Source organism: Rhinolophus sinicus, unplaced genomic scaffold (genome assembly GCF_036562045.2).
Source record: "Rhinolophus sinicus isolate RSC01 unplaced genomic scaffold, ASM3656204v1 Contig6, whole genome shotgun sequence".
Classification (NCBI taxonomy): Eukaryota; Metazoa; Chordata; class Mammalia; order Chiroptera; family Rhinolophidae; genus Rhinolophus; species Rhinolophus sinicus.
In genome coordinates, this window is record NW_027423805.1 from 10085 (window position 1) to 82173 (window position 72089).

At 40.2% G+C, this 72089-nt stretch overlaps 1 protein-coding gene across 1 annotated transcript; it reads left to right on the forward strand.

Moving 5' to 3' along the window:
• The first annotated feature begins 26831 nt into the window (after window positions 1-26831).
• Window positions 26832-46700, forward strand: LOC141569851 (RNA-binding motif protein, X chromosome-like). Its single transcript, XM_074324374.1, has 8 exons — window positions 26832-26984; window positions 34080-34193; window positions 34647-34753; window positions 38079-38253; window positions 43448-43562; window positions 44639-44764; window positions 44860-44948; window positions 45485-46700. The coding sequence occupies exons 1-8, from the start codon at window positions 26957-26959 to the stop codon at window positions 45772-45774; spliced, it is 1044 nt and encodes a 347-aa protein (XP_074180475.1). The 5' UTR covers window positions 26832-26956; the 3' UTR covers window positions 45775-46700.
• Window positions 46701-72089: the final 25389 nt, after the last annotated feature.

Genomic DNA, 72089 nt, shown 5'->3' on the forward strand with positions numbered 1-72089 from the left:
GATATTGAGACAATCTAGCGGTGATTATGATAATGCACTGATGTTCCTGGCACAGCCTGGATGTCCTGAGTAATTAAAGGTTTTTTGAAAGAAAAATCAAGTTCTGACCAACCACCGATTATGTTAATAATCTCTGTGGGCTGAATGCGTTAAATCCTGGAACACCATTATTGCCCTGGTCACACGTGTACGATTCTCATAGTGCCCTCATATTTTAAGTGCCCTCACAGTGCCTCATATTTTAAGTGTGTACTGAGATCCTGATACTCCTGATCGAATCCTGGTGGACCAAAATTATGCACTGGTGTTCCACATAGTGCCAAGTGGTCATAATTTAATTCTGATTGTTTTCCTAAAGTCTTTGAGCTTCAAAGCATTCCAGTGCTCAGAGCCATCATGAAATTAATGATTGCCAAGAGGGTCTTCAGGGTCATTTAGCATTCAGAAAAAATAGGGGTACTCAAGACAACTAGAGGTTACTCAGGAACACTCAGGAAACCTGAAGCCGATGAGGTGGCATGAAACATGAATGTATTACAAAACCTACAAGGGATTGTCAGGGGATAATCAGGACTTCTGTGGGACAACCAAAAAAATATTTGTGTACCTGAGCACCCCAGCAGAGGCCTTTTAGAGAGACAGTGGAACTATCAGAACTTCAATTTAGGACTAAGACCACAACAGGAATCTCAGGTTTACCAGAAGTCCAAAAGGACAAGTAGTAGACATCCTGAGCAACCACTGAGTTTTCAGGAGGAACAGGATGTGTTCACAATTATCAGGGTGCACCCAGGATTATTAGAGACCAGTCATGACTACATGGGGAAACTCAAGCCAACCACAAGAACCTTAATAATGTTGCTAGTTTCTGGAAATACGTTGAAACTCTATTTGGAGGACGTCCAAATATGTTTCAGCAACAAAGGGGACTCTCAGGAGCAACACAAGAAACTCAGTGCAAAATAAGCATTTTCAGAATTAGTAAAGGACACTCAGGATAGCAAAGGACACTGAGATGCCGCTGGAAATACAGACAATCACAAGGGATAATCAAAATAATTATTTTGTGGACAATTATGTAATACGTCATCTATATATCACATTGTTTGTTCACCTCCAGAAACAGTTCTTCTTCCTTCACCATAAATTTAATCCCATTTACCCTCGTCTACCCCTACCCTCCCTCTGTATCCTTTGGTAAACATTATACTATTGTCTATGTCTATCAGGTTTTGTTTATTCAATTAAATAATTAATAACAACTATGGCATGTTCAGTCCATCCTTAAAATGAATAACACCACAAGGAGGCTCTAATAGCATTACTAATTATATTAGTAGCACTAAGTGTCACCATGGCCTCGTCAAGATTTCTAAAGCCTGCTCATATCTACCAGAAGAATTAAGACTAGCCTGGGGCATACTGGATCTAAGGCCATTATTCACGATTGTGAGGCACAACCAAACATTTCAGGAACCACTAAGGAAAACAAAGAGTTGCTCAGGAAAATCAACACCACTTGATTTTGCTGTGTACCCAGGAAAATATAATGAACCCGTAGTTGTCTTCTATTTTTCACTGTTGATTTCATTTGGCTCCAGGTGGTTTTTCCTCACTGATGTTCCGAAAAGCTGGATCTGGACCTCTGTCAACCTTGGTATTACTCCTAGAACTGATTACCCTGAGAGGTTTTTGTGCTCCTGAGTTCACCCGGGTGATGTGCAGCATCCCTAGAGGTCCCGGGAGTTCTGCAGTCCATTTCAGTTACCCCATGTGCTTGCAAGTGTAAAATGGTCATTGAAGAAACATTTGCTACCCCCTTGTTTCCAGACCTCACAATGCTTGTCCTAAATGATCCTTTATTGTACTGTGCACCCCTTGATGATTTTGGTGTATTAGTGTCCTGGTGTTCTTGAGGAAGCCCTGCTGGTCCTGGATGCACCCTGATGCTTATGAGACTATCCTCGTTGTCCAGGGTTTTCCCTGATGAACTTCAGTGTCCTTTAGGTCTTCTATGCCCCACCCAGTGCTGGTGTCCCTTTGGAGTTTGGGTATTTCTGAGTTTTTCTGATGTTCTTAATGACAGCAGGTGACTCAGCACCTTTGATGTTCTTGTTAGTGCATTGGTAGTCTCACAGGCCTCCTGGTTTCCACAAATATCTCCTGGTTATCCTGATGTCTCCCCAGTGATTATGCATGTTCAGTGCACCTGTTTGTTTGCCTAGTCACCTATTGGTTGTTTTCAGTCATTGTTGGTACTTTGGCTCATCCTGATGGCACTGAGATCAATCTGCTCATCCATCCCTGACCCTGCTTTTCTGGGTTCCTCAACTGTTTCTTAGGTTTTGGTTGTGATGATGAGCATATCCTGTGGTGCATGTTAACACATTAGAGATTCTGCAAAATCCCCATTGTTCTAGGTGTCTTTGGTGATCCTGAGTGTACATTGTTTTTCCTAGGGTCCCACTGCTGTTTCTTGTCAGCTCTCTCATTGACGTCAACACTTGACAGTGATCATGGTAAGCCTTGGTCGTCACTAATTCCTGGTTGACATGACAATTCTTTGGTAATCCTGAGTCTTCCTTTGTGTGTTGAACCCATTCCGGTTGTCCTGATATTTCTTGTTTGTCCACAGTAGATTTTGCTTTGCCTCTATGTTCTTGGTAAAACTGATTTCCTTTTGTTTGTGTGTGGGTGTGTGAATGTAAGTGTGTGTTTGTTTTAATTTTGCTTTTCTTTTCTTTTTTTTTTCTTTTATGATGCACTTACCTGCTCCTGAGTTCTATATGGTACTTCTTTCCACATACACGTTGTTGAGCCAACTAGTCATCCTGACAGTCTTTCAGTGATACTGAGCACCACTTGGCTGTATGGGTTCTCTGTTAGTCCTGATGACACCATTGTGGCCTTGAGTACTATTCTGGTGTTCCTTGATGAAGAGAGGCTCCATTGAGTAAAACGTTTATGGTGTCACTAGCTAAATCTTGTGCTAAGAGACCTGTACTGGTCATGACAGTTCCCTCATTATTTTGAGTGTACACTGGAATTGTTGGTGTGGTTCAGCCTACTCAATTTGTGGATCACCATGGTGGTTTGTGTGGTGGTAGTAGAAATGTTTTGCTCACAAATGTGGACAATCTGTGCCCACATTGATGCTTATAACATCCTGTGTTCTTGAAACGTTATGGTAAATTCCACTGTGCCTGTTACTCTAGAGCACACCTAAGTGGTCCTAACTGACCCTGGGAGGTTTGGCACACTCCCAGTTCTTGTTGGTTTATGCTGACTGATCCTGAGTGTATGGTGGTTATTCTATGTGTGTGTTAGTGTTTCTGGTAGAACACCCCACATCATCTTAGTATTTTGGTTGCTGCAGAATCCACTGCTGGTTCTGTGTGTATCTCGGATGTCCTCAGCACATAATAATATTTTGGATCATGTCCTCGCAGCCCCAGGTCACCCATGGTTCCATAGTGATTCCTAGTTTTCCTGGGTGCCCTTGCTAGTCATGATTTCCTCTAGGCATCCCTAGCACATTCTGGTGGACCAGCATACTTATACTTAGTTGGAAGACCATTCTTGTTGTCCTTAGCATGTCCTGCTTTTTCTCACTGCATGCAGGATACATGTTGGGCACAATTCAGTAGATACACCCTTTTTGATTGTTTGTTTGTTTGTTTGTTTGCTTTTTAAGGTAGGGTTTGCAGGTTATTAGTGTTGCTCATACCTTGTAATGAGTGAAGCAAAAATATTATTGTTTTCCTCTCTTCATTCAAAGTGTACTCTGTTATCTTTAAAGGGTCTCGAAGGATCGTGACAAAGCACTTGCTGCTGTGCCCAATCTGGCTATCCTGAGTGTCCCTTGGTTTTACTTGTCAGCCCACTATGTCCTGTGTGAGGCCTGGAAATGCAGTGTTGCCAAATCTCTGCCTATTTGCAATAGCAATTGAGAGCATGTCCATGGTGGCACTGTGTGTGTAGTGATGCTCATCAGTTGTTATGGATGTTTTTGATGTAGTGTTCAGGTTAAGCAGGTTTTGATTGTCCTCTATGCCCAATATTAGATGTCATTTCACAGTCTTGCTCTGTGTGCTCTTGCTCCCAGTACACCACGGTGGGTTGTGATACCTCCTGTGAGGAACTAAGATTTTGGTCAGTGCTGATATCCTTTGTAGGCCCTGAGTCACTTGCTTATCTTGAGTGATTTTAACAGATCCTCCATCACCTTGGGCGTTATCAACAAAACCCCATGGTCCTGAATACCCTATATCTCTTTTGATAGGGCTTTGGTGTCCTGATCACCAGTTAATGATTTCAACAATAACTGTGTGTTGTTCTTTGGCCCCTGGTGGTCAGATTGACCCTGGAATTTCCCCAACACCCCATTGTAATCTTGTGAGCTCTGTGTCAGGAAAAAGATCTATTATGAATAACACAGACTGCCATATTTTTACCTGAAACTCATGTTGTTAGATGAGTCACACAGTCTTTAATCACAAGTGGTTTCATTATTCTCTCAGTGCTTTTAAACATCTATTGTTGATGTCATTTGACTTTTCTCAATTACTTGGTATTTATGGCCATGTGAGAAAAGAGGCCGTTAATATTTACCTGTAGGTTTGTACTTCCATGTGTATTTTTTGTTACGTTCTTTCTCTTATTTTCTATTTCTTGAGTGTATTGCAGTTTGTTATCAGGCAATAATGGAAAATTGATCACCACCCCTATTATATATTTCTCATAAATGCAATACATTTTAGGAAAATAGGACATAGAATAAAAATATACTGGTTCATAATAATGTTTGGCTTTAATACTTTATGCCAAGTGACATACATTTTGGTCACAGGTAGATGGATTTATCTAGTAGATTTGAGCTTGTACTGTAGAGTCATGTTTATAATCCGATCGAATCAAATTTGGGTATGAGAGAAGTAACAAAGGGAATAATGTTGTAATGCTCTCCCTATAGGAACTTAGACTTGACTTTTCAAATTTCTGAGGCAATCCCTTAGGTCAACTTGTCTTGAGGAGTCTCTTTATTACATGTGTTTCAGTATCCTCAGCGCTGCTTTAATAAGGTCATACAATATGATATATTCTGTGACTTCTTCTGCTGTATGATGAAAAGGACTTTGTTTTTTTCTATTCTAGGGGGCTGTTGTAATGGCATATTTTGTTAAAATTACCCTTTTGCTGTGAGCATAGGATATATCTGTATGAATAGATCTCATATTTTTGTACATTAAAATAATGTCATTTATATACAAAACAGCTCAAATTGTTATCATTAATTGTGTAAAATAGTGAAAATATCAAGTTTTGGGGATTGTTTTCTGCTTTATTACACACTTTGGAAAAAAAAATACCTTCAAATGAATCAAGGCAGCAAATGAGGCAAACAGATCACAGTATGTATTTTTCTTTTTAACACAGAGAAGGAACAGGTGCTTGTTTACTAAAAAAAAATCAAGCATTTTCTCCATTTTGCCAGTTGCATCCTGTAACACAGAAAACTTCCTCAGGAAGATCATTTTGATTCTGCGTCACCAATGTAAGATTAGGAAACTGAGTCCAATATGATTTATAGCAACTGCTTTTGATGTCAGTGAGAAATTTCTTTGTCTTGGATAGAGAGCCCTGTCTTCTGTCACACCTACAGAAAAGTCCCACGCAAGCTTAATAGCTTTGACTCATGTTGTAAACAGCTATCAATTATTTTGTACTCAGAACGGAATCCAAACCAAGTTATGGTTTGAGAAAATGCATTCTTATTAGTTCTCAAATTAGGGTAACAATTATGAAAGTACTCCTCAGGGACTTTAAGCAAATTTACTTAGAGGAGTATTGGATGAGGGAGTATAAGTGTCCTCCACTCTGAAGGCTGAGGCCTTCTACTGAAATAAATTATTTCTGGTTCTTTAATCTTTCCAAGTTTTAGGAAGGAAATAATTTATAAGTTCCAACTGGATGTGAATATATATATATATTAATCAGTAAGATAGTACAAAGAGAAAGTATGTGTGCCAAGAATGCCATGAAAACACACTAGTTTCTGAAACATAATGATGAAACCCTAAAACCTGAATTCAGTCTGGAAAATAATATGTGCAAACCTTTTTAGTGCAAGTCAAGACTGCAGTCTTGACTCCAGCTGCAACCCAGGTTTCCACAAAAAGGTGATATCTACTGAACCCCAGGAAACATGTCTCTTACTCCATGATGGAAAGCAAAGCTGGTGGAAAAATGTGACCCTTGATTCAATAGGTTGTACCTAGCTGGACAGATGTAAATCACTGAAGTTTTTGCTAAGTCAAACAATGATGGTATCTGTTGAACAGTCTAGCCAGTCAACTTCAAAACCTGTTATGCAAATATAAACACTCAGTGGAGAGACTCAGTGGCAGAAGTCATTCAGTAGATGTTAGTCTACCTCTGGCCCACTCTGAATCTGTTTTCAATAATTTAGTGTTCCCTGTTGGAAAAGTACATACCGGCATATCAAAGACATTTCTTATTTTCGTCTTCATTGTGAAAACCTGCAGCAGGTGTTTACCTGCCTTTAGGACTTTGAAGATTTGCATATTTAGATCAATGTCCCAGGAAGATTGTTAAGATGAGGTGGTACTGCAGCCAATCTAAATTTCAGGGGTACACTGCCCATGAAAACAGTGTTACCATCAGGGTTCAAGCTTAATAATTTGGACACTCTATGTGACTGGTAAAGAGTCCATTCAAACAACCTTGTGAGTATAGTTTCACTTGCCATATAATTTATTGGTAAATATCACATTAAATGAGATGTTTCCACAGTGTGAACTGAATCATTTGCATTACCCAGGGCAAGTAAAGCTGCCTTTCCATTGGTGAGAATTCTGGAAGATCCAATGTTACTTTGGAACTCATGTTGTCTCAAGCACAAATTTTGGTCAAATACCTCAGAACATCTGGTGTTGCCTAACTAGTATCTAGCTTTCCAGCTCATTTGCTTCTGTCTAGTTTTCACATCTGATTTTAAAGTAACATGAAAAAGACAAAGTGTATCAGGGATATCCCATATTCATTACACATGCAGATATTTGGTATTGTTGAACATAGGACAGATTTCTAATTCAGTGACACAATCTGAACTGGTAATTTGGTTGCAAATGATTTCAAATGAGAAGCTATATCACCTTGACACTTTCTGAATAGAGATTTGAAGGTAAGTAGGTTATGTGATGGATATACAACTATGTTAAAACTTGTAGTCAAAACTAATTTTTCTGGTTGAAGCTTCACTCCAAATACTGGATGAATGGAAATCAAGGCAGTGTGGTCTAATAGGAAAAAAATATTTCAGGTAAATATTATAGGAAAATATCAAAATATGACTTAGAATTGAAAACCCAATTCTAAGGACGAGAACAATGAAAATGATAAAACAAAGAAAATACTGCATAGGATTTGATTTGTAAGACTCACACATTCATGCATCCCTAATTTAGAATTCATTTGAATTCTAATGGGCTGTCCCAGAAATTCCTTAAGTCTAGGTTTTTCTCTTCCTGTTACACCCATAAATTTCTCCTTTTTAAATAATTAGATAGATACCATTTACTTAGAATGAATAGTGTTGAATATTCCAATATAATGACCGCTATACCCAAATATTCAATGTGGAGTGAGTAGCCTGTCATTGAAAGGCTCCTGTCATATTTTTAAACCAACTATTTCCCATAATAGAGACAAGAACATGACAAAGTAAACATGTAACTTTATTGAGGAAATAAAGTTCATGAGGACTTCTGCTGACACTCGCCAATGCACGTTTTATTCTTTGTTATGCTGTGCAGCCTTTTAGGTCATTGGCAATAACAATGATGTGCTTACAATGAAGGCAATGGGTGATGGGAAGGCAGCAGGTGTATCAGCTGTTACCATCATTGGGAACAATTTTTTCCCTGCTGATTATATGTGTAGAAAGTTGACCATCAGAGACTGATAAATCATGAAGACTGAAATCAGCTTCAAAATAGTTTCTCTGTAAAAAGATGTAATGTGAGAATGTGAATTAGAAATTATGGCTGCAATTAAGTCCTAAATGGGGCCGTGTCTTTGAGTGTAGTTGCTATGAGAGTGCATATGAAAGGTGGTCAAATGAGTTGAAGTAGGATTTGGATACAGTTCAACTTGTTTTAACAGTATAACTAAAACTGATGAGAAGACTATAAATCACTTGTGATTGCAGCAGGTGTATGTGCAATTCTCTGATTTGGTCGGGCTTCACCTTTTGTTGCATAGTTAGATGTGTGGAGCTTGAGAGTATGTGTACTTTACCTGTGTCAACAACTAAACCAGAATTATGATTATTTATGTGACACTTTGCTCTAAAGTGCTAATTGTTGAAGTCTTGAACCGATGCAAGTAATTAAGAACCACTTTTTATTCCAACTCTTCTTTTCATTTTCAGTAAAAGATGGGCTCAGCCTTGTTTAAAAATAGAGCTTTTGATAAAACTAAAACAATGGAAGAAAATTATTTACTGACACAGAAAAGAAGAAATGAGACCTGCAAATCCTATGAAGAACATGAACTCTATAATTAAGTAATCAAGAACTTACCCAAACTTAATGTCATCTATACATTTACAGTGTTCACTATTTTCAAAAATTACTTATTGGGCATAGAAATCTAAATTTGAATTCCTAAAGTGAAAAACTGGTTCTAAATTTAAGTAACAGTGAACAAATATATTAATAGGTGTTCAACATTTTTTCAAAATTCAGAATGGAAAACCTTTCTCAGTATTTTGAAATAAAATTAATTTCATAATTTCATACAATTTTAACATAGGTATTTATAGACATTATCATATTACAAGTAAAAACTACGTTACTTAACACAGAGACTGACATTTCTTTTACCAGAAAGTCATGTGGAGAAGCAGATCTTTATGAAGTGTGCAGCGGTTTACTAAATCCATAGAAGTTAGCTGTCTAAGCAAATATTTCATGCTTCCAGTTTCAAATATTTTGAATGGAGCTTTACCTTCCAAAGCTTCTTTTTGAGAAGTTCATCATTAGTCACTATAGAAGTTCCATTCTCATTCCACCATACAGATTTAAAGGTGTTGCTCGCAACTATTTTCCAAGTTTTCTGGGAAAGATCAGGGAACAAAAATAATTATCTTCATTCTGTACAGAATCACAATATGTATAATGTGGTTTTCTTCTCAAAGCTCACTCAGACATTGCCAAGAATGCCTATTTGTGAATCACTGACGAGTCCATGTTCTCATGAGAGTATGTGTTTCCCAATAAAGATGTAATGGTGTTTACTGAGCTATGAATCCTCTCTTACAAGAAATATATTGAATGCCTGAAGAAACATGTGCCATTTCTTTTTTTTTTTTTTTTAATTTCATTTGATTAAATTTATTGGGGTGACAATTGTTAGTAAAATTACATAGATTTCAGGTGTACAATTCTGTACTACATCATCTATAAATCCCATTGTGTGTTCATCACCCAGAGTCAGTTCTGCTTCCATCACCATATATTCGATCCCCCTTACCCTCATCTCCCACCCCCCACCCCCCGCCCCCGTTACCCTCTGGCAACCACTAAACTATTGTCTGTGTCTATGAGTTTCTGTTTCTCATTTGTTTGTCTTGTTCTTTTGTTGTTTTTGGTTTATATACCACATATCAGTGAAATCACATGGTTCTCTGCTTTTTCTGTCTGACTTGTTTCGCTCAGCATTACTCTCTCAAGATCCATCCATGTTGTCACAAATGTTCCTATATCATCTTTTCTTACTGCCGAATAGTATTCCATTGTGTATATATACCACAACTTCTTTATCCATTCATCTATCGTAGGACATTTTGGTTGTTTCCATGTCTTGGCCACCGTAAACAAAGCTGCAATGAACATTGGAGCACACGTGTCTTTATCTCTAAATGTTTTCAGATTTTTTGGGTAGATACCCAGAAGAGGGATTGCTGGATCATATGGCAATTCTATTCGTAATTCTTTGAGGAACCTCCACACTGCCTTCCATAACGGCTGCACCAGTCTGCATTCCCACCAACAGTGTATGAGGGTTCCTTTTTCTCCACAGCCTCTCCAACATTTGTTATTATTTGTCTTGTTGATGATAGCCATTCTGACTGGGGTGAGGTGATATCTCATTGTGGTTTTGATTTGCATTTCTCTAATGATTAGTGATGTTGACCATTTTTTCATATGTCTATTTGCCATTTGTATGTCCTCTTGGGGAAATGTCTCTTCAAGTCCTCTGCCTATTTTTCAATTGGGTTGTTTGTTTTTTTTGTTGTTGAGTTGCATGAGTTCCTTGTATATTCTGGATACTAGCCCCTTATTGGAGGCACTGTTTGCAAAAATCTTCTCCCATTCAGTTGGTGGCCTCTTTATTTTGTCAATGGTTTCTTTTGCTGTGCAGAAGCTTTTAAGTTTCATATAGTCCCATTTGTTTATTTTAGCTTTTACTTCCATTGCCTTTAGAGTCAAATTCATAAAATGCTCTTTGAACCCAAGGTCCATAAGTTTAGTACCTAAGTTTTCTTCTATGAAGTTTATTGTGTCAGGTCTTATGCTTAAGTCTTTGATCCATTTTGAATTAATTTTGGTACATGGTTACAAATAGCAGTCCAGTTTCATTCTTTTGCATGTGGCTATCAAATTCTCCCAGCACCATTTATTGAAGAGGCTGTCTTTCCTCCATTGTATGTTTTTAGCTTCTTTGTCAAAAATTATCTGTCCATATTTATGTGGTTTTATTTCTGGGCAAAGATTCCACCAACTGAATGGGAGAAGATTTTTGCAAACAGTGCCTCCGATAGAGGGCTAGTATCCAGAATATACAAGGAACTCATGCAACTCAACAACAAAAAAACAAACAACCCAATTGAAAAATAGGCAGAGGACTTGAAGAGTCATTTCTCCAAAGAGGATATACAAATGGGTTCTCAATTCTATTCCGTTGGTCTATGTGTCTGTTTTTCTGCCAATACCATGCTGTTTTGATTATTGTGGCCCTGTAGTATAAGCCAAAGTCAGGAAGTGTGATACCTCCATTATTGTTCTTTTTTCTTAAGATTGCTTTGGCTATTCGGGGTCTTTGTGGTTCCAAACAAATCTGATGATTTTTTGTTCTATTTCTTTAAAATATTCCATTGGGATTTTGATGGGGATTGCATTGAATCTGTATATTGCTTTGGGTCATATGGCCATTTTAACTATGTTGATTCCTCCAATCCATGAGCACGGAATGTCTTTCCTTTTCTTTGTGTCTTCTTCAATTTCTTTCAAAAATGTCTTATAGTTTTCAGCATATAGGTCTTTCACATCCTTGGTTAATTTCATTTCTAGGCATTTTATTCTTTATGCTGCAATTGCAAAAGGAACTATTTTTGGTATTTCTTTTTCTGAGATTTCATTGTTAGTATATAGGAAGCCAAAGGAATTTTGTGCATTGATTTTGTAGCTAGCAACTTTACTGTATTCGTTGATTGTTTCTAATAGCTTTTTGGTGGAGTCTTTAGAGTTTTTTATATATAGCATCATGTCATCTGCAAAGAGTGATAATTTAACTTCTTCATTCCCAATTTGATGCCTTTTATTTCTTTCTCTTGCCTGATTGCTGTGGCAAGGAATTCCAACACGATGTTGAAAAGCAGAGGTGATAGGGGACAGCCCTGTCGTGTTCCTGAAGTTAGAGCAAAGGGCTTCAGCTTTTCTCCATTAATTATGAGATCAGCAGTGGGCTTGTCATATATGGCCTTTATTATGTTAAGGTATTTTCTTTCTATACTTATTTTATTAAGTGTTTTAAACATAAATAGATGTTGTGTCTTATCAAATGCTTTTTCTGCATCAATTGACATAATCATATGATTTTTGCCCTTTATTTTGTTTATGTGATATATCATATTGATGGATTTGTGTATGTTGAACCATCCTTGTGCTCCGGGGATGAACCCCACTTGGTCGTGATGAATAATCTTTTTAATGCATTGTTGTATTCGATTTGCTAGAATTTTTAGGATTTTTGCATCAGTATTCATCAGAGGTATTGGTCTGTAGTTTTATTTTTTTGTGCTGTCCTTACTAGGTTTTGGTGTCAGGGTAATGTTGGCCTCATAAAATGAGTAAGGGAGTACTGTCTCTTCTTCAATTTTTTGGAAGAGTTTGTGCAGGATTGGTATTGGATCCTCTTTGAAGGTTTTGTAGAATTCACTAGTGAAGCCATCTGGTCCCGGACTTTTGCTTTTGGGAAGGTTTTGGATGACTGATTCAATTTTGTTGCTGGTGATCGGTCTGTTTCGATTTTCCAGTTCTTCATGGATCAGCGTTGGAAGGCCATATGTTTCTAAGAACTTGTCCATATCTTCTAGGTTGTTGAATTTGGTGGCATATAGTCCTACCTAATATTCTTGGATGATCCTTTGTATTTATGTGGTGTCCGTGATAACTTCCTTGTTAAGTTTCTGATTTTGTTAATCAGTGTCTTCTCTCTTTTTATCTTAGTAAGTCTAGCCAAGGGTTTGTCAATTTTGTTAATCTTTTCAAAGTACCAGCTCTTTGACACATTAATTTTTTCTATTGTCTTTTTGTTCTCTACTTAATTTAGTTCTGCTCTAATTTTTGTTATTTCATTTCTTCTGCTGACCTTGGGTTTCACTTGTTCTTGTTTTTCTAGTTCTTTAAGGTGTAACATGAAGTTATTTATTTGGGAGTTTTCTTGTTTCTTGAGATAGGCCTGTAATGAGATAAGTTTCCCTCTTAAAACTGCTTTCGCTGCATCCCAAAAATTTTGGTAGGATGTATTTTCATTGTCATTTGTTTCTATGTATCTTTTGATCTCTCCTCTAACTTCCTCTTTGACCCAGTTGTTCTTTAAACGTATGTTGTTTATTCTCCATGTATTTGTTTGTTTGTTTTTTCCCGCTTTTTTTTACAGTTGATATCCAATTTCAAAGCCTTGTTATCAGAGAATATGCCTGTATGATTTCAATCTTCTTATATTTGTTGAGACTTATTTTATGTCCCAATATATGGTCTGTCCTTGAGAATGTTCCATGTACACTAGAAAAGAATGTATAGTCTGATGTTTTAGGATGAAGTGCTCTATTAATGTCAATTATGTCCATTTCATCTAATGTGTCATTTAGGGCTACTATTTTGTTATTTATTTTCTGTTTGGATTATCTATCCATAGCTGTCAATGATGTATTTAGTTCCCTAGTGTAATTGTGTTTTGATCAATTTCTCCCTTTAGTTCTGTTAGTAGTTGCTTGGTGTATTTGGTGCTCCCTGATTGGGGGCATAAATATTGATGACTGTTATGTCTCCTTGGTGTACAGTCCCCTTCACCATTATGAAATGTCCATCTTTGTCTCTTGTTATCTTTTTCACCTTGAAGTCTGTTTCATCTGATATCATTATGGCTACACCTGATTTTCTCGGGTACCATTTGCTTGGAGTGTCAATTTCCACCCTTTCACTTTGAGTCTATGCTTGTCCTTGTAGTTTAGATGTGTCTCTTGGAGACAGCATATGGTTGGGTTTAGTTTTTTGATCCAATCTGCTACTCTGTGCCTTTTCATTGGTGAGTTCAGTCCATTTACATTTAGGGAGATTATTGATATGTGAGGATTTCCTGTCATTCTATCTTTAGTTTTCTGGTAAGGCTGTGTCTCCATTGTTTCTTTGCCTTTTTGTTGTTGTCTATTATTTCTGTGTGGTGGTATTCTATGATGTTTCCCTCTGTTTCTTCTTTTGTTTCAGTATATATTTCAGTTCTGGATTTTTTTTGAGTGGTTACCCTTAAGTTTATGTAAAAGAAAGTTTGATATTTAGACTATTCTATTTTCTTCAGCACACTTACTTTCTCCATTCTCATATTCCGGTTCAGGCCTTTGCTCTCCCTCTTTTTGAGATTTGGTGGCCACAAATTGTTCTTGTTGATGGTGGTCGAATAGCCTCCTTTAGTATTTCTTGTAGTGCAGGTCATGTATTAGAAAATTTCCTCAGCTTCTGTATGTCTGGAAAGGTCTTTATTCCTCCTTCATATCTAAAGGATATCTTTGCTGGATATATTATACTTGGGTCATTATTTCTGTCTTTCAATAGTTTGAATATTTGGTTCCACTCCCTCCTGGCTTGGAAAGTTTCTGCTGGAAAATCTGATGATAATCTAATGGGCTTTCCTTTGTAAGTTACCGTCTTCTTTTCCCTAGCTGCCTTGAGGATTCTTTCTTTGTCGTTGATTTTAGACAGCTTCAATACAATGTGACTTGGAGAAGGCCTGTTGGGATTGAGGTAACTAGGTGTTCTATTTGCTTCTTGGATACGAGGGTCCAGTTCTGTCCACAAATTTGGGAAATTCTTATCGACAATTTGTTTGAATATATTCTCTGTTCCCTTCTCTCTTTCTTCTCCTTCTTGCATGCCCATTATTCTTATATTGCTCTTTCTGATGGAGTCAGAAAGTTCTTGTAGAGTTCTTTCATTTCTTTTAAGTCTCAAGTCTCTTTCTTCTTCCATCTGTGTCATTTCCAGGTTTCTATCTTCGATGTCACTTATTATTTCCTCCATTTGGTCAAGTCTACTAGCTAAGCTGGTTATTTCATTTTCAATTTGTTCTATTGAATCCTTAATCTCCAGAAAATCTATTTGTTTCTTTTTTAAAAATTTCAATGTCTGTCTTAAAATGCTCATGCTGTTCTTTGTTTGAGTTTCTGAGTTCATTTAACTGCCTATCTGTGTTTTCTTGTATCTTGTTGAGTTTTTTCAGAACTGCAATCTTGAATTCTCTATCATTTAAGTCACATATTTCTGTATCTTTAAGTGCCTTCTCTGGAGATTTTTCACTTTCTTTCTGAGCTATCTTGTTGCCTTGGTTATTCATGGTGAATACTGGTTACTATTTCTCTTCCTAGACATCTGCAGGAGTGACTTCTGCAACAGGTTGATAGGAATTAGTCTTTTTTGTTTTCCAGTACTTGTTGGTAGAATGTTTTATTATTTCTCCAACTGCAACTTATTTTTCTTCCCCCACACGGTAGTGCTATGTTTTCTCTGCACTATTCCAGATTCTCACACAATTGGGGTATTCCCTGGGAGATGGGCTTCTCCTCTGTTAATAGTTCATGTAGGTCACAGGGTGCAGTGTCCCTTGGGTATGTAGAGAGTTTTTGATATTCCAAAGCTCTTCTAGCTCCTGTTTCAGAGCCCGTATGTTTCAGCAGTTCTGTTTACTCCTGCAGGGATCCGCCCAAATAGGTGGGATCAGGGGAGGGGTGAGTTGTGAGAGGTGGCCCAGAGCAATGGTGGTGACCACCACCACAGCTGGTCTTGCTTCCACAGTTCCCTCCTCTTTGCTGGAACTAGTTGGGCTGTGAATTTTTGTCTGCGGTCCACAGTTCTCAAAACAGCATATTTTCTGTTGTTTTGATCTGACACTGCTACTGTTTCGCTTCTAGGACCGGGAAGGTGGGGGCGGGGCGAACTCTGGGATGGGAGTGAGGGAGCAGCTAGTCTCAGTGCCTAAGGCTCCGTTCTCTGCTCGGGAGTGCGGGCTTAAATCACCGTTTTCAGCCTTTTCCCTCAGTCTTTTCTCCGAGGTCTCTGCCGTGAGCGTTGGGTTCAGCTGTGTTATATGCTGCTCCCTCAGGCCTGTGGGCCATAAGAAGTGCCCTAGCAGTCTGAGTTCTTCCCTTCCCGCAGCTGCGGTAGCTCCGGGAAGCAGCGCACTCGGCACACTGAGCTAGGTCTGTGTGCTGTACCTGCAAGGCTCCGTCTCCGCGCACTTCTCCCTTTCCTCCTCCCCCCTCTCGTGTGAATCTCCCACCTGTAGGTGATTTCAGTCAGTAGTGGTCCTCTTCGTCTTGCCTGTCTGCTGTGCAGGGAGTCCTTTGTGGAGTTTTTGTTGTTCAATTCTTTGAAAATTCCATGGGAGCTTTACAGAGGCTCACCTCACGCCGCCATTTTTCCCCCTCTCCAAATATGTTCCATTTCAAATCAAGTTTTATTTCAGCTCCTTCTCTCATCTCCATAGTGTTGAATAATGCAGCTTCAAATGTTGCTTTGGTAGGCCTACCCGTGTAAACTATCCAGATATCACAATGGTTTTCTACCTAAGCAGCTGTGATGTCAGAAATAGATTGATCTCCTAGCAATGACGTATTGTATGAAACCAGTGTATTTTCCCCGTACACATTTTATTCAGTTCAAAAAATGGTTATTTATTTCAGAATGGTTATTTATATGGTGTGATCTGCAAAATCGAGGGCCACAGAGTTTTTAATCAGTACATCTTAGTGGTTCATCGAGTCAATATGATGCAATGCATTTCAGATTGGTCACTATAGTATCAAGTGTAATGAATGGAAAAATGCACAAAATCAGATAGACAGTGCAAGTAATTTTATATAGTGTGGTACTTAAAACTGTTGTGTGTATTAGCTGTGTACATAAACACCATGAATCTGTAAGTACAATTTTCAATTGTTAAAGAAAAACAGTACAATTTGTTTCAAAAATGAAAATGGTTAGCTGTTTCTCTGTTTTATAAGCATGGCTTTGCAATCACAACATATTTAATTCATTTTTACAATCATACATATCAGCATGGAAACATTGTACTTTTTGTCTGTGCAGATATGTACATGTAAATGTAAATATGATACTTCAAAATGGAGATCTTTTAAGGAGATCCTGTCAGTGTAAAGCAAACAAACAGACAAAGAAAGAAAGGATAATACAGTGCTATGAATGTAATAAATATGTTTCAATATGTTGTCCTATATTACAATAAGAGAATATATAATATAAAATATCAACTCCTGGGTGTAGCTGATAGGACCCTGCTTGTTCTAAGCCATTTGTGGTCTCCTGATTGTTTCTGGTGTACCTGAGTACATCCAGGAGTTCGTCAGAGACCCCTGGTATCCTTGAGCTTGCCCTGAGCACACCGTGGTGATCCTGGTTTGCCCTGTTGCTTCTGAGTGTGCCCTCACATTTCTGACTGATTTTTCATGATCCTATTAGCACCTTTGTGATAACGAATGCTTCCTATGTTAGTGAGATTTCCCTGGTGAAGTTGAGCACATCTGGGTTGTCTTGATCTTCCCTTCAAAATGTCGTCAATCTCGGTTGTTGTGTGTGCCATCTAAATTACCTGAAAGTGACCTAAAGTTCTTAGGATCTCTGAGATTTTCTGAGTCTCTCATGCTTTTCCTGTGGGACACGATGATGTCAATTGTTTCTCCTGATTGTCCTGAGATCAGTCTGATAATTCTCCCTGCCTCCTGGATTTCTGGATAATGTGTGATTTTCTTCATCACCTCCAGGTGTGTGTAGCTAGAGTGTCCTCCAGTCATCTAGCAACCTCGGAGTGTCCTAAATCCTCAAGGTACTCCTATGCACACTGTTAATCAGGAGAACATCTATGAAATTGTAACATGCTAGCACAGTAGGCTTCAAGTATAGTTAAGTAAGGCTACAGAAAGTTAACAACTGTTTTGTAATGCTAATGGCATCTTTATTAAATCTGGGTCATGAACCATAGAATGGACTGAGTCCAAATGATTATGTCATCAATTATGAGATTACTTCCCAATATGTAATAACATATTTTTTTATCCAATTGTTATACCAGTGAGGATATAGAGTTTTAACATGAGACTGATGTACAGCTGCAACATAAATCTTCAAGGTAATTTCATTTCTTTCAGTGGCAGAAAGAAAATGTTAAGGTAATTCCCAACTCATTGGAAATTTGGCCTGGATCCTTAGACAAGGGTTGTCCAATGCTAAAATAACTATTGCCAAAAGTAACGTCAAAAAAAGCAGAGTTGTTCACTTTAAGTAAAATGTAGACCAGTATGTCTGCTGTCCTAGTGTTTGCCTGATATTATTGTCATCTTGTTTGTCATAATAGGTCAGTCTTGACACAGTGTACCCTGGTGATCCTCAGAGTGCGGTGGTAGTTCTCAGAAAACCTTCTGGTTTTTGTTTGTTTGTTTATTTTGTTTTTCCATGTGAAGGCAACATTGTCAAAGCGACCACTACTTATCCTGTGCTGAGTGGTAATCCTATTTTGGTTCTGGAGTCCCTGATGAAAACCACGTAAGAACTGAGTATCTGATATATATCCTAGATATTCCTCATTTGTGCTGGAAAACACCACATTGTCCTGTGCAGCCCACATGGTATTGATTTTCTCCAGATGCTCACAATATACCCCTAACATTGTAGGAACCCTCTTGTACTTTGCAAGGTCCCTCATATTTCTGACAGTGGCCTGGTGGTACTTAGTGACCCTAGTAACCATGAGTTTTCCCTGTTTGTTTTGAGGGCATATTAGGTAGTTTTCATATGGTCGGTAGTCTTATTAGCCACTGGAATTGGTGGTGGTTTTGTTGTGTTCATATGTGTCTTCTGGTGTTATTGTGATTCCGGAGTCCCCAGAGCAAACCTTGATTTCTCTTTTTTCCTGAGCATCTGAAATTGCCATGAAACTCCCGAGGTAAACTACATAGTTACTTGCTGGTGCTGAGTGTAACTAAGTTCATCTGATGGGTCCCTGAGGTCCTCATAATGCTCCCTTTTTCCTCTGTAATTCCTGGCTTTTCAGGGTCCCTGAACACCCTAATTGTTTTTGATAAATCATGATTAGCCCTGAATCCCTTCAGTAATTTGTAGTTTCCCCATAGATATTGATTTGCCTGTTTGTTTGTATTTGTTGTTGTTGTTATTCCAAAGCATCCACTAGTGAACCTAAGTATCTTTGCAGGTGCAACCTGGTGGTTTTGAGAATCACCTGATACCGCTGATAGCTTTGGGATGTCTTTTTTTCCATCCCATAGTGGTCCAGAAATTGCTCTGTGAAACATAGATCACTCTCTGGTGCCCACACTGCGATCCTAATCATCGTAGGGTAACACCAGTTAACTAGAGCACCACCTGAATATCTTAAAACCTCTCTGGTGGCCTTGTGCCCCTCATGATTTTTCCTGTTAAAGGACAGGTGTTTTTGAGTGCCTTCTTGTGTTGCTGAGCGCTTTTCATGTTTTAATAGTGCTCTCTCATCCCAACGTGAAACCTGGTTGATTCTAACACAACTCTCCTGTTAGACTACTGTGTCTCTTGATCAGCACATGTGTTATCATGACAGACCCTTGATTGTCCCAATAGTCACATGATTGTTGTGATTGACCTGTAGTTGTCCTCAACATCCCAGGATTGTGTTGATGTTTCATGTAATAAATGCCTGGTGTTTCACAAGGTCTTCTGGCAGTCATGACCTACACTCAGTATTCTACATATACCTGTGGATACGATCATTGGACCTTCCTAAACTGTATCATCAGCATGTAGTTATTAATGCCCCTAGGTTGTCTGATATCCCCCTGTAGTTCTGAGTGACTGAAAGTGATCAAGGGTGTTGCCAGCTAACTGTAGTGCACACAGGGTATTACAGCAACCCACTGAATGCCTTGAGTGCTTCTGGTGTTCCTGAGTGACTCCTGTTCAATTTGAGTATTTTTGGGGTGTTTTGCATACCTAGTGGTAGTTTTGAGTGACTCAAAGTGGTCCAGTGTCACCTGCAACTCAGGATCAGTCAGAGGTGAACACCCTACCTAGAGGTAAAATGCACCCTCATCAAAGATATCCATTGTCTCTGGGCCATATTTGTAGCCTGATGCTGTGAGGTAGGGGACAGGTGGCGGCTGGCTCATATAGGAGGCAGGAAACTCAGGGACCAGATCATTCAGGAAATATTCATACTGGAGCCAAGCCCTGGCTTATGAACGCAGTCTTGCAACTCTCACCCTGAAATCTTGGAGACAGCATGGATATTGGACACAGACTTGGAGCTCCTTGGGCTCTAGCAGCAGAGGTCTAAATCAAAATTATGAATAACATGAGGGCTGTTCATACCAAACTGGTGTATGACTCACAGTTTTCCATCAGGAGAGCAATACAGGCATGGAACTCTGAATGTCCATCTCTTCTGTCAGAACCAGGCATGTGTGGTATACGAACATAAGTGCCTCTGTCCAGGTTGGAGTACACAGGTGTCAGGTGGAGGGGAAGGCTCCTCAGGAAATTGTGCGTCACTGCTTTTGTGCACAGATATGCAGCACCCAGGGGACACCCCAGGCCTTGCTGCTTTTGGGTTGAATCAGTGGACCTAGGTGCTGGGTTGGTCAGCCAATGTGAGGTTGTTCCCCAGATTTGCTGTAGTGTCCTAGCCCTTTCAGCTCCAGAGTTCAGCATTCAGGCTCCTTGACCTGTAGCAGTTTGCAAACGATGCAGAGATGTAAGCCATGATCGGAGACTAAGATGAAAACATGCTTAGCTACATGATAAATTTGCAAGTGACGTTGGGCAGCGAGGCGGCTATGGGAAGTGTTCTACTCTTAGAAACAGGAAAGGGAGGTGTCCTGAAAAGAGGCTCCCACCTTCTCATCCACTGTTTCCTGGCAGGTCAATGAATTCAGACATTGCCTTGATTTCTGCAAGAGTAGGTTGTTCTTTCGCAGGAACCCCTGCTTTCACAATAAGGTGAGAGTAAAGGAGTATGTCATCCCCATCACGGGTAGGGGCTGGCTGACTAGTTGGAAAGCTCAGGTGGTATGTGAAAGTTGGAATGTGATCCAGCCCCTTTTTATATATTTCTCTTCCTGTGATATATAAGGTATCTATCTCATGCCACACCAATTCATTGGTACCTGGACTATGCATGTGAAACCTACAGCTGCAGGCAGCAGGCAAGCAGCTCTAACATTTTCTACTGGTTCTCTGACCACCACTTTGCAGGCTCAGGCATAATTCCTGCAGTGGGGTCTCCTACTGCAAAAATACTTTAGTGTGATTTTGTGTTTGTTAGATTTGAGACCTTAGTTCCACTCTGTGCTTATGTGCCCTGTTTCCCCTTCCAGATCATCAGTAAGGACCAATCCCTTCTAGTACTATGTAAAGATCAAAGCACCACAGGAGGAATCAGGTGTGAAGCCAGGGGTGGGGCAGTGAAACATGTGCTGTCAGGGAGCTGGGGCATTTATTTCTCAGAGACAGAAACTCTGCTCAAAGGAACTCAACCAGTGCCAGCAGGTCAGGAGGACAGCAAGATGACACAGGGAGTCTGCATAACTGCAGTGCAAATCCGTTCTGACGAGGGAAGCTTATGGTCAATGAATCTGTTTCAAATCTCAACCAGGCAGTGACAGTGTCTCAGGGGATCCCAGCCCAGAGTTGGTTGCCACTTAGGAACACTTGTATTGTGGCCACCCAAAGGACTGACTCTGCCCGAAATGGAGGGCAGGGTCTTCTACCTCCGCTCTCCCTGGCAATGCTCTCTATTCCTAGATGTGATGACCCCAAGGTGAACATTTCTGAGGGTGTCCAGCTATTCACCATTGTATTAGGAAGTACTGGTTTACCTCATCTAAGATGAAGAATCACGTTTTTGGATGTGCATGCCACAAGAATGCCATGAGAAGTCCCACGAACTGGAGAGGTGCATTATTTTATGTAGGGAAAGGAAAAATTTGGAGAGGTTGCTGAGAAAGAAAGTTTATGAGACAACAGAATGAGTTGTGGAAATGACACTTTCTTAATTGCTGAGTTACTTGGCTATCCATCTATTCTGTAGCAGAGGAGCACATCACTTCGAGTCAGGGCATAACACTGATCACACATTTGTGTGGATGACAGTGTTGGGGCTGTAGTTTGCAATATTTCCTCTAATTGACTCAAAGTGTTGCTATGTTGGAAATTTCCATTCTGGTCTCCTGCTCCTTTTCAGTGCATTTTTGCTTTACAAATTTTCCCATTCCCCACTTTTGGTCAAGACCTTTCTCGCAAACATCATTGCTCAAGGTAATAGTCCTTTTATTTTCTGTTTTTTGGGCCTGCAGTGTAAGCCAGTACATTTCTCTAGTGTCACGTTCCTCATTCAATTGACCCTGTGCAGATTGGAATGCTAAAAATAAGGAATACCCTGATTTTCTCCTTGTTCAGCCATGGGAGCCTTTCAAAACTCACGCAATGAAATACCTCTCAACTTAAAACTCTTGGTTTCCTCCAAGGAACTTTTTGTTAGCATCCCTTTCAATACCCTCCTCCTCTAAAGAATATCATTCCTCTACTTTGTTTATGGCTCTGCCACATTAAATGTGCACAAAAGCAATATCTCAGTCTTCCAAAATGAAACACTCCTCTCTCTCTCTCTCTCTCTCTCTCTCTCTCTCTATATATATATATATATATATATATATATATATATATATATATATATATATATATATATTTACAGTTTACAGGATAAATGGCTGACTGTTGTCTCATTCAGTTAAACTGACTCTATAGCCACACTAGTGCATTCAGCCTACTCAGAAGATTGGGATGGAATATGCAATCAAAGTGGTGTAAAAGGGTATGAGCAGTACAGAATTGGTGAAGCCTCTGGATAATAGGCTGCATTCCCTGATCCCTAGGGAGTTGACGAGAGGTTTCCACATAGGGGTTTTCTTTGAAGACAAATCCTTGCCACAGAAGACCCACTGGCTTGCCCAGAAGGGAAGGCTTTGGCCCAGTGAGAAAACACCTACAGCATGACTGAAACATATTCATATGTCTGGGATATGGGCGAATGTGTGGTATGGAGTTGCCTAACTTAAGTGGCCCACTAGGAAAGTTAAAATGTCTAGCATCCATTCTATCACGTTCCTGTGGGTGCTGGTTGTCCAGGTGGGACAAGAGCCCCAGATATGCCCTGTGGCCTCATTGATATATGGGCAGGAACATTCATTCATGAATGCTATCATTTGTTCATGACATCCAAAGTTGAAAACGTGCTATAGAGAGGGCTGGGATTCTTGGAACTTTGGTAGGAATTTTGCCTTGTTAGTTTTGTCCACCCCACCAATCTTTTATTTTCTCTCTGAAACAGCTGTTACAAAATTTCCAGTATTATTTTCCTGTTTTTTGTTTGTTTGTTTGTTTGTTTGTTTCTTTTCTTGCGATCAATTTTGGGGCATTACCTATCCATTTTTCTAGATTATCATCTTTGGAGGATCACAATAGAGCATGATGGAGGTCTGGATATCAGTTCCTTTGTAGACATATCCAAATTTAAAGGTATTGCTGTGATGACTTTTAATGAGTTACAGGAGAGTTACCAGCACAGTATGGATGTTTTCAACCTGTAAATAAGAGCCTTCATTGAAATATGAAAAATGCTCATTCATCAGAAACTTCTAAGTCAGGTTCTCTACTTCCTGTAATAGTTACAAGGAGTCAAATGGTCATCATTCAGCTCTAAGGTGACAAGAGAGCTTTGTTTGGTGGAGGAGGGGGGCAGAATATGAATGTCAAGGTTTTTCAAATGAGAAAGGTTTATAACAAGTGCGATTAGCAAAAGGATTTCATGGGGGATAACAACTGACTGAAAATTGTTGAGTGTGGTGAGAATTTTAGAAATGGCATGTTTTGCACAGTTGTAAAAATGGACCCTGTGATTTTTCTCACTGGCTTTAAGCAAATAGGCAGTGGCCGGAATGTCTCAGAGCGAGGGGCGGAGTCCTTGTACCACAGAGTCTAGCCACTGGCTATAATACCCAGGGGTTCTTGTGGACGTCCATAGTTTAGGGTAAGTATTTGCATGGCATTTCCATCCTTTACAGATGGCATACAGTAAGGCAGTTGTTCATTAAGATGTCTAAGGGCTGATGACCTGAATGTATTTTTCAACGTCCCAAAGACTAAGCATATAGATGGTGGGCCATGCAAAAAAACAACAACACCTGCATTCTAACCTCTAAAGTAGGCAACGGTCAGTACAACTCGTAACTTGCACTGATTTTGAGTTTGGGTGGAATTTCAGGATGCCATGATAAGCATCTGCATCCCAGTACTGTTCTTGTTCCCAGATTGGGAATCTGAAATGCAAGTTTGTACAACGTGGTATTTTTGGGAATCTTGTACCTCCAATGCTAGGTCGTTTAAAAGGCAGCTGCTGACCTGCTATGAAAAAAAAAAAAAAATGAGAAGGGGAGCACCAAAGAAATCACCTGTGTAGTGTAACACAGGAGAGCTTGGAGGAAATGTTCTATCCCCTAAGTGAGATCTCAAGATAAGTGAACTGTAAGAGCAAATTGCTGAGAAGCCCTGAGGCATTGCTGCCAAAGTTTGTTGCCTTTCTAACTGGGTCAAAGCAAAACAGGTACTGGCTGGTCTTATCAACTGAAATAGAAAAACAACAACAACAAACCAAGAACAAACCAAAAAAAAAAAAAAAAAAAAGTGCTTGCTCTTTTTATCATCACTGTATAAATCTGTTAGGCTGAAAGCTTAGCTTTCATTGGGAATGGATGTCACAAATATGTACTGACAGGGCACTGGGGGATAACGGTCTTTAGTGTTGACATGTACTGGATAAATCTTCATCCCCAGGGACTGGGCTTTCTCATAAGCAAAGGGTGGGAGGAATCACAGGGCCTCATACAGGGGACAACAGCTCCTCATCTTTGATTTACTCTGTTATGGACTTGAGGCCTATAAGGGCACTTCATCTATTGTGTACGGACAAATTCTGCACAGAGTATTTGAGAATTCCACTTGAATCTGAACCAAGGTGCCCTTTGAATTCTGGAATGTCAGTTGAAGAGTTTCCTCAAATAGAGGATGATAGCTTACCCAACAGGAGCAGATAACCAGTGTCTCCAGATAGAATTCTAGTAACAGCAGTGGTGCAAATGAGGGATGTTGAAAGATCCATTAATTTACCTGATTGAGTCATTTGACTGCTAGTGTCAAATCCTGGAGTTACTTGTCCCACTTAGGGATAATAAATTCCAGCATGATGCCTTTCTAACACAGTCTCAGAGGAAGAGCTCAGATCGATTTAGTCAGAGGCTTTGGCATGGACACAAGGTCTAGAAGACCACCTACCGTGTTTGTGGATACACACAAATTGCACCCTGTCTTGCTCAAGGTTTCGTCCCCAGATTCAGAACAATCCCTGACCTAAAGCAGAATTTCTGGAAATGTTCAGGTATATGTCTGCACATGCATATGGATACATGGGTATCTCCATGCATGTCCATAGCATGCATATGCATGTACACATATGGATATTTTTGCCGTGTGTACTCATCTACCAATGTATATGTGCATAATGAAACATGAAACCCCTTGTAAAAGCCTATGAAATCTGTGTCATTGAAACTGCCAGATGGTATACATGTGACCAGTAATTTCAGTGATGCAGCACCATGTGAGTATCAACATCCTGCATCATTGTCTCTGGATATCTCCCGGGATAAAACAGGGAAAAAGAACCACTGGTGTCCAGAGACTGATTCCCCATGTAAAATAGACAGAATGCATTGCAAATGGCATATGCCAGAGTGGAAGAAAACCCAAATCAACATTTATGCTCTTGTCAAGTGAATGAGAAAGCTTTCTACTGTGGTGTCCTGTATAGAAGCGAAATGCCTTTTCGTAACGTTCAGGGGCGGGGGGGTCTCTGACGTGTATTACAACAGAATATGTTGTCACAAACTTACTTTGCTGCTATGAAACACTGCTTTCTTTGCACACAACATCAGCAGGTTATCTTTATGGACAAGCCTTCCTTTGCTTTGTGCTGTGTTGTGGTCAATAGAGTTTTGGAGGACAGTGTGGGCTGGGAAACATTCTCCTATACACACTGCACAAAAAAAGACGAACCCTTGCTCTAGCATTTGTTCTTTGGTCACGATTCCACTCGCTCTTACCACAACAGGGAAGGTGAGCATCTGTCTGCACTGCTGACCGGGAGGCAGTACATCTCATCATGCATATTCTACCAAATGATGATCATGGTTTTAGAGTGTGTCGCTCTGTCCTCATGCCGAGTCTTCATGTTTCCGACTTATGCAGTGACAGCCCGACAGTAGGCATGTTTGTGAGCATTCCTAGAATATTTCTATGGAAACAAGGCACGGGTACCTCCATGATCCATGTGAGCAGGAATTTGCAAAGATGTAACCACAGAGAGTTTAAGATTATATTAGGGCTCCTGAGTGGGTTTGGTCTCAAAGTAGGGAGGTTCTTATTTCCAAAAGCTCTGCTCCCTAGAGCTCTCAGAAAAACCAAGGAGGGAGAACATGGGGGACGGAGAGCCAGAAGAAGTGCAAGGGAGGCAATGAAGGCAGTAAGAGGAAGAGAGAAAGAATGAAGCAGAGACAGAGGAAGGGGACAGAGAGAGGGAAGGCAACATATGGACAGAAACACAGAATGAGCCTTTTAATGTTGTGCTTTTTTCATCTTTAGCCCAGGAGCTCAACTTGGCGAAAATTACGGCTATCGTCACCTACAGCAAGAGATGCCGCCAGGGTCTGCAGCTTATGCTGCAATATCCCCTCTCAGGGATATTCTGTGCTGGCCATGACGTCAACCACGGTCTGTTTCAGGAGAACTGGATGTGTCTCAGTGTGACCAGTGACACTGGTCATATATCACAGTACTACTTGGTAGTGTGAAACTCTGGTTACTGCGAAGCGTTCCAGTAGGTAGTGCAGCTATCCCGGAGATACCAAATGCCCCGTCCAGAAGGCTTCCTGGTGGAGGGTTTGGCGGAACGGGAGCTGCACGTTAAGAGGCGAGTTCTGGTCGCCTGGGCCAGGGGTGGTTTGCGGACGCAGCGGCTCACACTTCTCCCACCGATTGGTGGAGAGTCAGACGCGTGACTGGGCGTGGCTCGCCCATCAGTCCATCCGGGTTTCTGGCACGCTGCGGTGGGAACTTGGCGCATGCGCCCAGAACTTAGTGGTGCGGCGGCGGCAGCACGCGGGGCTCTGTGAGACGCGGCGAGGCGCGCCGGGTCTGCTTTGTGGGCCGCGCCGCGCTTCCAGCCCCTGTTCTCTCGGAGCAGCGCAAGTTCGGTATCGTAGCACATGGCGAGTGCGGCCTGTTCCCGGGAAGGTAAGGAGATCCGCACGTGCTGTGGTGCTTTACTTATGCGAGGGGGCCTTCATGAGGAAGCGGCCTGCTGGCCTTCCAGTGCGGTGGGCGCCTGGGGACCCTGCAGGCCGCAGCAGCCGGGGCAGGGGCGGCGGCCAGGTCCTCAGGGTTGTGGTGCTGCCAGGAGGAGCGGCCCTGGCGGCACGGCCGGAGGTGATACTGTGTGGAGGACATCAGGCGCGTGGACAGTGTGGTGGTAGAAGACAAGGTAGTGACACAGGACGTAGTGAAGGATGAAACAGAGGTGGGGGTTAGGAGGTGGGGGAATGGAGGTGGGGAAGACTAGGCACAAGCTGCGGTCCCCGAGGAAGAGGAGCAGGCCTGGGTACTGTGCGGGAGGACATACCCCGGAACCCCTTCGGGCAGGACGTCGGTGTGCGGGGACCTGGGTCCCACCCACTTGGAGGCGCTGGAGGCCCTTCACTTGCAGCCCGAGCCTGTGAATAAGGAAGCCATTCTGTGCCAGGGTTAGTCGGGGTGTTTACAACGTGTGTGAGTGTGTGTGTGTGTGTGTGTGAGTGTGTGTGTGTGTACGTGTTGTGTGTTGTTATCGGCAATTACAAACACGTATGGAAAAGGGAGACTCTTGTGTATGGTCACAAGTCACGTAGAGTTTTATTTGCATCTTTTGTTCAGTTTTAAGAAACCTCATGTCACTTTCTTGGTCAACATGTAATGAATCAAGCCTCTGTAACTGGGGACCATGTTGCCAAAGATTATGTTCATGTTATCAACAGAAAGGAGTCATTATTTACAGTGTTTCTTTCTTTAAGGAATAAACCAGTGAGGGAAACTTTAGCAATGCCTTGTTAGCTACTGGGTTACAAATGCCTCTGAAGTGCAGTAACTATTATTGAAGAAAGTGATAGTGTGGTTTTCTGTTTAAACACACAAGATGACTTGGGCTTTTCCACCCAAGGCATGAGGGGCTCATGAGGTTTATGGGAAGCCCTGTTTTTGTTGAAGTGGATAATACAGGGACAGTGTGTGGGCTCACAATGGTCATTAGGTGATGCAGACTTGTGAAGCCTGCCTGTCTCCCACTTCACTGCCAGACCTCGGTCTGCACATAACAGTACAGCCTGGACTCACTGGCTCCTGCGAAGTCAAAAGTAGAATTTAGATTCAAGTCACCGTCTCTGATTCTTAATCCTAGGTTCTGCAAGTGGTCAGTATGATAAGGTATTTTCAGCAGAGGAGGATTCAAACAGGTACATCAGGAAACCAACATTATTATCAAGTAGATTCTTATCACAGGTAGTAATAGAAATAAAAGCATGATAATTACAATATAGAGAGGTAATTTAAAAAGGAAGATAAAGCAGGTTTTACATATTGTTGATTCTGTGGAAGATGAATATAAAATTCCTAATTGTTTTGGAAAGCACCAAGGTGGTGTTTTAGTGTGGGTAGAGAAAAATAGGTAATGTCAGATAAGCTAGAGATCAGTAACATACTATTTTGGGGGGGAGTTTTTTCTGCATTTAAAGAACAATTGTTCCTTGCCTAGCAAAACTTAAGATTCTTATATTTGCAATTGATGCATGGTGTTGCCTACATTTATGTATATGGAGGAAGTTGTAGTTTCTATCATTTATTATAGAAATTATAGTAAAGCAGCCACTCACCACATTTGGGTCAGATCCTTTGGCCTCAGTCATGAAGCAGACCTGCCTGTTTCTGGGCAGAGGTATACACAGCATGAAAGTCTCATCAACTGCATCTGTAATATTTCTGGATTCTCATCTGTCTCTCCTACCAAAAAAGATAGAAAATAAAAATCCCAAGGGGCCCTGAGGTTGAGACCATGATCGATACCATCTATTTTGTCTAACTTTCAATGCCAGTAAGTTTCATTTATTTTCTTAGCAGCATGACTGGCATCTTACTTCACAAATTTATCTATTTTAGTATTTCCTCACTTTTACAATACTGCTCTTCATAATAAACAAGCCCAGTTCCACTATTCAATAAAAATTTCATTTGAGGTCCAGCTTCACTTTTTTTCCTAGATAAGTATAAATAAAACAAAACAAACCCCCTTCCTTTGTTCAAAAGTTAGCAGAAAGTAGGGGCAAATTATTTCTGCCTTACTCGTGAAACTTCACTATAAACAGAAAGATCTCTCTTGTAATATTTTTCATCTCTAAAATCCTATGAAAAGCATTATCTCACGAAACAAAAACAAGTCTCAGCTTACAGATTTGACTTATATAAAATTTTAGGATTAGTAATGCAGAAAACTACGATGACAGTTTTTCCTTGAGCTGTAATATAAAACGCATGGGCCCTTCCTCTCACTAATTTTAAAACCACTGCCCTCACAAGCAAAGTAACTACTGACCTTGATTAAATATTTGTGGCCCAGAGAGCCAACCTACTGAGCTATTCGAGTTCCTCAGATGTCCCAACAGTGCCCAGAGCTGAATAGGAGTCTGCAGTTCTTGAAAGAGCAGCAATGCTGGGTCATTTCTTACTGTTCCAGTCCCTAACCAGAATCTCCCATGTAGTAGAATAGTAGATACCTTGACAAGTCCCAGAGGAGCCCCAGGATGCATCAGCCCCAATATAACAGCAGTGTGTTCAGCATTCCAATGTGTGCAGTTGCAGAATGATTAGAGTAGATCTAATAGGAAATATGAACCATTAAGGGGCACCACATTAATCTTTTCAATGTGTTTTTGTAGCCATGATGCACAAAGTTCCTTTTTCACATCCACATCAATCAGAAATCCATGACTGAAGTCAGAGAGCCCAAACAATTTTTACAGAGGAGTTAAACTGACTGAGCTACCAATATCCGGACACACTAAGGGAACTGTCTTGCTTAGCCTCAATTACAGATGAATTACAGAGCTGCGGGATAAGAGAGATGGTTCAGGCATGATATTCAATGGATTGGTCCAAAGAGATTTCAGCAGTGTAATTTGGAGATACTGGAATTAGTGTATTACAACAGCAACATGCAAGCTGAGGTATTGCTGACCCAGTGGGCAGGAGTGAGGACCCAAGAGATGCTAACAATGGAGCCACTGTAAATTTGATTCCCACAACTGAAGATCGTAGCCTGCAAAGGCATTGCATAGCACAGAGAAATCTGATCTGCCAAAGCTAAGGAATAAAACAAACAAACAAACAAACAAAAACAGTAAAAGTAAATTCAGCAGTACTGTCATCTTTGATCCATCTTTCTGCTCAGGTTTACTGAGATATAATTGACCTATAACATTATTTCAGGTTAAGGTGTACAGAATGATAATTTGATAAACATAGATAATGCAAATTAACTACCCTAATGATGATAGGGAATAAATACATCCTTTATGTCACATACTTAGCATTTGTGTGTGTGTTGCACACATCTAAGATCTACTCACTTAGCAACTTTCAAGTATACAGTAGAGTATTTTTATTATGCTCATGCTGTATATAAGTACCCCAAAATTATACAATTTAGACTGAATGTTTGTACCCTTTGATCACAATCACTCTTTCCCAGCACCACCCCATCCCCTGACCTTTAGCCCATCTAAAATTTTTTTATCCCTCCTAGTTCTGCTAAACATGTCAATATTAAGTATAAGATTCCCTTGTAAACATAAGCTGCAATATTTTATTCATGTTATTTCTCTGCAAAGGATGTCCCTCTCTTCTTTCTAGTTCATCGTTTCTTTTTATTTTGCACTTTTTTTTAATTAAAATTCATTGGTGTGACAATTTTTAGGAGAGTTACATAGGATGCAGATGTACAATTCTGCAATACATCATCTATATATCACACTGTGTTCACCATTTCTTTATGGTTAAGTTTAGGCCCCGTTTAATTACAATATTGGGTACTATTTTAGTACTGTCGCATGGCTGTCCTTGTAGAGGTATGAGCTAGTTAGGATTTATTAATGTAGTGGTCAGTGAAATAATAAATACGATTCAAAAATGTTGGAAACATTTTATAATTTAGCTGGAGTGAGCTTACTAACTTCATAAAATTTTAGTGCAGGGATGATGAACTACTAAGCAGCAGTTAGAGAAGAGTAACAAAGATGTAAAGTGCAGCATAGAGACTACGTTGCAAACACTATGTATAGTGCCAGGTGAGTACAAGATGATTAATGGGATCAGGGCCTAAATTATATCAATATCTAACCACTATGCTGAACACTTGATACTAAAATAAAATAATACTGAATGTCAACTGCTATTGGAAAATCAAGTAAATAACTTAAAAAACAAAAACAGAAAATAATGAGGATGGGTAAAATTGTGGAGAAATTGGAACTCTTGTGCCCCTGTGAGAAGGTAAAAAGTGACAGCCGCTGTGGTGAATAGTATGGAAGTGTTGCAAAAATTATAACTACAACTACCCTAAGATCCATCAGTTCCACTTCTGGTATATGCCCAAAAGAATTGAGAGCAGGGTCATAAAGAGATAATTCTAACCCTATATTCATAGCAGCTTTATTCACAATAGCTAAAATGGGGGAGCAGTCAAAGTATTCATTGACCAATGAATGGATAAACAAATGTGCCATGTACATACAGTGGAATATTATTCAGCATTAAAAATGAATGAAATTCTGCAATATGCTACAAAATGCTTAAACCCTGAGGACAGTAGGCCAGTTCCCAAAAGACAAATACTATCTGATTGTTCTTTTATGAAGTACTTCGTCAACATCATTAAGACGGAGACTGTAATGGTAGTCGTCGGTGTTGGCGGCAGGGTATTATGGAGAGTTATTGTTAATAAGCATAAGGTTTCAGTTTTATAAGATGGAAGCAGATAAGGGGCTGGATTGTTGGACAACAATGTGAATGCATTTAAAACCACTGAAATGTACATGTAAAAGAGTTAAGATGATGTAAATGTATCTTATGTGTATTGTGGCCACGATGAAAAAGGGGAAAAGAAGATATACAATTTCCGAAGACCTAACATATAGGCATTGTGACTTTGGTTAACAATGCTGTATTCTATAGTATATGGTGATGGAAGGAGAACTGACTCTGGGCAGTGAACACACAATGTGATACATAGATGATGTAATACACAGTTGTACACTTGAAACCAATAATATTTTACTAGTCATTGTCACCCCAATACATTTTATTCAGTTGGAGCGATTTTTGGGAATTTGCGATTTTAACTTTTGAAACCTCAGTGACTTTTGCATCAACCTAATAATTACAAAAGAAAATCTTCTAAGAGGTGAGAACTTAAGCAGTCTCTACTTTTTAATTAAGTTTAAAAGGTTTACTGGGATGACAATGGCTAGTGAAATATTACTTATTAGCCACTACTATTACACTCTCTGTCTTGATGATGTTGACTAAGTACTTCCTAAAAGTAGAACCAGATAGTATTTGTCGTTTTGGGGATTGGCGTATTTGTCCTCTGTGCTTTAAGTTTATTGGGGTGACAATGGTTAGTAAAATACATGGGTTTCAGATGTACAGTTCTGTAATACATCATCTATATATCTATATGTCTCTGTGTGTTCACCACCCGGAGTCAGTGCTCCTTCTGACTCCATGTATCTGATCCCTTTTACCTTCATCTATCACAGCACTCCTCCTTCCCCTCTGGTAATCACTAAACTATTGTCTGTGTCTATGGGCTTTTGTTTCTTTTTTGTTTTTTCTTTTTCCTTTGTGATTTTCAGTTTTATATACCACATATCAGTGAAACGACATGGTTCTTGACTTTTTTCTTAGCCTCCTTACATTGGTTAAGCTTTTACTCTCCACCATCCATGTAGCTGGAGGTTAGACAGGGAAATGGTGAGATAGGTCCTTAGGAAGACAATAGGAAAAAATGTAAGTTATTCATAATTTTAAAGAAAATATATAAATTTATACCTGAGGAGAAAGCATGCATAGATATATCATGTACTCTGAATAGGTAGGCTGCGGGGACTCTGACTCTCCTTTTATCTCAGGTTTTTTCAGTGTCTTCAGATTGAAGTAAATGATGTGCATATATCTGTTTATGTATGTGCCTATCCTGTCTGTGAGTGTTGGTACAGGTCTGTTTCCTGATAAGTACCTTTATTTTTTCTTCCCCAAACACTGCCTTTCAGGGGCAGAAATGGGAAGCCAGTGAAGTTCCCAGATTTTGTGCATGTGTGGGGTTGGCGTGGGAGAGGAAAATGCACCAGTGTTGGGTGTCAGAGGGAAGAGGTGTAGAGAACCCTACACTGGACGAAGAAGCTCAGTTTTCGTGAACTTGGAAAATGGTCATTTTTGCTCTTTAATTTGGTTTATCTCAATCATCTTGTGGTGGGTAATCGCAAAGTACTTGTCAGAGAAATACTTGTTGAGGCACCAGTTTGTTTCAACGTGTTTTTAGCGTTATCTTTCCCTGTGAATGCAGTGCTGATTGGAAAATATAGGCAACATGTGAAATCAGTATGATTAAAAGCCAGCATTTTTGAGTCATCAAGTGACAAAGTGCTGATGTGCTTGGAGGAAGCATCCAATTTTAGCATTCAATGTAATTATGTCACTTTAACAAATATTTACTAAAGCCTGTGGACATAATCTCAGTTTAAATTTGCCTCACTATTCCTTTCTTGCTTTTATGATTTAGTATTTTAAGAGCCCTTGGAAAGAGAAATTACGTTAAATATTTAGAAGAGTGATACATAACCAAAGATAAAGGGAATTGTGGGGAGAATGAAAATACGTTTAAAGTATTTCATATACATTTTATGGAATGTACGTTTTAACTGTTTGCTGTGCGGGATCCAGAAACATTGTGGGGTTTTGTTTTGTTTTGTTTTAATAAATGAAGGCCTGCATTCTACAGCTCAAAAGAATCATACTAACCTTCCATTCTAATTTTTACACGTAAATTTCGATCAGATATCTGTAGAAAACAATGGAATGTTAGTCTGTCAGGCCTGGGCTCATTTTGTTCATAAGTTAACAGTTTTAAATAATTTCAAAGAAGTTAGGTCAAGTTTCAAACATGTTGTGTCATAAAATTTCATCTTGGCTTGTAATTTATATTTACATATATACATATATACATATGTTTTTTAAAACTATTTACAGGAACAGCGCTGGAGAAAGATCAACTTGGGAAGCTATTTATAAGAGGCCACAATATCCAGACCGATGAAAAGGCTCTTGAAGCAGCATTTGGGAAATTTGGTCCCATGATGGAAGGTAACTCTAGAACCAACATGTACATCTACTCAAAGTAAATGTACACTAAATACATAGTACTGATAGCACAATGTTTTCTGTTCCTGAAGCTTATATAAGCTCTTTTTTGTATGTTTCTGTTTCATATTTGGAAACTATTCATTACAGTGAATTCAAGTTCCACTAATGTATGTTACTATTGTGACTGAGAAACAAGCAATATAGTAAGTATATTGTAGAGGCAGGGGTAAGATAGGCTCCCTGTAGGATTTTCAGAATACTAATAATGATGTAAGATGTAAGGTTTATTTTTTTTAATACCTTGCCAAAGGTTTTTTCTATGCTGTATTCACGAAATCAAATTAAATTAAAGGGAGTCTTGTAAGAAATTGTAAGAGGGATGGACAATTTTGAGAATATGAAAAGTTGAACTTTATGTAACATGTTAAATTGAAAAGTTTACGCATATTACAGTTGTCTTGCTGAAGCATCGGGGAACAGACAATTCCAGAGGTTTTGCTTTTATTACATTTGAGAGCCCTGGAGATGCTAAGGCTGCTGCCAAGGCTATGAATGGAAAGGTAAACATCTTTTAATAATATTCTAGCTCTGTGCTTCAATTAATAGTATTTCTATATCCTTATTATCCTTCTCATTTTTTAAGGTAGCGTAATGCCATAGAAGCCAAAATTATGTATCTATCACTCTCCTTTTGTGTCCCAAATATACTGGACAGTGTTTGGCAAAGAGACTGAAATGAACATTAGCTCTAGAAATATACTATAATTTTATATTTGCATTTCAGTGTAAGTGTAAGTAGGCATTCAGCCTTCAAAGAACATGAATATTTAGAAGAAACCACAAACATAGTTGCAGCAGAAATAAGGTTTGTGTTTATAAAAAGCTTGTGCAATTCATGGAAATACTTCGGCAGCATAAAAGCCTACAAAGACAATTAGGACAAAATTACTTCCCGTTGTTTGGGGAAGAACCTTGGAAAAATGCCCATTGGTGCAGGATCTTTACCTTCAAATATATGTTTGGTTCGTGAAGAAAAAAAAAGAGCAAGTCGATGAATGCTGGCATCATAATAAGTAACTGACCTTCCGGTCCCCATGATTTCTCTTCCCTCCTTAACATGTTTTCATCCTCCTGTAACCAGAATGACTTTTGTAAAATACATATATCATAATTTATTTTACAGTAGATAGAGGTGAAGGGTTTGTTTTGACCCAATCTTTCATGTGCTAATGAATAATAATAGTCTTTTTATCCTCCTTGATCTTACTATGTAGTGATTATGTGTCTTGTATAGCTTTTGAACTCTTCATTGATTCTATTAAATAAAAATTCCTTACCATGGCACTGAGAGTCACTCCATGCTATCTTGTTTTTGGCTGTATTTTTTTCAAACTTATCCCAATATGTCTCAGGGTTACTTTATTTGCCAACTATCACCAGTATTTCATACTGTTGTTTTAAACCTTTTTTGGGGATCAAGACTGACTCTTTACTGTGTCAACCTCACAAATAAAAACAGTCTCCTTAAAATGCTGAGGTTGCACATTTGCTACATTTAAAAAAGTCTCTTCCCCATATTATACTGCAAATAATACTATTTTATATCCAATATAACATATATTAAGTTGTTCCTTGTTAAATCACATTTAGCACTTTTTAAGTTCTTGCATAGTGTGGAATACGTATGTTAACTGTTTTTTTGTTGTTGTTGTTCACCTTGGTTTTTAGTACATTTCAGGCACTCAGGATATATTGACCCTTTATACTTTATGTTCATATTTCATAGGTTTTGTAGTACCGGAAAGTTGGATTTGGTTCATGATTTTGTGTTAGGTACAGTAGAGATAGATTCATTTGGCTCGAGGAGAATAATTGATGGTGATTCTTAGTTATCCTCGTTTTTAATCAGGAGAACATGTAGTTTGAGTAGACATTCTCCCTACATTTCTTACCTCAACATTTTGTTTTCTATTTAATGTGTGCCAGGCGGAGGTGTAGAAACTGAATAATGCTTGTGAATAAGACAAAGGGCCTGTTTTACCCAGGCCTTGTCTTCTAGGTAAATGACAACATGTATATACAAGTAAAAGTAAATACAATTTATTTATCATTGACAATGTTAAAATGAGGCGGTAGGGGATTTAGTTAGAGCTTGTAGAGAGATTGGGTAGTGTTTTTATTCATAAAGATCAAGAGATGTTAGCTGAATCTTGACTGTTGGGAAGGAATCAGCCATACTTGAATAACTTGTACCTGAAACCTCAAATGAGGCCCTACGGTGAGACCAGGCTGTTATGACTGTTGGTATTGGTTAGAGCTCATATGTACCCGAAGTTGGTGGAATGCAATATTTAAGATTGCTTTACAAAAAGTATGACAGAAAAATTGAAGTGTTTTTTTCATTTCTAAAAAAAATATATTGCATTGACAATTGTTAGTAGAATTACAGAGATTTCAGGTGTACAATTCTGTATTACATCATCTATAAATCCCATTGTGTGTTCACCACCCAGAGTCAGTTCTCCTTCCATCACCATATATTTGATCCCACTTACCATCTTCTCCCACCCCCCAGCCCCCTTACAATCTGGTAACCACCAAACTTGTCTATGTCTATGAGTTTTTGCTTCTCATTTGTTTGTCTTGTTCTTTTGTTGTTTTTGTTTTATGTACCACATATGAGTGAAATCATATGGTTCTCTGCTTTTTCTGTCTGACATATTTCGCTTAGCATTATACTCTCAAGATCCAACCATGTTGTCACAAATGTTCCTATATCATCTTTTCTTATCGCTGAATAGTACTCCATTGTGTATATATACCAAAACTTCTTTATCCATTCATCTATCGAAGGATATTCTGGTTGTTTCCATGTCTTGGCCATTGTAAACAAAGCTGCAATGAACATTGGAACACACGTGTCTTTATGTATAAATGTTTTCAGATTTTTTGGGATAGATACACAGGAGAGGGATTGTATATAGAGCAATTTTTATGATCAACATTGTTTTGACCTCTGTTTTACAAACATTGTTTTGACCTCTGTTAAAGACAAACTGAACGTAACATGTAGATATTGGTATATTACAGGAATGTGCACTTGAAACAATTTTGCCAAGCAATGTCACCCGAATAAATTTAATTTTAAAAAAGATAAACTGTTGTGAATTTATTAGGAGATTAAAAATGTAAGCATTTATGAGAAATCAGAGTAGAAGTACTATGTTTAATCACAATTTTTATTGAAGGAAATATTTATTAAAGTAAAACTTTTGAATAAAACAATTCAGTATGGCAAAAAATGTGAGAGATTCCAGAAGGGTCCCATTTAAAGAGAGAACAATGAAGAAAATTATTAGAAATACCTAAATACAGAGCTGTGATAGAATGGGGCATTTTATTTTATTTTTTAATGACAGATACTAAAAATAATACGGAATGTTAACAACATAATTGTTTTGAATGAATAACTGAACAATTTATTTTCTGAAATGATACTCATTTTAAATACCCTTGATATGCTAACCCATTTAAAGAAATGGTGTAAGTACAAAGATGATGTGAGTTGAACATTACAGAAAGAAAATGTATATATCTGCTCTTATTGTGTGAGGGGTATCAATCTTGTTTAAGTACTAGAGGACATTTAATGTAATTTTTACAACCTTTGCATGCACTTTGGTACTGGAATTAATTGTCTCACATATTTAGCATGGTGAAGGACCCAAACTTTTCAGAAGAAAATACTTGTTCTTTTGAATAAAGCAAACATAACATTGATCTCGAACTTGATTTTAGTTGGCGGCAATAAGTAGGTTTGTCAAAAAATGTTCGTTTAAGTTAAAATTGACATAATGTTATTAATATCATACATCATGTTTTTAGTTTTTGGATGGTAAAGCGATTAAAGTGGAGGAAAACAACAAACCATCTTTTGCACGTGATGGTAGACGGAGGCCACCACTTCCTTCAAGAAACAGAGACAGTCCGAGAACTCTGAGATCTGGAAGAAGAGGAAGTGGAGAAGAGAGAGGGAGTCCTTCACATGGAGTTCACATGGGTAATGTTTTAAAATATAAGGACGCAATCATAGGATTGAAAACAGTATCTTTGAACATATGGAGGTATCTCAAACTTTGTATATATCCTTTGTATGCACCATAAACTGTAAGATATGTTAGATGAGGAATTAAATTTGACAATCTAAATGATTTCTAAGGGGAAATAATTATTATACTTGTAAAAATGTTTGAAATAGTTAATGTGGAAAACCATCTGAATCACATTGCAGCAAAATGACATAAATTTCAAACTAAATTGACCCTGTTTGACCATTGTTACTAGTTGCTCTGTATTAAAACTTCAACAGTTTTAATACAGAACTCATATTTCTATTGATCCTATGTTGAAATTTTCCACTTGGGGCCACAGACTTCAAATGCATTGAATTTGGTAACTCATACATAATAAAGTATCACAGTACGTCTATTTTTTCTTGTATTCTAAAGATTACCTCATTGCATAATATAACTTTAGGGACTCTTGAAAACTACACAATAGAAATAAAGATCATATTCAGTACCCATAATTCAGGGTTAAAAGCTTCCTATTTTAGGATTGACTAAAAATATTTGTTTTCTATTAATACACATGCAAACAAATCTCTGTCACTGATAGGGTTTTCTCCCTGGGTCTGTTGTAATGCACTTTGCCTTTCAGGAAATATCTACAACTTGATTTAGATTCTTAGAGGCATCTCTGGGTCAGGAAAAGACTAAAAACCCATGCCTGAAAACATGTGTGCCCCTTTCTTGGTTGTGGATGTTGGAAGATAATGAGTTATTGAAAGAGATGTTTATGAACTGTTGTCAGGGAAGTCTTTCTTTTAAACAGAATGGCAGGAAGGCACTTTTCATTTCATAATATTCGTGTATCAGAGAAACCTGTTTTATTTTATGTGTTAACCAGTCTTACTAAATCAAACAATTATCTTTGTTTTTGACAATTAGATGTGTGATATTTTTTTTGGAAATTTTCCCAACACTGCAATTGCTGGCTTTGCCCCATTTTAAGATAGTTGTATTTTGTTTTGTTCACCATGACCTTGAGAAAAATTTACCAATACAGAATCTGTATTGTGCCATAAATACAGATACTCATTTTTTTTTTCTTACTGAGGAATTGGCATACACATATACTTTGAGTATACCCAAGATTTTTCTGTTAGAAAGGTGAAAGTTGAGTTTTCATTAATCCAGTATGAATTTCTTACATACCATTCAACTTCGCAGAGCATTTTCTTTTCATTGATAATTAGGAGTATTTTGCAAGTGAATGTAACAACTGAACTTTAACTTCATCTTTAGATAATTCTTTATTGCTGATGCATATTTTGGTTTATAGTATTTTAAATTATGCCTGTGATGTTACATTTTCATCCTATAGGGAAAAACACCATTTTCGTCCTATGTGTAAAAAGTGTACTTTTACATTTAATTTCTCCAGATTTCTTGACCCCACCAGTTCTTCCCGAAATCTGTTTCTTACACCAATATAAAATGCTTCTAGAGTGTTTTTTTTCCCTAGGTTTTTCCAAATGGACTTTTACAGTGAATCTGTGAATTATACTTATGTCATATAAAGAGACAATTTTTTATTAGTTTAGAGTAATATGAGTGTCTGAGACCACAAAACTGTTTAGTGAATGAAGTGTTACAAAGAATTACCAAAATCTGACCATTTAAAGAATGCTGAGTCTACTTAACTAGAAAATACTATTTTTAAACCCAGATGATGGTGGATATATTCTTTTTTTTAAAATTTAATTTTATTAAATTTATTGGGGTGACAGTTGTTAGTAAAATTACATAGATTTCAGGTGTACAATTCTGTACTACATCATCTATAAATCCCACTGTGTGTTCATCACCCAGAGTCAGTTCTCCTTCCATCACCATATATTCGATCCCACTTACCCTCATCTCCCATCCCCACCCTCTACCCCCCTTACCCTCTGGCAACCACCAAACCATTGTCTGTGTCTATGAGTTTCTGTTTCTCATTTGTTTGTCTTGTTCTTTTGTTGCTTTTGGTTTATATACCACATATCAGTGAAATCACGTGGTTCTCTGCTTTTTCTGTCTGACTTATTTCGCTCAGCATTACACTCTCAAGATCCATCCATGTTGTCACAAATATTCCTATATCATCTTTTCTTACCGTTGAATAGTATTCCATAGTATATATATACCACAACTTCTTCATCCATTCATCTATCGAAGGACGTATTGGTTGTTTCCATGTCTTGGCCACCGTAAACAAAGCTGTGATGAACATTGGAGCACACGTGTCTTTATCTCTAAATGTTTTCAGATTTTTGGGGTAGATACCCAGGAGAGGGATTGCTGGGTCATATGGCAATTCTATTCGTAATTCTTTGAGGAACCTCCACACTGCCTTCCATAACGGCTGCACCAGTCTGCATTCCCACCAACAGTGTATGAGGGTTCCTTTTTCTCCACAGCCTCTCCAACATTTGTTACTATTTGTCTTGTTGATGATCGCCATTCTGACTGGGGTGAGGTGATATCTCATTGTGGTTTTGATTTTCAATTCTCTGATGATTAGTTATGTAGAGCATGTTTTCATATGTCTATTTGCCATTTGTATGTCCTCTTTGGAGAAATGTCTCTTCAAGTCCTCTGCCCATTTTTCAATTGGGTTGTTTGTTTTTTTGTTGTTGAGTTGCATGAGTTCCTTGTATATTCTGGATACTAGCCCCTTATCGGAGGCACTGTTTGCAAAAATCTTCTCCCATTCAGTTGGTGGCCTCTTTATTTTGTCAATGGTTTCTTGTGGGGCCTCTGGTCCCTGCTCATTCTCTGTGACTGGGTACCTTGCTACCCCTAAACCAGACAAACTGGAAGGAGCTAGCCTCCTGCGGTAGCATGAACTCCCGGAGAGACGTGGATCACACTTTCCCAGACTTCTCCTTGGGGTTTTGCCAGAATGGCTGTTCTTGACGTAACTGTTCCCACAGTTTCAACAAGACCACCTTGGGTTTTCAGTCTACTTTTTCCTTGATCATCCTCCGCTGCTAACTGATCTTTTCACATGTGCCTGTGCATCACCCTCTGGGGCCATCTGGTTTGCCCTCCCTTATTTGTATTTTGGACTTCTTGTCTTAACTTCGAAGACCTTGTGCCCTAACTTCCCCTGCTGCCATCCCTCCACATCTCCCAGGGTGGCCACCGTGGTTGTCACTTCGTGAATTTGCCGCCCCACATAGGGTTCAAGGACAGCAACCAAGAACCCAAAGACATTTGTAGGAGCAGTATCCAAAATCAAATCTCTCACGTTCATCATAAAATGCTCTTCATCTGGCCCATGTGTGTTAGAGTCAAACATAGCATGTCTCATACCCATTTCACCAATGCTTTGCGCAAGTTTAGTATATGATTGCCATTTCTTCATAGTCTGAGGCAGCTATCCTACATTTCCCCCGACTGTGTGCACCACAGCAGTGAAACAGTCCATTAAGGAGTGGTTGCTCTGGCCTTGAACTAGCCTGAATTTGCAGCCATTGCCTTAGAGATGGGTTCAACATCACGGAGGCTAGCTTTTCCATTTCACCCAGGGAACAGAGAATGCTGTCTGCCTCCTCATCCCACAAGCACATGTGCCAAGCCTCAAGTGGCTCACTGGGGCATTACAACCGCTGCTTCACCAACTCTCACAACTCCGTGGGTGTATAAGGAGGGTAATTTGTGAACTCAGTCAGGGCTGTGTTGCCAGCATCAATGCCACCGGGCCCCAAAGGTTGTTCCTGTTTTACCTCTTGTTGTACAGTGGGCCGAATGCAGGGGTGTGGGACATCGTCAGCCTCCCCAGCATCCTCTGTCGGGAACTCCAGGATGGTGTCTACTTCAGACCCCCCCACTGCAGAATTCCTCCTCAAGCTGATGGACTCAGGCCTCCAGCAGCTTCTTCTGAGACTATAGGTCCCACAGTCTGGCCACTTCAGCAAGCATTTCCTCTTCAATGCATTTCTGCACAGCACATTGAGGCACATCCAGCCCACACGGCTGGCAGCACTGCTGGCTTTTTCAAGCAACTGCTCAGTTAAAACCTGCAAGGCTTTTTCTGTGCTGGCCTGAGAACCATCCACATCTTCCCACCCCTCCAAGGAGACCTTAGACTAACTGTTGAACATCAGCTCCTCACAGTAGCGGCCACCGGGTACAACAAACTGTGTGCAGACAGATGTTCTGTCCAGGGGTGTAGAGATCTCTTACCTAATCTAGATCCTGCTCTCTTCGCTAGGTGTCCTGGTGGGTTGAGTCTCAGGAGTAATGTGTGTGCCCCTCGGGGAGCGGGAAGAAGATAAGTGGAGCCGAAGGCAAAGTAGACTTATTTTATTTAGGTTTAGGGGGAACACTCAGCCCCTTCACTGGGTACAGCCAGCACCCTCTTCATGCCTCAGCCACCAAACTCGTGAAACAGACAAATTTGTACCATACAGAGACAAAGATGGCGTACAGCAAAGATGCTCACATAAGAGTATATCTTTCAAATGGACGGTACCTGCTCTTTGTTCCTTCGTGTTGGACCAGCAGGTCCCTGGGTCAGGGGTCATTGCATGCCATGTCTCAGACCAGCACATTGCTGGGGGAGAGCCAGCCGCTGGTCAGGGAGAGAGCCTGACCAAGGCTGTTTTCCCTTTACTTGGGTTAATATTGTGGTCTCTCAGGAGAAAATGGTACAGTGGTAATCGTACCAGATTTGGGTATTGAAAAGACCAATTAGTTGTAATGGGACCATTATAAGAAGTAGTACATTAAGTAGTAAGAGTGAAGGCAAGACAGAGACTTTTAAATTATTGAGGCAAGAGATGGATGAAGTAAGACAATGACAAATAGAGAAGGAGAAAAGCTTACAGATAATAGATTTTAGAAGACATATGTAAGCATTGAATATGTGAAAGTAGTTGTCAAAATATTTGTCTCAGATATTTAAGGTTTTACTTATTGAAGGTAATGTAAAGATTATGTAAATGTATACAGGGGAGGGGCGACGTCAGAGGATAAAACCATTATTCAAGAATAACATTTTAAAGCACAGACAAAATGAGCATAAATGGAATCTTAGACTAATTGTTGAACATCATTTTGGAAAGAGGAAAGAACACGATGTTTTTAGTATTTCTTCTTTGAAACATTACACTCAGTTCTGAGATAGTCATTTTTAAATTGCAGGACCAGTATCGTGTGGGAGAAAAAAATACAGACGTCCTCCACGCCGAGAGCCAGGCTCTTCCAGGAGAAAATACTGTATGACACCAAGGGATGGTGGTTATTCTATTAAAGATAGGTAAAGGACAATGAAATATATGAACCATTATATCATAGTTGATATGTTTTGTTCAGATGAAATTCATCTACCATAAAATTCAACATTTTAAGAGTGAATTATTCAGTAACAGTTTTGCAATTACCACCTCTATCTGGTTTCATTACCCCCAAGTAAAATGATCTGACATTTAAGCAATCACTCCCATTTTATTCCCGTCCCAGACACTAGCAAACATTTATATGTGTTCAGTCTATATCAATATTCCTATTCTGGATGAATCATACTATTGGAATCAAACAATATGTGACCTTTTTTATGTGGCTTTTTTCATTAGCATGAATGTTTTTGAGGATCATCAGTGTTGTAGCATGAATCAGTGCATCACATCCTGAAGACTGATTAAATAAATAGTCCATTGTAGGTGTCATTAATTAACCAAGTTTGTTCATCCATTTGTGTTTGAGTTATTTCCACCAGACTACTGTTGTAAATACTCATGTACAAGTATTTGGGTATAGAATACCCAAGTATTCTACTATTTGGGTATATACTTAGGGAGTGGCATTCCTGGGTCATATCGTAATTCTGTTTACTTTTTTAAGGAACCACCCATCTTTCCAACAGCACCTGCACCATTTGACATCTCCATCATCAGTGTATGCAGGATGCCAATTTTTGTACATCTTCATTAACACTAGATACTTTCCTTTTTTTGTTTTCTTTATTTATTTAATTAAACTTTATTGGGGTGACAATGATTAGTAAAATTTCATAGATTTCAAGTAAACAATTCTGCAATATATCATTTACATACCACACTGGGTTTCACTACCCAGAGTGAAAAGAATTTCCATTTAAAAACACTATATAGCCAACTTATGAGTAAAATGGTGTCCTATGTTGGTTTTGATTTGCATTTCTCTAATGACTGATTGTGTTGAGCATGTTTTCACGTGCCCGTTTGCCTGATGTAGACAAGTGTATTCAGGTCCTTTGTTCTTTTAAAATACTTTGTCTTTTCATTGTCAGAGCTTTTAATATTTTCTGCTGCATATCAGAAGGTGCATTTTAAAATATTTGCTACTTTGTTTCAGTTATCCAAGTAGAGATAATCCCAGTTCCAGCGACTACAAGGATTATGCTGTAAAGACACAACCTAGAGGCTACCGTGATTATAGCCATTCACGTCCTCAGGATGAACTTTCCTCTAGCAGACATAGGTTCTCTGAATTTTTCTCCTTCTTATCAAATTCCATTTTCAATTTGGACATTGGTTCATACTCTGTTGTTTTGTTTTGTTTTTTTCTTAATTTAGTGAACGTGATGGCTGTGGTGGGGTTCGTTATACAGATTATTCTGAACATACACGGAGAGGCTCTTACAGAGATTCATGTGGGAGTTATGGTAAGAGTTCAGTTTTGACTTGTAAATCATATAGTTGGACTTAACAGGCCAGTGTTGTTTATTTTACTTCTAATTCCACAAAGGGAAATCACTACTATGGACTTTTGATGATTTTGAAGGTTTTGGAATCATTATCTAAATACCTCTTTTAAACTAATAGAATGCTTTTAAGGGTAAATTGGTAGTCTCATCTATTTTTTCCTCATGAAATACAACTTATTTTAACATTTTAAAGTAACGAGTGTTTCACAGTATGAAGCAAAGGAACAATATTAAAGTCAGAATCTCAGCCTATTTGCAGAAACTGTGAATTGGTCATTTATTTTAAAGAAATGACTTAGGCTACAGATATTACTCTTACACATTATTTTAAATGAACTTGAGATTCTTTGACTACTGCAACGTCATTGTTACCTTCGGAGCACAGGAAAATGAACCACATTTTCCAGATATTTAGTTAGCACTTTATAGTGTCATGGTACCAGAATATTTTGTAATGCAGTTTACGTTTTGTTCTTTGATCATCGACTTTACAGGAAACTCTCGGGGAATACCACCAGCACGAGGGCCCCGTCTGACTTATGATGGAAGTGGTCATTATGATGAGTATAACACACGAGAAGGATATGGTGGATGGCATGAAAAATACTCAAGCAGCCGAACTCATACATCTCTAAGTGGTCATGATAGTGGTGGCAGACAGGAACGATGGTTTTCACCATCTATGGATAGGGTGTACTCCATTCCTCATGAATCATATAGTAGCTCAAGTTACAGGGTTTCAAGAGGAGTTTGTGGGGGAAGCCGATCTGAAAATTCAGGCTGAAACAGATACTAAAAAATACTGTTATGTACTCAATTTTCTGTGAGAAGATAAAATTTAAATGCCATGTTTCTGTTAGTTGAGTACTACAAAAGAAAAAAAAAAGTGTTGTTTTGGGTAGATGTGTGTATTAATGTTCCATCCATGAATTTTTGGATAAGATGAAAAAGTGGAATTTCTCAAAGTAATTTCATAATTGTTCATTTTAATTGAGATATGAAACTTTAACAGTTTAAATTTCATGTCTCTTTTGTTACAATTTTCAGTCAAATTTCCACAAAATACTATTTTATGTCTGATTTTACTCCTGACTAAAACAACCATAAAAACCATGCAGAGGTGACTTGCTCTGTTTCTCTAAAATTTCTCTTTATATCTTTGAACATAAAAAGGCGTACAAAATTAAGCAGTCTGTTTGTTACATTCGCACCAAGAAACTGTGCCTGTTTGCCAGCTTGAAGGGCTAAACACATCATATATTCCTCTTTGAAAAACTAAATGTATAAAAGAAAAGGTTTGAACATTCTCCAAAAAGTTTGCGAAACAATTTTTGCCTCATAAGTGAAAATTTTTGTGTGTTTATATCCCTTAATGGAATGGTATACATGAAGAGAAAAATCACACATACGGAATGATACAAAGGTTTTAAGGAATATAAAATAATGCATCCACTTGCATCCATTCTACAGCAACAGATGGCCCAAGTGTGAATAATGGTAAGGTAATCAATTTTCTCCACTGAAAGAAAACTGATCCAGTTAGTCTGATGACCACCCTTTACGTAAGAAATTAATAGTGAATATCAACTCTAGTGGAAAAGTAAAACTGAGCCAGTTAACTTTCCTGAGCTTTGTGGCTTAATGAAATAAAAGTAAGTGTGCTTAAGTGTGTGTGTGTGTGTGTGTGTGTAGGTATGTATACGTATATATGTATGTATGTACTAGGGGATCAAGAAAATGTATACACATGACTTGTGTTCATTTTTTATTATTGGTATATATTGAGTATTACAAATTTAATACAGGTTTTCCTTATAACGTATACAATTTTTGGCACTCTATGTATTTGTGTGTGTGTGTGTGTGTGTGTGTGTGTGTGCATGCCTATGTAAATATATAGGCGTATGTAAACACATACCTACACATATTTACAAATATATGTAAATTGTGGAAAGAAAGCATTGTATTTAAGGAAGCACTCATTAACTTTACCTTGGAATATTGAAAATCAGTGTAAATCCAAAGGTTTAATACTGTATGCTCTAACAAGTATAGAATGATCTGCCAGTCTTAATCCTAAGTAAATGTAGGCAAAGATCATTAATAAGAATACTTAGAAAAACTCATGTATTCGTGGAAGTTTGAGTTTATAAAGTTTTATTAAGTCCGTCAAATTGGGTTTGCAAATTAGCACATATCTTTGAGGATTCTTAAAAGTATTCCTTTAAAGGAACAGTGAAAGTGAAGTTTACATTGTGGTATATTAAGCAGGTAAAAACGTTGCAATAAAAAAAAAGTTAAAATCTTCCATATGAGACTGAAGCATCAAATGGATATCATAAAGTTCTTTATCCACTCATCCGTGGACGGGCATATGGGTTGCTACCACACCTTGATATTGTAAGGGAACACACGAACATGCACTGTCGGTGGAATTGCAAACTGATGCAGCCAATATGGAACAAAGTTTGGAGTTTTCTTAGAAAATGGAAAAGAGAATTACCTAATAACTCAGCAATACCACTTCTAGGTATAAATCTGAAGAAGTCAAAATGACTAATTAAAAAGATATGTGTGCATCACAACACTATTTGCAATACCCAAGTGGAAGCACAGCAAAGGCCAATAGATAAATGTTAGTTAAAGCTCCTGCCATGTATCACACATGCACAGGACTGCCAAGCGTCCCTGGTTACTGGATCATCTGTCGCTGCTTGCTTCCTGACAATCCCTAGTCTGCACTTTACTTGTGTGTGCCAGTGCAGGAAAGGCACTGCTTAGGTCTGTGGATGATCTCTCCTGTGTCCACGTTGTATGAGGAGTGTGTTGGTCCCTAAGAGCTGTATCCACACACAGCTCCTCAAGAAACCTGTGTGCAGAAGGGGCTTCCTGGTTGTGTTTGGAGCTCTGCCAGACTCACAGCTTGAAAAGTCTGTATAGGTTTGTGGGGAAGCAGGCTGTGTGGAAGCATCAGCCCACCACATCCACTATGACCCGCTGGTCACCACCTCCTGTTCATCAACAAAACCTGAACCATGTCCTCTACAAGGGCTTCTCCTTCCTGCTCCGCCTCCACACTGATGATGTGTGGCCTCTGCCACCCTCGAACCTGCTGAGGCAGGCAGGGTCTCCAGGAGTCCCACTGGCCGGGAGACCCTCGGCTCGAGCCCCTGTCCCTTCAAGGCAAAATCCCAGAGTTAAATCACCTGAGGATGCCAGATCACTGGACCTGCCTGGTCCTTGCCTCACTCGCCATGGGGAGTGAGAACAGCAGCAGAGAAGATGCAGAAGGCAGTAGCACGTGTGTCACGTTGAAGGGACATTTGTCACCAGCAATCCTAGGACCCTAGAACTGGGCTTCTAGGTTAGACTGCCGGTCTCTGATAGGAAGGGCGCATGCAGAAGGTGGTCGCCCACCTTGCACTGAATCTGCTGGGATGCCAGAGCCCAGCTCAGTCTGCTGACACCGTCTCCACCAATCCGAAAGAGGGCCTGGCCCTTCCTGTCTAAGTGCCACATAGCCACCTTGCCCTATCCCACCAGCTTCTTGGCCAGGCTTCTTCCTCAACCCCCCTCCAACCACCCTTCCCAATGCACAGTCCCACCCACCAAAATGACCAGTCTACAGAAACTCCACTGAAGCTGGCATCTTGGTGTTTTCCTGGACATGGGTGCCACCTTCTTGGACTCTGGGCGCTAGGCAGGGCTTACTACTACCAAATCACAGTCTTGTTACACTTGTAACAGCTGATCACAGGGAGCTCTCAGAAAATAGCCCAGGGTATAGGACCTGGTAAGCGCAGTATATCGCTGGAATGTGCTTATCTGTAAACCCAACTGCAGACACTGCCGCGGACACTACACATCGGGAGCTATGACCTTCTTATTTGCATAGTTGACCTGTACTCACGAGATATAAGCCCTTCATTGAACAGCTCATTATGTCCGACTGTTTCTCTCTCGCTCTCTCCCCCACCCACTATCCCTCCCTCCCTCCCAGCCTAACTGCCTACCTCCTTCTCTCTTCCACTGTCTCTCCTTTTAACCTCTTTCTATCCTTATGTCCTTCTCTTTTGATTCGCTGTCTTTATGTCTCTCACTCCCCCATGTTCTCAGTGTTGGGTTTTCTGTGAGGTCCAGCAAGGTAGAGGTTTTGCAAAAAAAGTACATAATAGAGTGTCTTGGGCAACCACCACTCAATTGTCCCAAAAGAATCTGTCTCTGTGTGGTTACACCTTTGTAATTCCTTCCATCGTGGATCATGTTAGAATACCTGCCTGCCTTTCACCGACAGATTCTAGGAACATTGACAGATGTCCCTCCAACTTGGCCTTGTCACTGCACAAGACTTAAAGACTCAGGAGGACGGGAGACAGACAGGTTCTCCTCCTTGTCTTGGTGAACACAGAGACCATTGCTTGGTAGAGCACCAGGGATGAGCTCTCCTGCTCCTTGGTCAGCAGCTCAGGCAGATGTAAACCTTCCCTGTGGCGGTGACAGGAGATCGACTTGTCCCACGACACGATTTCTAGGGCAAGTGGTTCCTGCTGTTGGGCAGCGTAGATGACAGAATGCTTCCCATCTGACCCCATCCTTCCAGCCAATTTGCCGTGACACAGAGCAAGGCCAAGGATGGCATTCTCATAAGGCTGAGCTGCCAAAGTTTTGATGGAAGAAAGTACTGTTGTACTCTCCTGGAGCACAAGTCAGTCACCCTAACATTACCTCAAGGTGTTTTTCTCATATATTGGTTACCTCGAGAAATATTTCTCATTTGCTTGACAAGAGCATAAAGAAATGTGGTTGATTTGGGGTTTCTTTCTCCTGCATATGCTGTTTTGGACCATTTGGTCTACTGTGTCTATGGCATCGGTCTGTCGACACAGGTGTTTCTCTTTTTCCATCCCAAGGGGTGCAAAGACACTCATTCAGTGTGTTTGCCTTCAAATGGCACTGCATTAGGGACACTCTTAGTTATATTTCTGTTGTCCCAGAATTCTCAATTGCCCTAAGTTCAGATGCTTTATTATTAGAGGTATAACATTTCAGTGTATGCATACACGTACATAGGTGAATACACACACCATAGATGTATATGTATATATGTATGTGTATATATATATATATATATATATATATATATATATATATATATATATATACATATATATATATATATATATATATATATATACACTTAAATCATACCTAAAATGTCCTTATGTAATCCTGCAGCTGAGCATGTGAATAACATACATAACATATATATGAATATATGGATATTATATGAATATATATATATATATATATATATATATATATATATATATATATATATATATATATATATTCACATTCTCAGATGCAGGGACAGATGGATATCTTAAGTATTTTGTAAGAAAAAGACAGTGACCACCCACCACAGTCATTCCCTTTAGAGAAATGAAACCTACCTGCTCGTGCATGCTCATGCTTGCAGGGAGAGCCTGCTTCCTGAAAGGACTAGGAATTCTGCGGTTTGGTCACTATGCCCTGAAAGTCAAAACAAGATCTTGATATTTACCTTCCCTGCAAGCAGCCCGGTATCTGTGTGTAATTATTGTGAATTTTCAGTGTGTGTGCCTTTTACTTGGAACAACATCTAAGAATTGCACCCCATGAGAAGTTTTCAACTGCTTTCTCAGAGTTCCACCTCTGCCCAACTGTGTTCCCAAGGCACAGTGCCAACTATTCTCAAGGCTGGATCAAAGACTGATCAAGGGCACACACCTCTACTTATGGCAGTCTCAGGCTTTCTTCCCAGCTGGACTCATGAATGAAATTGACGCTCTGCATAATCCAAGGCTAGGCTGAATCTGCACCCATCCCTGGTGTGTATGAGCCATTGTCTATTCAGGAAAGGATAGCAGACACTCCCTTCCTACACAAAACCACATCATTAACTCTGTGTGTGTCTTTCCCAGTCATGGAGAGCAGAGAGTAAAGGCTGTTAAAGAACTCCTACGGCTCCTACTGGAGTCCACCATGGCCCGGACTGGTGTACCAACACTACCCGATCCAAGTGTCACTGGAAAATCTTTCCCTTTTGCCAGCAGACAGATTATAGAAACTCAACATGAGAGGTGCCAGGAGTAACCCTAGCATAAAATTTGGTGCTGGAAAGACAGGGCTCCTTTCCTTCAGTGTGAGCATCAGGCAGAGTGGACCATCCATCCTGTCCAGCACCAAGGCCTCCTGACACCGTCTACGTTTACATGGGTCATACACCCTCTGAGGCTGTACCTTGACAAGCTGCTGGTGATATACAGATTTCCTTGCAGGGAAGCACAGGGACTGCTGAAAGTGGCTCTCAAAGCCTCCCCGCTCTGAGAGAGGTTGTTGGTCAGTGCATCCTTAGTGTGCTCAGAGTGATCAGACAGCACGAGGGACATCAAACAGTATGGCGGGGACAGATAGCCTCATGCAGGATCCAATTTATCCTCAACAGTGAGAGACTTCGCAGGCACACTGATAAACCTTGTAGCCCAGCTGAAGCAGTAAGTCCCTATCCGCCCACCTGAGTTACAATGCTTTCTTCACCACCACTGTCCACCCTGGAAGGAGCAGACTAGGTGCTTGCCACCAAATCCCTCCTGCCTGCACCCCTTGCCTCCATCTACTCCACCCCTGGTGTATCTACTCCAGAGCTTCGGCCCTCCTGTGGCCTGAGGCACCCTCAAATGCAAGGAACCCATTGACAATCAATGCGTCCTGTGGAGGTGAAAGTACATCGGTATGGCTACCCTTTAGCTTCACTGCAATGTCTCCTGAGGAGAGATGACCTCCTCTGTGGCACCACTCACACTAATTGCCGGTACCCTCCAGAAGTTCCTGGACAAGGGCAGAAGTGCTTATCCTATCCGTGATATAGTGTGAGTAACGCCATCTCCTACACATAGGCCACTGGGGAAGAAACACTCATGGGGCACAGCTTGGCAAAAGCATTTCAGCCTGACTCCACTCTCCTTGACATTACCTATTTGCATTTTGCCAGCACAGTTGAGAACATGGGCACCCAAAGGATTTCATATGAGGCCATTCCTTCTGCAGGGAAGTGACCTGTCCCTGGCTTGTCTCTTTTTGCCCAGTTATCAGAGCAAGAAGACCAGCAGTGTCACGACTGGCCCAATGCAGGACACTCTCATTCGCTGACCCACAGTCCCTTCCTCCAGGATGATAGGAGAAAGGCCCAGGCAGCGTGGTACAAGGGTAACCTCACACTGCACAGCTACACTTCCTGCACACTGCCTTAAATGCCGCTCCCTCATGCAGAGGTCAGGAGTGCCTGCAAACTGTCAACATTCCCATTACCACTCCTAGGGCTAGTGACCCCTAACTCAGAAAGTCATGTGTCTTGTGTTGTATCATTGTGTGGCTACCATCCAAGAGAAAGTTTATACATGAAGCTGCCTAAACCACAGGGACTGGGGACAGCAGGGGGTCACCTGTTACTTTAGACCCTGCTCATTTGGCTGCACCCTGTGTCTGGCACCTTCACACACGATAAGGCTTCATTGTTAAAGCAGCCTGCCTTCCTCTTAACCCCAACCCCACAGACTGTAGCCTATTAGAAAGAACCATGGCCTCTCAGGAATTGCGCTTCCTGCTGTACTCTCGTCTCCACTTCCAAAAGCCTGCCTCTGTCCCCTACACAGCTCATTCCACAAGCTGCAGATCCTATCCCACCCGTGGAGGTGGTCTGCTCATTAAGCCCACATAATCCATCATACACACAACACTCAGAAGGCGACACTGCTCAGCTTCCTTATTTCTCTTTCAGTATCACTCCAGATAGCTCATGCAAACCTCTGAAACTTCCACAGCAGTTCCATTCCTCATGTCTGTGGTGTGCAAAAGAACCAAGTGGACCAATTGTGCCATCTCTTTCATAGGCAGACACTTCTAGCTCATGTTCTACTAGGCCAAATTTCATGATCAACCCTCTTCCTCTCAGGATCTATAGTGCCCCCAACACATACACATGACAAGCAGGCACACATCCACATGAGTAAATCCATGGAAGTCAATGTGCGACTACATGGCGGACCCACCGATTGACTTAGTGGGCAGACACCTTGCCCTTGAAATCACATTACATTTACACCCAGGGTTTTAAATACAGAAATTCAGATATCTGTTGCCATTGTGAAGGCCTCCTGCATGAATGTGAAATATCTTGTGTACTTGCTTTATCCATACAGAAAAGGATAGGGCAAGATAAGCAGGATTTGCTCTTTGTGCTGAATGCCTTAAGAAACCTTTACAGGGCAGTTTGTGTTTGGCTTACTGCCTCTACAGGACAATAACTCCTTCCTGAGGCCAAGTCCTGCTGGGCAATTTAGAAGTGTGTGAAAAGGTATAGGCTCCCAGATGAGAATCAGAGTGTGTACATAGGAAAATAGGTTGTGAAGTCCTGACTAAGAAGATCAGCGGTGGTAGTGGAAGGAATGTGAGACTGAATGAAGAAAGAGGTAGGCGCAAAGAGAGCTCTGCAAAAATCTATTTGATGTTTCTGGATGGTGTCTTGGAGAAGACCAATGTGGACAAATCACTCTGTGAAAGTCTGAGGGACTCAGGGACGGTTGAGAACACTGGCACACAGGACTTGGGTTCTCAACGTTACCTCTTGCAAGGCCCTACATCTCCATCATGTGTCCCATTCTCTGTTCAACCCTTGCGAGGGGAACCCCAGTTTTTCCATCATTTCTTGAAAATCTAATGGGAGGAAAAATGAAATTTGTGAGCATCCAAGGTGGCATGAGCAGCTAGGTAGAGAGTCACAAGAGTGTCACTCATCTAGTGCCATAGGAGGGCAGACACATAGAGTGAAAGAAACCCCTGTGTCGAGTTACTGATGCCATAAACACAGTACACTGAATGGTCCCAATCAGCATATGCAGTAAAGATAGAAACCCCAAATAAACCACATTTCTTCATATTCTTGTCACGTGAAAGAAATCTTTCCCCTGAGGTGACAAACATAGCAGAAAAAGGCCTTGAGTAATGTATGGGTAGCTGACTTGTACTCCAGGGACAACAATCCTTTCTTCAGTCACAATTATGGCAGGTCAGTCTTATGGAAACACCAACCTTGGCTTTGCTCTATGTCATGGTCAACAGGGTGGTAGGGCGTGTCAGCTGGGAAACATTCTGCTTTGGACACTGCCCAACAGCAATAACTATTTGCCCTAGAAATTGTGTTGTGGGACATTTCCATACCCTGGCACTGCCACAGGGAAGGTATGCATCTGCCTGAGCTGCTGACCAGGGAGCAAACAGTTCATGCCTTTTTCTCTGCCATGCAATGGTCACTGAGTTCACCAAGACAAAGAGGAGATGGTGTCCATCATCTGCTCTCCTGAGTCTCTAAGATTTGTGCAGTGTAATGGCCAAATTGGAGGGACATTTGTCAGTGTTCTTAGAATCTGTATGTGAAAGGAAGGCAGGCTTCCTGGCATGACCCATGATAGGAGGATTTTAGAAAAGTGTAACCACACAGAGACTCGGATTCTTTTAGGGCAGGAACAGGAGTGATGTCATAGGAATGGTGACTGGGAGGTGGTCTTCTTGAGTTCTCCACTGGAACTTGCCACAAGTTGAACATCTGTAACCCTTCAAAGGACTCTCTGCTCATCACACAGAACAGCTAAGTGACACGCACGAGGATTACTTGAATCAGGTGGGAAAATTGGGTGAGCAGGGTACAGGGAAGGGAACAGAGTGAAGACACGGCCCGCATCCATTGCTGCAGAGATGAAAGGGGTCCCAGGACAGAACAGAGACCACAAGAGCCAGGAGGTGGGCTCTTTCCCTGCTTGCCAAAGCTGATCTCTCCTGCTGAGAGCAGCATATCCAGCATTTGAGGCAGTAACCTCAGCTGAGGACCTCCAGCTGGGCCTTAGGTAGGAAAAGGACATGAACTCCATACCTGGGCCCCTCCCCCTCACTCTCCTAATCCTATCCCCACCCTTCAAGACTCAAGCTGGCCCCTGAACTGTGGAGTAGTGTCAGATTACAGAGGAACCTTAGCACTCAAGATCTGGGAAGCCCTGGCTTGCATCTCTGACCCAGGGAAGAGGCTTGGAAGAGTGTGACCTTACTGAGCTGGGAGAGAAAAGACTCCTCTATCTCCAGCCCCCACCTTTTCTGGCCTGCCTGGGGCAGGGCAATTAACATGCAGAGACACTCCCAGGGGTCAGCAGTAGGTAGCAGATGCAGCTCTGGGCTTTCAGCAGGTGAAATCTCCCACCATACACACACACACACACACACACACACACACACACACACACACACACACACAGAAGTGCCCTAAGAATCAGGAGTCCTGGGCACAGGGCCTGCTGTGGTACTCTCTGTGTGCATATGTGCAGGCAAGAGCAGAAACTGCACTGACTTTCTAAAAACTACCATCCACACCTCAGAGCCCCGCTCATCTAAAACTACAGTCCCAGGATCATTCTGGGCACCAGGTGACTGGCTCTGCCTGCACAAGTCTCGGAGGACTCTTGGGTACGGCAGAGGACAACCTAAAGATTACTTGGTGGGCTTAAGCTAAGACTGATGCTGCACTTTCTGCTCTGTTTTGTATTTGTATTTTTGACATTCTTTCCAAAGTGTGGGTTAAGTGTGGGTTACATGAGAGAGTATTTGTTTTTTTCTTTGTTGTTGTTGTTGCACTTGGTGATTTGCTTTCCTCTGAAATTGCCCTAAAGCAAGGCCCATCTCAAGAGGCATGAGATTCAACACACCTAGAGGCCAAATTCTGACCAAACCCGGTATTACTGGGTTTGACCTACAAATGACAGACCCAGGGGAATTCTCTATAGACACAAGTGCCCATAGGGACCAAGCTTCATTTGAGCGGTCAACCCTCACACAGCAGAACATCCACTGTGGGCAGATAAGTCTCACAACTAGTGACAAGCCAAAAGCAATTAAAGATCAACTTTAACAGGACAATACATACAACACTATTCTCACCTAAGGAGCACACTCACAGGAGAAGAAGGAAGTGGTGCAAGTGAAATATAAAGGACACATACTACATAAGATATCCCAGCAAAAACCAAGAACCCTAGGGATCTACCTAATACATCAAAGCAAACACATAGAGTCAGCCAACATGGGGAAACAAAGAAACATGTTCCAAATAAAAGAACAGAAGAAACAACCAGAATTGGAGCCAAATGAAATAGAGGTACCAACCTATCAGAGACAGAGTTAAGAACAATGATAAGAATATTTAAGGAACATAGTGACTACATAAAGAAGGATAGAGTAATCATAATGAAAAACGAGGTAGAAAAAAAGAATACAATACCTGAAATAAAGAACACCCTTGTAGGAATTACCAGCCGGTTAGATGAAGCAGAGCATCGAATCAGTGATGTAGAAAACAAGTTAACAGCGATCACCCAAAAGAACAACAACAAAAAAAGGGATGTCATCAAAATTGTGGCGTGAGGTGAGTCTCTGTAAAACTCCCCTGGAATTTACAACTAAACGAACAACAATAACTCCACAAAGGACTCCCTGCACAGCAGACAGGCAAGATGAAGAGGCCCACTACAGAATTTCCCTAAAGGTGGGCAAATCATGTGAGGGGGGAGGGGGAAAGGGAGAAGTGCGGAGACAGAGATGTGCGGTGGCAGGACACAGACCTAGCTCAGTGCTCCAAGCTAGCTGCATCCTAGAACTACCACAGATGCGGGAGAGGGAAAAACTCTGACTGCTAGGGTCCCGCTTATGGCCCACAGGGCTCATGGGGCAGCATGTAACACGGCTGAACCCAACACTTACGGCAGAGACCTTGGAGCAAAGACTGAGGGAAGAAGGCTGAATACGGTGGTTTAAGCCCTCAATGATGAGCAGAGAACAGAAGCCTTAGGCACTGAGACTTGCTGCCCTCTCCCTACCTTCCCAGAGCTAGCCCCGCCCGCACCTCCCTGGTACTAGAAGCAGAACAGTAACAGTGTCAGATCAAAAGAACAGAATATTTGCTCTTTTGAGAACTATGGATCGCAGACACAGATTCACAGCCCAACTAGTTCCAGCAAAGGGCAGGGAGCTGTGGAAGCAGGACCAGCTGTGGTGGTGGTTGCTGCTATTATTCTGGGCCATCTCTCTCAACTCACTACACCCCTGGCCCCACCTATATGGGTGGATACCTGGTGTAAACAGAACTGCTGAACCATACGGCTCTGAATCAGGTGCAGGAAGACCTTTGGAATTTCAAAAGCTCTCAGCTTACCACCGGGAAACTGCACCCTGTGACCCAGGTGAACTTATAACAGAGGAGAAAACTGTCTCCCAGGGAATCACACCATTGTGTGAGAAGCTGGAATAGTGCAGAGAAAACTTAGCATGACCGTGTGAGAGAGAAATAAAGGGCTATAGTCGGACACAAAATAAAACATTCTACCAACAAGTACTGGAAAACTAAAGAAAGACCTCTTCCTATCAACCTGTTGCTGAAGCTACTCCTGTAGAAGTCTAGGAAGAGCCATAATAAATCAGTAATTGCCATGAATAACCAAGGCAACAAGACAGTTCAGCAAGAAAGTGAAAAGTCTCCAGAAAAGGAACTTAAATATAACAAAATATGTGACTTAAATGACTGAGAATTCAAGATTGCAGTTCTGAAAAAACTCAACGAGTTGCAAGAAAACACAGAAAGGCAATTTAATGAACTCAGAAACAAAATCAAAGAACAACGTGAGCATTTTATGAAAAATATTAAAAATTTTAAAAAACAAACCAATAGAATTTCTGGAGATTAAGAACTCAATAGAAGAAATTAAGAATGAAATAATCAGCTTAGGAAGTAGAGTTGACGAGATGGAGGGAAGAATCAGTGACATCGAAGATAGAAACCTGGAAATGACATGGATGAAAGAAAGAGAATTGAGATTTAAAGAAATGAAAGAACTCTACAAGAACATTCTGACTCCATCAGAAAGAACAATATAAGAATAATAAGCATATCAGAAGGAGAAAAAAGAGAGAAGGGAACAGAGAATATATTCAAACAAATTGTTGATGAGAACTTCCTATCTTGTGGACAGAACTGGATCCTGAAATCCAACAAGCAAATTGAACACCTAATTACCTCAATCCCAAAAGGCCTTCTCCAAGACACATTGTATTGAAGCTGTCTAAAATCAACAACAAAGAAAGAATCCTCAAGGCAGCCAGGGAAAAGAAGATGGTAACCTGCAAAGGAATGCTCATTAGATTATCATCAGCTTTTTCAGCAGAAACTCTGCAAGCCATGAGGGAGGGGAACCAAATATTCAAACTATTGAGATAGAGAAATTATGAGCCAAGAATCTTATATTCAACAAAGATATCCTTTAGATATGAAGAAAGAATGTAGACATTTCAAGACATATAGAAGCTCAGGGAATTTTCTAACACACGATGTGCACTACAAGAAATACTAAAGGAGGCTATTCGACCACCATCAACAGGGACAATTTGTGGCAACCAAAACATAAAATGGGGGAGAGTAGAGGCCTGAACCAGAATATGGGAATGGAGTAAGTAAGCATACTGAAGAGAATGGAATACTCTAAATACCAAATTTTCTTTTAAGTAAACTTAAGGGAAACCACTCAAAAAAAATCCAGAACCGAAATATATACTGTAATTAAAGAGGAAACTGAGGGAAACATCATAGAATACCAACATACAGAAATAATAGACAACAACAAATAGGCAAAGAAACAATGCAGACACACCCTTACCAGAAAAACTAAAGATAGAATGACAGGAAATCCTCACATATCAATAATCACCCTAAATGTAAATGGACTGAACTCACAAACAAAAAGGCACAGAGTAGCAGATTAGATAAAAAAACTAAACCCAACCATATGCTGCCTCCAAAGACACATCTCAGCCACAAGGACAAGCATAGACTGAAAGTGAAAGGTTGGAAATTGACACTCCAAACAAATGGAATCCAGAAAAAGTCAGTTATAGCAATAATAATATCAGATGAAACAGACTTTAAAGAGAAAAAAACAATAAGAGACAAATATGGACATTTCATCATGGTAAAGGGGACTATACAACAAGAAGACATAACAGTCATCAATATTTATGCCCCCGATCAGGGAGCACAAAAATATACCAATCAACTACTAACAGATATATGGGAGAAATTGACCAAAACACAATTATACTAGGGGACTTAAGTACATCATTAACAGCTATGGATAGATCGTCCAAACAAAAAATAAATAATGAAATAGCAGCCCTAATGACACATTAGAAGAAATGGACATAATTGACATATATAGAGCACTTCATCCTAAAACATCAGACTATACATTCTTTTCTAGTGTACATGGAACATTCTAAAGGATAGACCATATATTGGGACATAAAATCAGCCTCAGCAAATTTAAGAAGATTGAAATCATACCAAGCATATTCTATAATCACAAGGCTTTGAAATTGGATATCAACTGCAAAAACAATATAGGAAAAAACACAAATACATGGAGATTAAACAACATACTTTTAAAGAAGGACTGGGTCAAAGAAGAAGTTAGAGGAGAGATCAAAAGATACATAGAAACAAATGACAATGAACATATATCCTACCAAAATTTTTGGGATGCAGCGAAAGCAGTTTTAAGAGGGAAATTTATCTCATTACAGGCCTATCTCAAGAAACAAGAAAAATGCAAATAAATAACCTCATGTTACACCTTAAAGAACTAGAAAACGAAGAACAAGTGAAACCCAAGGTCAACAGAATAAAGGAAATAACAAAAATCTGAGCAGAACTAAATGAAATAGAGAACAAAAAGACAATAGAAAAAATTAATGTGACAAAGAGCTGGTTCTTTGAAAAGATTAACAAAATTGACAAACCCTTGACTAGACTCTTTGGATAAAACCAGAGAAGACACTAATTAACAAAATCAGAAATGAAAAAGGGGAAGTTGTCACGGACACCACAGAAATACAAAGGATCATCCAAGAATACTAAGAAGGACTATATGCCACCAGATTCAATAACCTAGAAGAAATGGACAAGTTCTTAGAAACATAAAGCATTCCAAGGCTGAACCATGAAGAGTTGGAAAATCTAAACAGACCGATCACCAGAAACTGAATCAGTCATCCAAAACCTTCCCAAAAGCAAAAGTCCGGGAACTGATGGTTTCACTAGTGAATTCTATCAAACCTGCAAAGAGAATCTAATACCAATCCTGCTCAAACTCTTCCAAAAAATTGAAGAAGAGACAGTACTCACTAACTAATTTTATGAGGGCAACATTTCCCTGATATGAAAACCTGGTAAGGACAACACATAAAAAGAAAACTACAGAAAAATGTCTCTGAAGAACACAGATGCAAAAGTCCTAAACAGAATTCTAGCAAATCGAGTACAACAATGCATTAAAAAGATTATTCATCACGACCAAGTGGGGTTCATCCCCGGGTATCAGGGATGGTTCAACATCTGGAAATCCATCAATGTGAAACATCATATAAACAAAATAAAAGAGAAAAATCATATGATTATATCAATTGATGCAGAAAAAGCATTTGACAAGATACAAGACTCATTTATGATTAAAACGCTTAATAAAATAGGTATAGAAGGAAAATAACTTTACATAATAAAGGCCATATATGACAAGCCCTCTGCTAATCTCATAATTAATGGTAAAAAACTGAAACCCTTTGCTCTACGTTCAGGAACACGACAGGGCTGTCGCCTACCACCACTGCTTTTCAACATATTGTTGGAAGTCTTGCCAGAGCAATCAGGCAAGAGAAAGAAATAAAAGGCATCCAAATTGAGAATGAAGAAGTTAAATTATCACTCTTTGAGAATGACATGATTCTATATATAGAAAACCCTAAAGACTCCACCAAATAGCTATTAGAAAAAGCAACGAATACAGTAAAGTTGCTGGCCACATAATCAACATACAAAAGTCCGTTGCATTCCTATATACATACAAACAATGAAATCTGAGAAAAAGATATACAAAAAAATTCCTTTTGCAATTGCAGCATAAAAAATAAAATACCTAGGAATAAACTTAACAAAGGATGTGAAGGACCTATATGCTGAAAACTTTAAGACATTTTTGAAAGTAATAGAAGAAGACACAGAGAAATGGAAAGGCATTTCGTGCTCATGGATCGGAAGAATCACATAGTTAAAATGGCCATATTACCCAAAGCAATATACAGATTTAATGCAATCCCCATCAAAATCCCAGTGGCATTTTTAAAGAAATAGAACAAAAAACCAACAGATTTGTTTGGAACCACAAAAGACTCCTAATAGCCAAAGCAATCTTAAGAAAAAAGAACAATACTGTAGGTTTCACATTCCCTGACTTTAGCTTGCACTACAGGCCTACAATAATCAAAACAGCATGCTGCTGGCAGAAAAACAGACACATAGACCAATAGAATAGAATTGAGAACCCAGAAATAAAACCACACAAATATGGACAGATAATTTTTGACAAAGTAGCTAAAAACATACAATGGAGGAAAGACAACCTCTTCAATAAATAGTGCTGGGAGAATTGAATAGCCATGTTCCAAAGAGTGAAACTGGACTGCTATCTGTTGCCATGTACCAAAATTAATTCAAAATGGATCAAAGACTTAACCATTAAGACCTGACACGATAAACCACATGGAATAAAACATAGGTATTAAACTTATGGACATGGGTTCAAAGAGCACTTTATGAATTGAAATCCAAAGACAATGGAAGTAAACCTAAAATAAACAAATGGGACTATATGAAACTTAAAATTTTCCAAACAGCAAAAGATATCATCCACAAAATAAAGAGGCAACCAACTGAATGGGCGAAGATTTTTGCAAACAGTGCTGCCGATAAGGGGCTAATATCTAAAATATACAAGGAACTCATGAAACTCAACTCATTGAAAAATGGGTAGAAGACCTGAAGAGACATTTCTCCAAAGAGTACATACAAATGGCAAATACATATATGAAAAAAATGCTCAACATCACTAATCATCAGAGAAATGCAAATAAAAACCACAATGAGATATCTCCTCACCCCAGTCAGAATGGCTATCATCAACAAGACAAATAGTAACAAGTGTTGGAGAGGCTGTGGAGAAAAAGGAACTCTCATATACTGTTGGTGGGAATGCAGACTGCTGCAGCCATTACGGTAGGCAGTGTGGAGGTTCCTCAAAAAATTACGAATATAATTACCGTATGACCCAGGAACCCCTCTCCCCCAAAGAGGACATACAGATGGACAATAGACTGAAAACACGCTCAACATCATTAATCATCAGAGAAATACAAATAACAACCACAATGTTATATCACCTCACACCTGCCAGAATGGCAATCATCAATAAATCAACGAACAATGAGTCTTGGCGAGGACATGGAGAAAAGGGAACCCTGGTGAACTTTTGTTGGAATTGTAAATTGGTGCAGCCAGTATGAAAAACAGTATGGAGTTTCCTCAAAAAATTAAAAATGGCACTTACTTATGACCCATCCATTCCATTTCTGGGTATTTATCAGAAGAAATCCAAACACTAATTCAAAAAGTTATGTTCACTGCAGCACTATTTACAATAGCCAAGATATGGAAACAAACAAAATGCCCATCAATAGACAATTGGATAAAAAGAAAATTGTGGTACATATATACAATGGAATATTACTGAGCCACAAAAAGTCTAAAATCCTACCCTTTGTGATAACATGGATGGACCTAGAAGGTATTAGGCCAAGTGAAATAAGTCAAATTGTGAAACACAAATACCATATAATCTCCCTTATATGTGGAATCTAAAAAACAAAATAAACAAAACAGAAATAGACTCATAAAAAAAAAAAAGAAAAAAATGTATTGAAAACAATGGAAATGGTTTAAGAGACCTCTGGGATAACATCAAGCACAACAACAAGAGCATCATAGGAATACCAGAAGGTGAAGAGAGGGAGCAAGGGATCGAGAATATATTTGAAATAATAATGTCCGAAAACTTCCCTAACTTGATGAAGGAAATCAACATACAAAGTCAGGAAGTGCAGAGAGTTCCAACAAGGATAAAACCAAACAGGTCCACACCAAGACACATTATAGTTAAAATGGCTACAGTTAAAGAGACAATCTTAAAAGCAGCAAGAGAAAGACAGAAGGTTACATACAACGGAACTCCTATAATACTATCAAATGACTTTTCAACAGAAATAATGCAGGCCAGGAAGGAGTGGAAGGCAGTACTCAAAAAGTGATGGAAAACAAACGCCTACAACCTAGGTTGCTTTATCCAGTAAGGCTATCATTTAAAATTGAAGGAGAGACAGAGAGCTTCTCAGGAAAGAATAAGCTAAAGGAATATATTACCACCAAGCCAGCACTGCTGGAAATATTAACAGGGCTTCTGTAAACAAAAGAAAGATGAAAACAATCTGACTACAAATTTTAAAAATGGCAATAAATATGTACCTATTAATAATCACTTTAAATATAAATGGATTAAATGCTCCAATCAAAAGATACAGGGTGGCTGAGTGGATAAGAAAGCAAGACCCTTGTATATGCTGTAGACAGGAGATTCACCTCAGATCAAAAGATACACACAGGCTGAAAGTGAAGGGTTGGAGAAAAATATTTCATGCAAATGGAAATGAGAAAAAAACAACTGGAGTTGCAATGCTTATATCTGACAAAATAGGCTTTAAAATGAAGAATATAGTAAAAGACAAAGATGGGAACTATATAATAAAGGGATCAATCCAACAAGAGGACATTTCCATAGTAAATATCTATGCACCCAACATAGGAGCACCTAAATATGCAAAACAGATATTGACTGACATAATGACAGAGACAACAGTAACAGTATCATAGTAGGGGACTTCAACACAACTCTGACAACAAGGGACAGGTCTCCAGACATAAACATCTATATGGAAACAATGGCCTTAAATGACACATTGGACCATTTGGATTTAATCGATATTTTCAGAGGAATTCACCCCAAAGCTGTGGAATGCACATTCTTCTCAAGTGCATATGGAATATTTTCCAAGACAGACCATATGGTAGGCCACAAAACAAGTCTTGATAAATTTAAGAAAAGTGAAATCATACCAATTGTCTTCTCTGACCATAGTGCACTGAAATTAGAAATGAACTACAGGGAAAAACAAACAAACAAACAAACAAACAAACAAACAACAACAACAAAAAAAACCAGGAAGACACACCAATTCATGGAGGCTGAATAACATGTTGCTAAATAATGAATGGGTCAACCATGTGATCAAGGAATAAATCAAAAGCTATCTCAAGACAAATGAAAATGAAAAAACGACAATCCAAAATCTATGGTATACAGCGAAAGCAGTCCTAAGAGGGAAATTTGTGGTACTGCAGGTGTACCTAAAGAAATAAGAAAAATCACTAATAAAAATTTTATCTTCACACTAAAGGGATCTGGAAAAAGAACGACAAAATAAGCCTAAAGGAAGTACAAGAAAGGAGATAATAAAGATCAGAGCGGAAAAAAAAAAAAAATGAAAGAAATAGAAACCAGAAAAACAATACTAAAGGTCAATGAATCCAAGAGTTGGTTTTTAGAGAACATAAACAAAATTGACAAACCTTTAGTCTGACTCCTAAAATAAATAAATAAATAAATAAATAAATAAATAAATAAATAAATAAATAAATGAAGAGAGAGAGGACCCAAATTAATAAAATCATTATTAAAAGAGAAGTGACAACAGACACCACAGAAATACAAAATAAATAAATAAATAAATAAATAAATAAATAGCAATTACTATGAGCAATTATATGCCAACGAACTAGACAATCTTGAAGAAATGGACAATTTTCTAGAAGCATACAAACTTCCAAGGCTAACTCAAAAAGAAACGAATACCTGAATGGACTGGTTACCACCAGGGTAATTGAGTCAGTAATCAGCAATCTCCCAACAAACAAAAGCCCTGGATCAGATGGCTTTACAGGTGAATTTTACAAAACATTTAAAAAAGAATTATCACCTATTCTCGTCAAGCTATTCCAAAAAATCCAGAAGGAGGGAAGGCTCCCAAACAGTTTTTATGAGGCCACTATCACCCTGATCCTAAATTTGGACAAAGACACTACAAACAAAAAACAAACAAACAAACAAAAAACTACAGGTCGATATCTCTAACGAACATAGACGCAAAAATTCTCAACAAAATAGTAGCGAACAGAATTTAGCAATTCCCTAAAAAGATCATACACCATGATCACGTGGGATTCATGCCTGGTATGCAAGTGTGGTTCAACACCCACAAATCAATTAATGTAATACACCACATTAACACAATGAAAAAAAAAATCATATGATCATATCAATAGATGTAGAAAAAGCATTTGACAAACTCTAGCGATGATTTTTGATAAAAACCCTTAAGAAAGTGGGAACACAGGGACCATATCTCAACATAATAAAGGTCATATATGATAAACTCACTGCTAACTCATACTCAATGGGGAAAAGCTAAAACCATTCCCCTCAAGATCACGAACAAGGCAAGGTTGCCCACTTTCTCCACTTTGATTCAACATAGTGCTGGAAGTTCTAGCAACAGCAATCAGACAAGAAAAAGAAATAAAAGGCATCCAAATTGGCAAGGAGGAAGTAAAATTGCCATTATATGCAGATGGCATGACACTATATATAGAGCATCTTAAAGACTCCTCCATACAAAATTAATATATACAAATAACAAAATATCAGGAGAAAAAACAATCCCATGTATAATTGCTTCAAAGACTATAAAATACTTGGGAATAAATTTCACCAAAGAAGTAAAAGATCTGTACTAAGAAAATTATAAGACCCTGAAGAAAGAAATTAAAGAAGATACAAATAGATGGAGACACATACCATACTCATGGATAGGCAGAATTAATATAGTGAAAATGTCCATACTACCTAAGGCAATAAATATACAGATTCAACGCAATTCCTATCAAACTACCAAGGACATTTTTCACAGAAATAGAATATATAATCCGAAAATATATATGAAATTATAAAAGACATCGGATAGCCTCGGCAACTTTAAGAAATAAGAACAAAGTGGGAGGTATAACGATACCTGACATCAAATTATACTACAAGGCTGCAATAATCAAAACAACATGGTACTGGCATAAAAACAGACACAGATCAATGGAACAGAATAGAGAGTCCAGAAATAAATCCATGCCTATGTGGTCATTTAACCGATGACAATGCAAGCAAGAATTTACGGTATGATAAAAAGACAGTGTATTCAATAAATGGTGCTGGGAGGCCCAGACAGACAGATGCAAAAAAAAGAAAAATGAAGCTGGTCCACCTCCTTACACCATATACAAGTATAAATTCAAAATGGATTAAAGCCTTACCTGTAAGATCTGAAACCACAACATTCCTAGCAGAAAAGATAGGATGAAACTACAGACATAACCTGGAGTGAGATTTTTATTGATATATCCCCTTGGGGAAGGGAAGTAAGAGAAAAAACAAACATGTGGGATTACATCAAACTAAAAAGTGTTTTCACAGCAAAGGAAACCATCAATAAAACAAAAAGGGATCCTACCAAATGGGAGAAGATATTTGCCAATGACATATCTGATATGGGTTTAATATCCCAAATTAAAAAAAAAATCACTCAATTCATTTCCCAAAAAAACAAACAACCCAATTAAAAAATGGGCAGAGGACATGAAGAGACATTTTTCTAAAAAAAGGACATACAGAAGGCAAACAGATATATGAAAAAATGCACAACCTCACTAATCATTAGATAAATGCAAATAAAAAACACGAGATACCACCTAACCTCAGTCAAAATGGCTATCATCAATAAATCAACAATCAACAAGTGCTGGCGAGGTAGTGGAGAAAAGGAAATCCTTGTGCATTGTTGGTGGGATTGCTGACTGGTGCAGTCACTATGGAAAACTGTATGGAGGTACATCAAAAATCTGAAAATGGAACTACCTTATGATCCAGCAATTCCACTCCTATGTGACTATCTGGAAATCCAAAACTCTAATTAAAAAAAAAAATGTATGCACCCCTATGTTTATTGCAGCCCAATACACAAATAGCCAAGACAAGGAAACAACCAAAAATGCCCATCATTAAACAACTGGATTAAGAAACTATGGTACGTTTAAACAATGGAACATTACCCAGCCATAAAGAAGAATGAAGTCTTACCATTTGCAATAATCTGGATGGACCTAGAGAACATTATGTTAAGTGAAATAAGCCAGACAGAGAAAGACAAATACCATATGATCTCACTTATATGTGGAATCTGAAGAAAAAAATAAATGAATGAACTAATCACAAACAGTCTCAGAGACAGAGAAAAAAACTGAGGGTTGCTAGATGGGAGGGGGAGTTGGGACAAGGGGGAAGGTGAGGGGAGTAGAAGTCACAGTCCATAACCACAAGATTGCCACAGGGGTATGACAGTCAATTTGGGGAATGTAATCAATAATGTTGTAAAGATTTTGTAGGGTATCCCATGGACACTTGTCTCATTAGGGAGACCACCTCAGGGATGATGTAGATGCCTGATCACTGCACTGTACACCTGAAGCTGAAGCTGCACAATAATGAATGTCAACTACAATTTATATATATATATATATACATAGAGACAGTGGAAATGTAATGACTGTGTCTGATGTCAAAGGGGTAGTGGATGGGGGTGGTGGGTTGTCACTGTTTGAGGGATATAAGTGATAAATGTCTAACTATTACATAGTTTTGGGCACCTGAAACTAATACAAAATGTGAAAAAAAGATTCGTTTAGGGCAATTCACTTGTCGGTGCCGAAGACACTCTAGTACGAGCTTTATTTGCAAACCCTCACTTTGCTGGACCTCACAGAAAACTCAAGGTTCCAGAACATGGGACAGTGAGAGAAACGAAGACAGGGAATCACACAGTGAAGGAAGTAAGGATAGAAAGACAGAAAGGACAGATAGCAGAAGAGAGAGGGAGAAGGCAGGGAGGCAGGGATGGAGTGAGAGAGCAAATGAAGGAGAGAGGGGGAGAGAGAGAGAGGAACAGGCCAATAGAATGATCCCTTTAATGAGGTGTTTATTTGCCCTTGAGAACAGGAGGTCAACTATTCAAATATTAACATCACAGCCCCGTACTTGTAGAATCCTTGCCAGTGTCTGCAGCTTGGTTACCAGACATGCCAATTACCAGGATATTCTGTGTTATCCATGTCACATATACTATGGGCTATTTCCTGAGAGCTCCTTGTGGAACAGTTGGACAAGTATGACAAGACTATGATTTGGTAGTGGGAAATCTGGCCTAGCGCCCAGTGTCCCAGCCGGTGGCACACATGTCCAGGCTGCCGCAGGTGGGAGGGTGGCAGAGGCCTCCATCCTCAGCGTGGCGTCGGAGCAGGAAGGAGGGGCCCGCGCGTGGCCACATGAGGCAGTGCTGCTTGTAAAGGACGTCGCACATGAGGTAGAGGTCGTGACAGAAGAGGAAGTGGTGGCCCAGGAGTCTGTGGACGATGATTCGGAGGTCCGGCAAGTGGAGGAACTCGGGGTCATGGGGGACGGACAGAACGAGGTACAGTGTGTTGGGAGTGAGGAGGAGTCACAGGCCCCGGTGTGGAAGGACAAGCCTGGGCCGGCCCTGCTGGCACCACGCCGGCGGTCTGGGTACAGCCCGCAGTCCCCACTGGAGCTGCTGCAGGCCCTTCAGTTACAGCTGAGTGTTGAGAAGGCCCGGCACAGTAGCGCCTACTATCGGCTGAGGCGCAAGATCTGTCAGAGCAGGCAGCCGCATCTGGAGCGTAGAAGGAACATCATCCAGTGCATCCATGGCTTCTGGGCCAAAGCCGTATCCTTACGGGTGACTCATGGGGTTTGCTGCTGAACGGAAGACAGCCACGGCAGGCAGAAAAGACAAGGGCCAGGTGGAAGCCCGGTAAGGGCTGAGGGAAGGGCCTGAGTGCCCCAATGGCACGTCTTGGGGTCAGGTGTAGGAGGACCAGGAGAGTCCTCAGGCGTCTGAGCAGAAATTATGGCCAATCCTTTCGACACAGAGGTTGCCCGAGCACACTTCCTTGGCCTCAGGGAGTGTGCCCGGGCAACGTGTATCGGGGCTACCTGACACACTGCAGGCATTTCAAGGATACAGTGTCCTGGGTAATCTCAGCATAAATGGAGTCCGCACACTGCTCCCAGGCACTCTGTGTGCGAGTAGTTGTTCCACAGTCGAGTGCTAAAGCACCGATAGGTGTTGTATGTGGGGTGTTAAGCAGTTGGATGCCGCTGTCCTTCCCAAGACACCACTCTGCTTGTTGAGCTCTGGAGTGGGCTACAGCACTGCTACCACAAAGCCTCCATGCAAATCCCCTCCGTCAACCCCTCTCACACACAAACACAATCACAAGGAAAGGTGTGAATGCAGAAGAGATCCCTTCCTCATGAGGGTATCTCGAGGAGCTGTGTGTTGACACAGCTTCATGGGAACAAACACACCCCCCTCGGGGAACCTGGAGACAGGAGAGAGAGATCATAAGCAGTGCTTTTTGAGCAGGGGAACACACAAGTCAGGTGCGGAACTGGGATAAATCAGCAAGCCCACCTACCTCATGTCATCACAGGCAGCGTCAGAAGAACTTGCACCATGGGATACCACAGTCCTACGCACATGGGATGAAAGGCAGGGGCTGAGGGCCTATCATCCTGCCACGTGCCACTGCAGTACTGCCTCTATCCCAGACTGGCTGGGCTGCTGTTGCCTCTGCCTTCCACAGCATGAAGACTCCTTGACCAGAGCGCAGATTCTGAACCACCCCCACTTGTCAGCCTTGATCATTGGCCAAGATGAAGACATGCTTAGCTACATGACCAATTTGGAGGTGAGATGATGTGCCAGGGTTGGCGGCAGTGGGAGCAGGGCTGGGGGCGCCCGGAAGGGTGGTGTGATTTGGAGAAGGTGCCGGAGCCCTGCCAGCATGCAAGCTCAGCAAGCTAGAAGACATGTCCCTTTTCTCGACCTCTTGGACATGGCAGGTGCAGGAATTGAGCCACCCCAGGTATCACTGTCAGTTGAACTTTTTCTTTCAGGGTAACCCCTACTTCCACAATGAAGTGATCATCAAGGAGTATCACGTTAGCTTTGCTGGTAAGTGGTGGTTCTCACGATAGGTACAGACTGGGCACAAGGGGCGAGGCACGGGTGCTGGGCCACTGTGTCCCTCATGTTCCTCCTGTATTCCTCCAGGGTATATCTCATTCCACCCCAGTCTGGTGTTTCTGGGCCTATGGATAAGGATGGAGCAGTCACAGGCACAACATCACGGACCTTAACTTCTTCAAGGGGCTGTCTGACCACAACTTCCCACGGTCTAGCAGGATAACTGAGGTACAAGCCCTCTGGCCATGGTCAGAAATGATGCTGACCATATGTCATCCCTGGCAATGGCAACAAGATATCTGCATCTCTCTATTTAAAACCCTAGGGATGGAATGTAATGGAATTTTAAGGGTGCAAGGCATTCTGCCACTGACCCAATTGGTGGGGCAGTCACGTGGTCGCACATCGACCTCCATGAGTTTACTCATATCTGTGTGTGTGCCTGCTTGTCCTGTGTACATGTTAGGGGCATTACAGATCCTGAGAGGCAGAGGGAAAAGCATCAAATTTGGCCAAATAGAACAAGATCTATGAACATCTGCAGATGGGAGAGATGGCACAATGAGTCCCCATTGTTCTTTGGCACAGCACAGACATGAGGACAGGATCTCCTGTGGAAGATTCAGTGTCCGCACCAGCTCTCTGGAGTGACAGTGAAAGAGACATAAAGAAGTTGAACATTGCTGCCATCTCTGTGTCGTCTGTATGAGGGGCCACGTGGGTGTAATGAGCAGACCATCTCCTGTGGTGGGGTAGGATCTGCAGCCTGTGGAATGAGCTCTGTGGAGTCAGAGGCAGGCTTCTGGAGATGGAGAGTACAATACAGCAGGAAGCACGATTACTGAGAGGCTGTGGTTCTTTCTTACAGGATATAGTCTGTGGGGTTGCGGTCAGAAGGGAAGAAAACACAGGCTGCTGAAACGGATGAAGCCTTGTCCTGCGGGAAGGTGCCAGGCACAGGGCGCACTCCCCGTGACCGGGGCCTAAATGTAGCCCGTGACCCCTCAGTTTCCAGTCCCTGTGGCTTAGACAGCTTTACATATAACCTATCCCTTGGATGTTGGCCACACACTGACACAACACAACACAGGTGATTTTCTGAGGTGCGGATAATGGACCTCAGAGTGCAGATGGGAATATTGGTTACAGGCACTCTGGACCTCTACCAAAGGGAGCGGCGTTTGAGGCAGTGTGCGGGAAGTGCAACTATAAGGGGTGATGTTATCCATGTACTATGCTGTCAGGACCTCCGTTGTCCTCCTGGAGGTAAGGACTGAGCACAGGGAATGTGAGAGTTTCATGAGTCCAGGCAGTAGTGACACTGCAGGTCTGCTCGCTCTGGTAATGGGAAAGGGAGGCGTGCCAAGGACAGGTCAATTCCTTGCAGAAGAATTGTTCTCATGTGAAATCCTTTGTGTCCCCGGGGTCCCATCTGTGCATGCAAAACAGTTAAGGAGAGTGGGATTGGGCTGAAATGATTTTACCAAGCTCTACCCCATGAGTATTTCTTCCCCCAGTGATCTGGATGTAGGGGATGGCATTACTCAGTCTATATCATGGACTTTTGCCCTTGTCCAGGAACTTCCAGAGGGTACCGCCAATTAGTGTGAGTGGTACTCAAGATGAGACAGCTCACATCAGGAGACATTGCAGTGAGGATCTTTGGGCTGAACGGTAGCCATGCTGAGGTAATATTCCCTCTGCAGGACCCTTTGATTTATGGTGGGTTTCTTCCACTTTATGGTGTATCAGGCCACACGAGGGCCAAAGCCCTGGCGTAGACAGAGCAGGGCTTGCATGCCTCTGAGGGCAGGGCATGCAAGA

Coding starts and splice junctions, on each gene's coding strand:
- LOC141569851 (XM_074324374.1), top strand. CDS start 26,957: ATGGCGAGTGCGGCCTGTTCCCGGGAAG. Junction 38,254..43,447: donor TTCACATGGAGTTCACATGG/GTAATGTTTTAA, acceptor TTTAAATTGCAG/GACCAGTATCGTGTGGGAGA. Junction 44,949..45,484: donor AGATTCATGTGGGAGTTATG/GTAAGAGTTCAG, acceptor TCGACTTTACAG/GAAACTCTCGGGGAATACCA.